Raw genomic sequence first — 60,948 nt, 5'->3', positions numbered from 1 at the left:
TTGTGTTATTTGTATGATGCCATGTCATTTGACTTGCACTGTGCATTGAAGCAAACATTCTTTTTAACCTTGGTATTATCGGAAGATAAAACATGGACTTTACTGCTACACAGTCTTGATTAGTGTTAACGGCTCTACTGGGAACTTTATATCTTGGACTCTTACAAAACTTACATTCCTCCAACAACCCATCTTGAGTACCAAACTCATTGTCGTAGAACAACATACAGCCATTAATGCAACAATCAATCTTTCTTACTCTTAAGCCCAACTTCGACACCAACTTCTTTGCTTCATAAAATGTTGTAGGCAAGTTGTCTTTCATTGCAGTTGAGTCCAACATCATCTTTACGAAGAATTCCAAACACTGATCAGGAACATTCTAATTTGCCTTGGCGGCCAACAATGTCACACACATTGATAACTTTGAGTCAGACGATCCATCAAACAACGGCGTATTCATCTCATTCAACAACTGATAAAATTTCTGCGCTTCCTCATTCGGCAACTCTTCCCCACCAAAATCTTCAGGCTCATCATAGGTCACGTTCACACCAAAAGCATCCTCAACCATGTCACCAATCAGATTAAAGTTTTCCTCATATTCCACAGGCGGCCGACTACTTGAAGCATGAGAGTTGCTAGTCTCTGGTACGTTACTAGGCAGTTCTTCACCGTTAAACGTCCAAACCCAATAATTTGCAATGAAACCCCTTCTATGCAAATGAGCTGTTATTTCCTGTGGGTCACTAATTATTGGTCTACATTCACATTTAAGACAGGGACACCTAACTCCTCCTTCGCTTCGACATAATTCCTGAGCAAACGCCCAACTGATAAACCCTTCAACTCCTACCATAAAATTGGGTTTAAGTCCCATTCTTCCTGGAAATGTTCTATCGTACATCCAACTACGATAATACCGATAATATTCCATACTGCACATTTATACAATCATTGTCATTTTGAGTTAGAATACTAATCAACTTGATATTATTCTTAGACGTATACTAGTTAATATTTACTATTCTTAAAAATATTATTTAATAACAATACTACTAATATTTTTAACTACACATGTTATATTGAACCTATGTTAACCATAAAGTTACTATTTTATTAACTACACATTTTAAGCTACACATATTGAAAATATTCTTTAATAAAAATACTACTTTTAAATATTTACTATTACTAAAAATATTATTTTATTTTAAATTATAATATTTTATTTTTTATTTTTAAATATTAATAATATATTGTAAACATAACTTTTACACTCATTAAGATTAATATGTATATTATTTTTAATAATAATTTCTATTTTTAAAAATAATAATATATATTACATATAAAACATATTCTATTAGAATTTTTTTAATAAAACTATTTTTATCAAATATATATAAAAATGATGTATTTTTAATTATAGTTTGTTTATCTTTCTATTCTTCAAAAAAATAACTTATTTTATATAAACATAAAAAATTCATAACTTATATGTATAAAATTATTTTCTTTTTAATATTTATGTTAACCATAAAGTTACTATTTTATTAAATACACATTTTAAGCTACACATATTGAAAATATTCTTTAATAAAAATACTAATTTTAAATATTTACTATTATTAAAAATATTATTTTATTTTAAATTATAATATTTTATTTTTTATTTTTAAATATAAATAATATATTGTAAACATAACTTTTACACTCATTAAGATTAATATGTATATTATTTTTAATAATAATTTCTATTTTTAAAAACAATAATATATATTACATATAAAACATATTCTATTAGAATTTTTTTAATAAAACTATTTTTATCAAATATATATAAAAATGATGTATTTTTAATTATAGTTTGTTTATCTTTCTATTCTTCAAAAAAAATAACTTATTTTATATAAACATAAAAAATTCATAACTTATATGTATAAAATTATTTTCTTTTTAATATTTTATTTTCATGATCCATAATATAAAAATATTATCTTTTTATTATAAACATAAAAAGTTATTTTCTATATATGTAAAAATTAAATTTATAATAAAAATTAAATTCTATATAAATATTTTAATAAATATTCTATTTTTTTATAATAAAGTATAATATACCTAATAAACAAACATATATAATAAACATATCTAATAAACAAATATATATAAATATAGTATAATAAACATATCTAATATATATTCTGTTTTTTAAAATATAGTATAATATTACTCATTATAATAACTAATATATATAATAAAAATTAAAAATGAAAACTTTATAATATACCTAATAAATAAACATATATAATAAACATACCTATATATATATATATATATATATATATATATATATATATATATATACTACAACAAATACAAACACAATATAACAAACACAATATATACAAACACAATATATACTAGAATTTTATAAATTTTATAACAAACACAATATATTTTCAACAAATACAATACCTATTAAACAAATTTTATAAACAAATTAACATATATACCTATTAAATCTATTTAATATATACTATAATACACAAAAATAACTTACCTCTTCTTCAATCTACTCCTCCTTCTTCAATCTACAACCTTCTTCAATCTACTAATTAACCTATACAAAAAAAAAATCAAAAATTAACAACAACATATATAATAAAATTATAAGAAATAAACAAAATATCAAAATAATCTTAACTACCTTGGAAATTGAATTGGGATGAATTAACTTGGGAGAGAAAGGTTGGATTTTAGGAGTAGATGATTTTGGGAGAGAAATGGGTTTGGTTGCAGAGAAGAGAAGAGAAGGGTTTTGAGAGTTCTGTTCGTGAATGGTGGTGGGGGGAAGTGAAATGGGTGGATTAATACATAATGTAGCGACGTGGAAGGCACATCGCTACTTGCCACGTGATATCCACGTCGCAACCTTCAACGGTCACTTACACAACTGCAAACCTGCCAATGTGTCAGATCATATTTCCCCCCATTTTGAATTATAAATGTAGCGATGTGACAATAACGTCACCACCAAATTTTACAAAAATTTGAATATTCCCCCCATTTGAACGTTATGGGGTGTGATGAATTAATTTATGTCATTAATGTAGCGACGTGTTACACACGTCGCAACTGTTATTCACAGCCCCCATGTCTGACTCCCAACCACTTTAATACTGCAAAGTTATTTAATAATAAAATACAGTGGCGATGTTGGATTCACGGCGCAACTAACATTAATTAGCCACGTTGTTCACACGTCGCTAATTATGTCGCTGGATTAGAGTTTTTTTGTAGTGAATACAATTATCGCACTCATAAATGCTTGATATAGATAAAATGACTAAATATTTAAAATTTTGGATTCGTGCTTATATTTTTCCTCTCTATGTTTATATCTTTATTAAAATTTAGAAATAATTTTTTTTTAAAGTAGATCTTGATTCTCAATCTAACATTTCAATTTAGTTTTAAAAATACTAAATTATGTAGATAAATATTTATTTTAAAAATGTTGATTTTCTTTTTAATATTTATTTAAATTTGAAATGGTATGAAAAGATAAAGATGATGAAGTTTTGGATGTTATTATAATAAACATAAATTAATATTTTTAAATTCAATTTTGTTGAAATCAACTTTATCAAATTTAATTCTTTCAAAATCAATTATATTTACCCTTGTTGTGAATTCAATGCCAAGAACAAAGTATAATGCAAGAGAAGAATAAAGGACAAGGAAGAAGAGGAACACAAGAATTGGTTATAACTGCTATTCTTTCACTTTCTCTTAGAACAAGATTACAAGTTTACAAGAATAACAAATAACCTCTCTCACCCTAAATTAGGATTTGCAGCTTAGCAATGATGAGAGACTAGTATGCTATTTATAATAAAACCTAACATACTAACTAATGGGCTTTTTCAGCAAGGCCCATTACACAAGCCAACTTAATAAACAAGCTAACTTAACAAATTAGGGTTTAAACACTAAAACCTAATTTAACATGCTAACAACCCTAGCATCTTCGACATCTGCATGCTAGACCCATCTTCGACTACAGCATGCACACTTCGACACCAGCATGTGAACAATCCTTCGACTTCATGCTTAACTCTGTCGAACTGTCGAACCAAGAAGCTACCATTCGACAATACTAGAGTTCGATCCAATATCTCACAAATCTCCACCTTGGACCTAACTCTACAACGTCAAGGAACAAACTAGCTTTCTTCATGCAGCTTTATCAACTGCATACAGTGGAAAAACTTGCAACTCGGCAATGTCTTGGTGATCATATCAGCAGCATTGTCTTCAGTCGAAACCTTCAGCACTTGGACTTCTCCACGCTCGATTACTCCTCTGACGAAATGCAGCCTCACATCAATGTGCTTAGTTCGCTCATGATAGGCTGAATTCTTTGACAGGTGTATTGCACTTTGACTATCACATTTAACAGTGATACCTCGACCTTGAAGTTTCAGCTCCTTCGCAAAACCTTCAAGCCACAATGCTTCTTTCACAGCTTCAGTTAGGGCAATATACTCCGCTTCAGTGGTTGATAGAGCAACAACCTTCTGAAGTGTTGCTTTCCAACTAATTGCAGTGCCAAACATAGTGAAAACATATCCAGAAATAGATTTTCTGGAATCCATACAACCTGCATAATCAGAGTCGACATATCCTTCTATTACTGCTTTACTATTTTCACCCAAGGCTCCACCATAAATTAGGACTCTATTCAGAGACCCATTTATGTACCTTAAAATCCACTTCAATGCTTGCTAGTGAGCCTTTCCAGGATTCGCCATGTACCTGCTTACAAGACTTACTGCGTATGCTATGTCGGGTCTAGTACAGACCATAGCATACATCAAAGAACCGACTATATTAGCATATGGGATGCTATTCATATAGGCTCTTTCGACATCAGTACTGGGACACTGATCAATACTCAGCTTGAATTTAGGGTTTGTTGGAGTCACAACTGGCTTCGAATTCGACATACCAAACTTTTCAAGAATCTTCCGTAGATATGCCTCTTGAGATAGGCATAACTTCGACTTCTTTCTATCTCTTCGAATGTCAATTCCAAGAATCCTGGAAGCAGCTCCCAGATCCTTCATATCGAACTCCTTATTGAGTTCAGCCTTCACCCTCATCACATCTTCAACATTGTTGCTTGCTATGAGAATATCATCCACATAAAGCAACAAAATAACAAATGAATTACCAGGTCGAAATCTGAAGTAAACGCAGTGGTCGAACTGACTTCTAATGAAACTTATGCGTGCCATGAACTTGTCGAATCTCCTATTCCACTGTCGAGGAGATTGTTTCAGCCCATACAAAGATCTCTTTAACTTGCACACATAATCTTCCTTCCCCTTTTCGACATACCCTTCAGGTTGCCTCATCAGGATCGTTTCATCTAGGTCACCATACAAGAACGCAGTCTTCACATCCATCTGTTCCAGTTCAAGATCGAACTGTGCCACCATGGCAAGCAACATTCGAATGGACCTATGCTTCACAACAGGAGAAAACACATCATTGAAGTCGACACCTTCTTTCTGAGTGAAACCCCTTGCAACTAACCTTGCCTTGTATCTTTTCGACGTTACTCCTTCAATTCCTTCCTTAACTTTGAAAATCCATTTACAGCTGACTAACCTTGCCCCAACAGGTTTCTTGATCAGTTCCCAAGTATGATTATCATGAAGAGATTTCATCTCATCATCCATGGCCTTCAGCCATTCAGTCTTATTTCGACTCCTCATAACTTCCTTATAGTCTCTAGGTTCTTCGTCTAGAACCTCACTTGCAGAGATTAAGGCATAAGCTATAAGATCTGCATATCCAAGTCTCTGAGGTGGCTTGATGACTCTTCTCGACCTATCTCTCGACAATAGGTAGTCATCGTCAGTTTCCTCAACTTCAACATCTTCTGCTTCTTCTTCGACTTCATCTGGGATATGCAATTCAGCATCAACATGCTCCACCTCAACAGGAATCTCTACCTGTTCCAGCTCTTCGTCAGATGTTTCTGTACTTCGACCAACATCATTAGTTTTCTTAAAAGCCATTTCAGCTTCATTGAAAACTACATCTCGACTGGTGATACACCTCCTGTGACCTGGCTCTAGGCACCATAGCCTATAAGCTTTGACTCCTTCAGGGTATCCCATGAACATGCATTTCAGAGCTCTAGGTTCGACCTTGTCTTGCCTAATGTGAGCATAGGCTACGCAACCAAATACTCTCAGTTTGTCGAGATCTGGTGGATGTCCCGACCAAACTTCTCCAGGTGTCTTCATATCTAACGCTATCGAAGGACATCTGTTTATCAGATATGTTGCTGTCGAAACAGCCTCAGCTCAGAACACCTTTGTTAACCCCGCACTAGTCAACATGCATCTGACTCTCTCCAAAATAGTTCGATTAAACCTTTCAGCCAAACCATTTTGCTGTGGAGTACCTGCAGTAGTTCTATGCCTTGCAATACCAGAGGCAGCACAAAAATTGTCGAATGCCTCATTGCAAAATTCAAGGCCATTGTCGGTTCTCAACCTCTTGACCTTCCTGCCAGTCTGATTTTCAACCAGAGTCTTCCAACTTTTGAAATTCTCAAAAGTTTCATCCTTAGTCTTCTGGATAAATACCCATAATTTTCTGGAATAATCATCTACTATGGATAGAAAATACCTTGCTCCTGAATGTGATGCACACCTTGCAGGCCCCCAAAGATCAGCATGGATGTAATCAAGGGATCCATGTGTTCTTTGTTTGCCTTTGTTGAACTTCACTCTGCAAGATTTTCCAAGTACACAGGGTTCACAAAACTTCAGCTTTTCGACTTTGTCTCCACCAAGCAGATTTTGTTTCCCTAATTCGACCAGACCCCTTTCACTGACATGGCCCAATCTCATGTGCCAGATTTCTGTTTTTCGACAAAGGTTTGTGGATGCAACATTTGTCGAACCACTTACAACTTCAGCCTCAAGAGTATACAAGCCTTGTTTCTTCACGCCTCTCAAGACTTCCTTCGAACCCTTCATGACTCTTAGGATACTTTTCTCTCCTTGGAAAACATATCCTTTCTTGTCGAATTCACCAAGAGAAAGCAGATTTCTCTTCAAATCAGGAACATACCTGACTTCAGTCAACAACCTTATTGACTCATCATGGAGCTTGAATCTCACAGATCCAACACCTGCAATCTTGCAAGCCTTGTTGTTTCCCAGCAATACTGATCCACCATCTTGATCACATAATTCCTCGAACAAGTCTTTGTTTGGAGTCATGTGCCAAGTGCAACCTGAATCCATAATCCACTCCTTCTTAGAGTCACTGCTTGAAACCACAAGAACATCAGATGATTCGAAATCATCTTGAACAATGGCAGCGTTGCCATTATCCTTACCTCCATGATATTTCAAGCGTTCAGGGCACACCTTTCTTGTGTGACCCTCCTTCTTACAATGGTAGCACCGAATGCCAGATGCTTCGCCACTGTAAGTCTTCGACTGGCTTTTGCCTTTCTTCTTGTCGAACTTACCATCCTTTCGTAAGAGTTTTCCTTTAACGGCCAAACCTTCGCCAACAGTCGAAGGTTTATGCTCCTTTCGTTCATTCAAGTCCTTAGAGTACAAGGCTGATTGAACTTCTTCAAACGTCAGGGACTCCCTTCCATACAAGAGAGTTTCTTTGAAGTAAGCATGTGATCGAGGCAAAGAACACAATAGTAACAGCGCTTGATCTTCATCATCGATCTTCACATCAATATTTTCAAGATCAAGAATCAGCTTGTTGAACATATCCAACTGCTCAGCCAATACTTTGTCTTCAATCATCTTGAATGAATACAAAGCTTGCTTCAGGTAGAGTCGATTTACCAGCGATTTGGTCATATACAAACTTTCAAGTTTCACCCATAACCCTGATGCCGTCGTCTCCTTTGATACCTGCCGGAGAACCTTATCACCAAGGCTCAACAAAATTGCGCTGTGTGCTTTCTCGATCATATTCGTCTTCTCTGCTGCCGTCAATTCTGCATTCATGGCTGCCTCTCCCTTCAACGCTTCCAAACAACCCTGCTGAACCAGTAGGGCTTTCATCTTCAAGCGCCACAGACCGAAATCATTCACTCCGGTGAACTTTTCAATCTCATACTTTGTTGAAGGCATCTTATCCACGCTCACCGCACCAATTTGTTGTGAATTCAATGCCAAGAACAAAGTATAATGCAAGAGAAGAATAAAGGACAAGGAAGAAGAGGAACACAAGAATTGGTTATAACTGCTATTCTTTCACTTTCTCTTAGAACAAGATTACAAGTTTACAAGAATAACAAATAACCTCTCTCACCCTAAATTAGGATTTGCAGCTTAGCAATGATGAGAGACTAGTATGCTATTTATAATAAAACCTAACATACTAACTAATGGGCTTTTTCAGCAAGGCCCATTACACAAGCCAACTTAATAAACAAGCTAACTTAACAAATTAGGGTTTAAACACTAAAACCTAATTTAACATGCTAACAACCCTAGCATCTTCGACATCTGCATGCTAGACCCATCTTCGACTACAGCATGCACACTTCGACACCAGCATGTGAACAATCCTTCGACTTCATGCTTAACTCTGTCGAACTGTCGAACCAAGAAGCTACCCTTCGACAATACTAGAGTTCGATCCAATATCTCACAACCCTCAATCTAAACTCACTTAAAATAAATATAAAGACAAAGAAGAGAATAAAATGTCACGTGTTTTTTATGTTTAAAAAAAAACAATTATATAATAGAGACAAAAGTATTACTATTAACCCTCTTTCTGAAGCCTTCAAGAGACAAGTGAGTTAGGCAGGAAACCAACAAGATGAAGCCCTCTTTTATCGAAATATTTAAGTCGTCGTGATTGATTATCATGCAGGAAAAATTGACTAAATACTGCACATTCTCTACAAAAACTTAAGTGTCATGTGCATGTATATACTAGAAAATAGAAATGAATGAAATGTTTCTTGTACCAAAAGAAAAATGAGATTTTCTAGATCAATCCCACCCATGTTAAATGCATCCAAATTCCAAATTTATACTAGTACTCTTTATTTTATTTTTTTTGGTATTATGGAGGGCCTAAGCCCAAAAAAAAGAAAACTACAAAGCAATAAGTCTAGCAGAAGTAATTCCACTAGAATCTCCATCCACAAGATGGACTAACCAAGGAGGAATATCTCCATAAAAAATGGTGTCTCCTAATACTTTTTTACCCTCATGAGCAAGCAGATTGGCACACTTGTTGGCTTCCCTATAGTTGTGATGCATATCAACTATATCAAACATCAAATTCTTGATTTGATTCACCAAGCTTCCAGCAGCCATATTCACATTTCCTCCTTTGCTAATACATTCCACAGCTTTGCTAGAATCAGTCTCTACCTCTACTCTTTTGTAACCAAGATCACCAACCAATTTAAGACCAATATATATGCTCCAGATTTCTGCCATAAGGGGGCTACACCAACCAACACACTTGGAGAAACCTCCCAACCAAACTCCATAGCTGCTCCTCACAATACCTCCGCACCCGGAGCTGCCATCATACTAGTACTCTTTAGATTTCTAGTTAAATGCTTGTTTTTCTAAATAAAGTCACCATCTAATTAATGCTAATGCATCACTTTTAATTTATTATTATTGATTTTATACTTGTAATAATTAAAATATCTTAATAATTAATAAATATATTTTTTTATAAAAAGATTATTCTCTTTTTATTTTACTATTATACATATTATCAATTTTATTTAAAGGAGTCATATTGTTTTAGTCTTTTAGAATGAAAGAATATTTTAAAACATACAGTAAATGTTAGAAGAGAAAAGTTACTTTTACACTAAAAGTAACTGTTACACCGTACAAGATTTTGATTTTATAAACTCTTTTACTATTATTTTTTTATTTGTTTTGATAAAAAAAATACATAGAGAATATCATATAACACTTTTTGATTCTATCTGACAAAATTTTAATTATGTCGTCTGTTTTTGTAGAAGTACATTCGGATTTTTTTTTTAATTTGATTTATTTCGTAAGTATATCTATGGAAGCGTTAAAAACCTAGTGAATGTTCGGAAAATACAAATCATTTCAGTTTAATAAATCTTTTAGAGATGCATCTAGGGAACGTGTTAAAAACAAAGTGTTTCGTATATTTACATACGAAACTTTCTAAATTCAAATTTTTTTAACAAAAATGAAACATCAAATTACAGTGTGCAATTTATACATGTATAGATGTATTTTTTTGGTGTACTATTTTTCATTGCCTTAGGGTGTGTTTGATTCAACCGAGGGGGAGGAGAGGGGAGGGGAGGGATTTTAATAGAGGGAAGAGAAGGGGAGGGGAGGTGAGGAGATTTTTTTAATCAGATGGGTGTTTGGTTCAAACGAGAGGAGGGGAAGGGAGGGGAGGGATTTTAATTAAAAATATGTTTGGTTCAGGAGGGGAGGGGAGGGGTTTTGCTAATAATTTACATTTTTATCCTTATTATATTATATAATTGATACAATGATATTCAAATGTGAAAAATTTATATATATTTTTTTGTTAGTAAAATTTCTAATATTGAGTGATTAAAAAGTTATAATTTATTACATAACGTTAAAAAATTGAGTTCACTTAATTCGAATAAAATATTCAAAAATAAATTAAACTATATGTTGATAACAATTTTGAAATCGTAATGAATTATTTAACACATAAAATAATTTTTTATTAAATATGAATGATTTAAATCTTTTAATAAAATAAATAAATTAAAATAAAAATTTTAAAATTTGATATAAAAGAAAATACGATAGAATACATAACAAAATTAGAAAAAAAACATAAAAAAACATAAAAAAACATAAAAGAGTTATAAAAAAAATCAACACAGTGAAATGATTATGATTTATATTAAGGACAAAAATTTCAAAATAATTTGAAGATGGAGAATAATTTTAATAAATTGATATAAACAATTGAGAAAAATCACACAGAAGAGAGCAGTAATACAAAAGAAAATGAATAATTTTGAAATATTAAAATAAAACTGAGGATATTATAGTAATTATGATAATTTTTAAAATATTAAAATTGAGGTTCCCTCCCCTCCCCTCCAAATCCCTCCGATTTGGAGGGACGCAAAAAATGTGTTTTGGAGGGGTTTTGCTCCCCTCCCCTTCCCTCCCTTCCCCTCATAAAATTTGAACCAAACACATTTAATTAAAAATATTCCCTCCCTTCCCCTCCTTCTACCCCGAACCAAACGCACCCTTAAAGTTTAGGATTTATGATTTAAAGTTTAAAAAAATAGAATATTAAATTATAGTGCAATTTATGCGATACATTCTTTGGGTGTACTATTTTCCATTATGTTAGGGTTAGGATTTATGGTTTAGAGTTTCAAAAAATGGAACACGAAAATATAACATAATGTTTTGTATCTACGTCATTCTGATTTCATACGCTTTCGTAAATATACTTACCGAAAAAACTAATTTTTAATAAAAAAAAATACATTTGAATATACATCTACAAAAATAAGATAATATTTTTAACAACGCGCATAATGAGTGGAGTTAAAGTTTCTTAATACATAAATGGCGTAAGATTTTTGGTGAAAACATATTTATAAATATAACTTTAAAAATATTTATCTCTTCAGTCGTTTTTCTTTTTTTTTTTCAATCAACCGGACACATTTTTGTTTCTTATCCTTTAATGTTGATACAGCTAAGAGATAGAAAAGTGGTACTGCTACAAACAATAATTAAAGATGAAGAAGGCACCTCATGAATATGCTCTCTTTATGAAAAGAATCATTTGCCCCCACAGAGCACATAATGACAATGTAGACAAATCACTACAAAATTTGAATTTGGATTTGGTTCCTTACCTTTTATTTTTAGGATTAAATATGTTTCTCATAGGTTTCCTTTTATTCACAAAACTACAAGCCATTTCTTTGTCATATTCATTAAGTATTTCTTTAAACTTTGGAAAATAAAGAAACCAAGAAATAGCCATCTTTAATATATTAAAACAGAATACATGTTTAGGCGCCAACTTTAGACCAAAATCCCGCCTAAACACGTGCATCGCACGGGGTAAAGTACTAGTTTTTGTTTTAGAGAAATATCAATTGAAGGTATTGTTTTAGTGGTAGAAAATTGTTTTAAATTGAAATATCTTTAATATATTAAAACAGAATACATGTTTAGGCGCCAACTTTAGACCAAAATCCCGCCTAAACACGTGCATCCCACGGGGTAAAGTACTAGTTCATGATATAGTTCCAAAACCTCTTTGATGTAATCTTACAGCGGTAAATCTCTTGAGATGTTAAAACGGATTAATCCGACAATAAATGGGCGAGTCCTAGACTAAAAAGGTCGATTCGAAAATTATTATTTAAATTTGACCATAGATAACTTTGGACTACTCGGTCTTGGAAGGCTTCGCGCTATCCGACTCTAAACTTACTTTTTTTATTTTAAAAAATTAAATAAAAAACTCCATAATATTTATTATAAATAAAATTTAAAATTATTTTATTTTAACTATAATACATTTTTAAGTACTACATTATCTCTTATAAATATTATAATTTGTTTCTAAATATATATGTTTAAATTGTATAAAATAATACTTGAATATTTAACATAAGGAAAAAACTAATATAATACGATGAAATAATGTTGATTATATTAATGTATAAGATTTAAATAGAAAGATTGAATAAAATAGAGATAAAATTTAGTGAAGTGATAAAAATCAATGTGTTGTTTTATAGTAAGACAATATAAATGTTAATATATATTTTTTAAATTTATAAGTATTCGGACGTAATGCTCTATCCACGGTTCATATGGGCTAGCCCTAATGAGTATCAGACTTTCCGGGGCTGAGCTAAAAATGCCCTGAAAAATATGTGCTCTAATTTTAAGGCTTAAGCCCTGTGATTTTTCGGGCATATGGGCTATAGCCCATTTTGACTGCTCTATCTCCTGCAAAAGACGACATTTGGAAAAAAATCGAATTCAATTCCAGATGAAAATAATATTTGGCCAGTGTTCACACCCCTGTTTAATTCCTGGTGAAAAATATAATATTTGATCGATGTTCATACCTCAGTTCACGAGTTCAGAATTAATAGAGCCATATTTTCTTAAAAAACAGAGTGCAAAAAATAAAATAAATAACAGTGTACCTTTATTACTTTTTCAACAGAGATGTACAATATCATTTTTCCCATATATGTATGCATGCTTGGTAATCATGACTCCGAATGATATCACAATTCAAAGCATACATATTTTGAGATTAAAATGACTTTGGATTGACGGTGGACAAAATTGATTCTATTAGAATTAAATTTGATATAATTAATTTAATATAATTGAGTTTTAGTAGAATTGATTTATATTTAAATATATTTATATAAAAGTTAGTTGAATTGTTTTTAACATCGTTAACCGGCTCTTTATCAACGTTGACCCTTTCCGGAACTTTTAAGTCATCTAACATATGCAAAAATATAATAAAGCTATTAAAACTGTTTTTTTTTTTTAATTTTTGTCAGAGCTTATTTCAGAAGTACATTTTCAAAATTTGTTAGGTGATTTATTTCGGAAATGTACTTCCGAACTAATGCAGTTTTCAGTCTACTAAATCATCAACAATGTAGTGTAATAGGAGATAAAATGAATGATGTTTACCTCAATTGTAGCTTTCTATGTTCCCTTTAGTATGATCAACCGTTTGAAACTTGATTTTGAGACGAAAAATTGATTGAGAATGATGGAGGTTTTGGAGAGGGTTTGTGATGAAAATGATAAAATAGTGAAGGAGGGAAAACTGTATATGAACATATTATTTCAGAGATACATCTCCGAAACAATACCTGATACTTAAATCTAACATTTTTTTTATAATTTTCAGGACGCATCTCCGAAAACACCACAAAATGAGTGTTTTCGGATATGCATTTCTGAACTCTGAAAAAATCTAAAAGAAAATTATTTCAAACATGCATTTTTAAAATAGGAGTATTTTTGAATTTTCGTTAGAAATTCTTCCCATAATGGGTCTAAAAAAACCCTCAAAAGAAAATGTCTACAATAGCCGTGACCCCCATGACCCAAGGGTCTTGCATAGGATCTTGAACCCTCAGAAAAGCCCAATTGATACAATAAAGTTGTGAGGGACTTAAAAGATGGATTATATAGATGAAACATATTTAGTTAGGCAAAATCCAAATAATTAATGTTTAGGCAGTCTTATGTAAATGTATGGATTAAAAAAAGATAAAAGTTAGTAGTAAATCATTTTAGAAGATTTGACTAAATTCATTTGTGTATGGTTTATGCCAAACTAAGACTTGCTCTCTTTGGATGCTCTAATATCTCTTGAATCAGCTTTAAAATAATCAGACAAAGCCGTAAACATATTCCATATTTTTTGTCTTTTCATCTAATAAAAGCAACCAACCAGCATTCAACAAGTCACGTGTTTCACATTATTTTATAGGAGTGGATTTTCTCCGAATTGTTTATCCAGTCAAATCTGAACCACACGTTAACAGGTTAACCATTCTATAAGTATCAAACACCCTCCAACTCAGTACTTACCATTCAACCTTCTAAATTTCCAAACCCATCAAAAATGAGAAACATGTTTAATCCTGCAATAGCTCTAAGCTTCCTCTCCCTCCTGTTACTCTCCCCAGTTACATTCTCTGAGAAATGCAACCCACAAGACAAGAAAGTTCTCCTCAAAATCAAACAAGAACTCAACAACCCTTACCTTCTAGCCTCATGGGACCCAAAAACAGATTGTTGTGACTGGTACTGTATCGAGTGCGACATCAAAACTCACCGTATCACCGCCTTAATCATACAAGACTCCGTACCATACACAAATCTCTCCGGCCAAATCCCTCCTTCCGTCGGTGACCTCCCTTATCTCCAGAATCTCGAATTCCACAAACTTCCCAGACTCACCGGCCCAATCCAACCCACCATAGCCAAGCTCAAAAACCTCAAATATCTTTTCATTGAATACACCAATGTCTCAGGCCCAATACCCTCTTTCTTGTCTCAACTCACAAACCTCCAGCTTCTTCATCTTTCCACCAACAACCTCACCGGTTCAATCCCCAGTTCACTTTCACAATTACCTAACCTCGAGTCCTTACACTTAGACAGAAACAAGCTCACAGGCCCAATTCCAGAATCATTCGGTTCATTCAAAAAGCCCGGGCCAGACATCATCCTATCTCACAACCAGCTTTCTGGGCCTATTCCAGCTTCATTAGGCCAGATAGACCCAGAGAGAATAGACTTATCCCGAAACAAGCTTGAAGGTGATGCATCTGTGCTTTTCGGTAGCAAGAAAAGGACACAAATACTTGATGTTTCAAGGAACTTGCTGTCGTTTGATTTGTCAAAGGTTGATTTTCCGAAACAGAGTTTGATATGGTTGGATCTGAATCATAACAAGATATATGGGAAGATTCCGGTGGCATTGACGAAAGTGGAAAATTTGCAGCAGTTTAATGTGAGCTATAACCTGTTGTCTGGTCAGATACCGCAGGGTGGTGAATTGCAGAAGAGGTTTGATGTTTATGCTTATTTTCACAATAAGGGTTTGTGTGGGTCACCACTTCCACCATGCAAAGTGATTAAGGAGATGGCTTAGCTAAGTTCTAAGTGAATTTCTTGTATGTTTTAATAAAAATAAACTGTAATTTGGGTACACCATTTGAATATGGTCTATGTTAAATTGCTGAGTATGTTGTATTTTTATTTAGATGAGGACTAAGTTATCTTACGTACATCTCTAAAATGTTGGGTATTATTACCTGACTAATGTGTCATCAAGGAAAAAGATAATATATATAAGTTATCATATTTTAACTCAATTTAGTGTGTGATAAAAACAATAATATATGTCTCTTAAAAATGCTCTAAATTGCATTCATGGTGATTTGTGTTATGCAAATAGTGAAGTTTGGAAGCATTTTTTCATTTCATATTTTCTACAATGGAGACTCTCGTCATAAGGAAGAAGAATAAGGTGAAATACACAGTTAGAATAAACTAAAAAGGCTAGAAAACTAATATAGGCTAATATTCTCCTCAAAGTTGATTTTAAGAATAATCCAAAAAAATCTACACTAAATTATTATTTTTTTATTATTTTAGTTTCTTAATAAATATTTTTATATAAATTGAGATTCAATTATAGGATCACAAAAGAGATATATATCTCTCTCTCTCATATATATATATATTTAAATTTTAAATACTTTAGCTATTATAAATCCAACTTTATATCAATTTATACGAGACTTGATCACTAATTAACATTTAAATTAAATAATTTTTTTCACATGTGTAAATTTTTAATTTTTATAATGAGACACAATGCATAATCAAACTTTCGATCTTCCAACAAACTAAAATAATGAATTTGATATTACTAATTGAAGAGTCGGAAGAAAGCGGAACTCCAAGACCTTATAGTTGATATTGAAAATATGTGTGACTTTCTCTTATATAGATCCAATATTCTAGTCATTTATTTATAGATCCAACATTATATTTTTTCCGTTCTATAATGAGTGATTCAGTATACCATTTCTCATAGATTAAGAAAAGTGTATTTTCTCTGTCCTTATTTATGAACAATGATTTTTTTTAGGTTCATTGAATAATGAATTTATCTTGTCTTTTATGTAACTAGATACATTCATTATTCAATGAACTTAGAAAGAGCATTTTTGCTTATAAATCAGGCCGGAGTAGTATAAAAGTAAAATAAAATATTATTTTTACTATAGTACCTTTACCATGTATTGGAAATGGTGAAAATTGTAATAATTAGAGGGTAAAATTGAAAAAGTGCATTGAAAATTGAAATGGGTCGTTTATTTTAGAACATCATTTTATTTCAAATAAGTCACTCATTGTAGGACAAAGGGAGTAATTATTTATCGTAGATATTGAATTGAAGCATTTACTCTTAAATCCAACCATCTTTCATATAAGTGTGTTCTCACCTTTTACTCCATGATCCAATAGTCAGATCGGGTATGCCATCAAACCGGTGGGAACCGACGGTTTAATTTTTTTTTACTTTTTTTTTAAACCTTTTTTTTAACATTTCTTTTAAACTTTTTTTTAACTTTTTTTTAATATATTTAGTAGTATATTACTTAAATAGCATTCTCACATAGTTTTTTTTCGTTAGTGACAAATTAAAAATTTTATTGTCTATTTATTATCTTTGCTAATAAATTTTCTTAAATAGGATAAACATATTGAATTTTATTTGATTTTCTTTTTAGGAGGATCCTATTTTAAATTAAATTTGGTATACATTGGAGTATTTTGTTATAAACTATTCAATTAAATTATGTTGTAATTAGATTTTGTTTGCAATTAGACTTTGTAATTTTTTACTATTTTGTTATGTGTGATACCTTTGTTTAAAATTTGAATTTAAGTTATGAAATTGTGAATTTATGATATGATATTTTTAAAAAATTTAAAAGCTAGTTATATTTTTTTAGAGACTGAATCATCCGGTTCGACCGGTTTTATACCTATATAAGGAAAGGTCTATTCAACCGAGTTATCCAGTTTAATCTGGTTTAAGTAGATTTGGTCGTGCGGTTCGACCAGTAACCCAGTGGTTCGACCGATAAACCAGTGACCCAATATCCTCACCGGTTCGATGAACGGTCTGATTTTTAAAACACTATTTTGTTCTCCGCCAATTTGAACCAGGACTCATGTCACTTGTTGAGATGTCAAGAAAAGATGAGAGCAACAATGCTTTAGATCATAAAGAGAATGAGAAATTACATTGTCACTCAAAAAATTTAAATATTATGTATGTTATTAGGTCATCTCTTGGTACATTTCATTCATCATAACAACATAATATTTGAGATATCTCAATCCATCCCTGGATTCTTTTGAATATTGGGCGAAATTTTAACTATGTCCTCAACTTTCGGAGATATACATCAGAAAACACATTCTTTTTATTAATATTTGATTTTTTTTCAGAGATGTATATATGTAAATAATTTAAAATCATAAACGTTAAAAAAATTTCATAATAATTCAGTTAAAACAAGATTTCGTAGATACACATACGAAATAAATTGAGATAATTTTATAATAATTTAGTTAAGAGAAGATTCCGTATATACACCTATGGAATAATTGGAAAATTTTCATAATAATTTAGTTAAGAAGAGATTACGTACGGAACAAATTAAAGTTGAGTAAAAAAAATGCTTCCGTAAATACACCTCCGAAAACATGAAGTATTTTTGAAAAAGCGGATGGTGCGTGAGAAGCCGATGGATGGAATAAGAAAATTTCTAATATTATAATTAAATATATTTAATAATATTAATATTTTTTTGTGATTTCAAAATTTTGTAATTAATTTAAATTTAAATCGTTTGTATAGTACTAGTACTACATACAATACAAAGGCACTTTGACTCGCAATAATTCAAAGGAAAAGGGCATTGTGACACGCAATAATCGAACTTGTACAAGCCACCTCCTGATCTTTGAAAATGAAAGGAATCATTTCCTGTCTACTTTTTCAAGGTTCAAGCCCCACACTCTACATTGACTAATGATAAATGTGGACAAATAAGTACTTCTAAAATTTTCTTTTTTTAATATATGAATTAACTTGGTTTTTGTCACAAAAAAAAATTAATGAGATGAGTTAACTTGATTTCTATAAAAAAATTTACTTTTTTGTTTAATGATATAAATTAATTTAGTTTCTGTTAAAAAAGTACTCTTAGAGTCCTACGTTACTATTCTACTTATGAAACAGAATTAGTACTAGGAATTTTTTAGATTTATGTTATACCGTCTATGTATATACTCGATAAATTTATAAAATAATTTTTCTTAACATTAGAGTATGTTTTTATTTTTTTTATAGATTTTTTTTTATATACAAAGATGGGCCTAAGTCCAAAAGAAAGACAAAACTACAAGAAAGAAACTCGAGAGCTCGAATTTCCCGAGGAATCCTTAGTTACAAGGGGAAGCAGGAAATCCGGACAATCTTGAAAGAAAAGAGGTCCAGGATCATGAGGAGGACTCTTTTTGGTCATAGCGTCTGCACATCTATTGGCCTCACGGAAGACATGGGTGAAATTCACAGCTATATTCTTCGCAATAAGAACCTTTATATTTCTAAGCAGTCCACTAGCTGCTCCATTCTGACTACTCGTATCATTGAGCTTTGAAACGATGTTTTTGTTGTCTGACTGAAGCTCAATCCTATTATAACCTTTTCCAATGGCAAATTTAGTACCTTCCAACACTGCCCACAGCTCTGCTATCTCACTGCTGCAAATTCCAATATGTTTTGAAAATCCTCCTATCTAACAACCTTTGTCATCACGAATGACACCTCAACACGTAGCAACCATGTTATGATTAACGGCGCCATCAACATTAACACAAATCCATCCAGGAGGTGGAGGTTTCCAGATCACACTAGTGATAACTTGATGCTGGGCAATAATCACACGATGCAGCGCTGCACTCGCTCCATATTCCTTGGCTTTCACAATCACCTGCTGTTCAAGGTTGCTCGGCATAACGAAGTATTCGTCATGAATCCTATTATTTCTCCAATACTAGATGATGTGACAAAATAAGCTTAAAATACCAGATGGTCATGAATCCTCTTTTTTTATAGATTTTTTATATGATAAAATAAGATTAATTATTTTATAATTTTTAATAACATTTTTTTATTAAAATATGTAATTGTTATTAAATAATGATAATCAATATTATTTTAAAAGTGGAAAACAATAATTAAAAAATAATTATCTTTTTTGAACAAGTGATACTCCCTCCTTTTCACAACGCGTGACTCAAACCACCATTTCATACGGATTAAGTGGGAATAATATTTTTATTATAATACTCTAATCATATTGTAAATAATAAAAAAATTATTAATTAAAAGAGAAATGAATAAAATGTATTAAAAATTGAAATAGTTTTTATTTAAAAAACAATTTTTTATTCTAAATGTTTTACTCGTTGTAGGATAGTTGAAGGACAGAAGGAGTACAACTTAAAAAGAACTGAAAAAGTAGGGGTGTTCAAAACGAAACCGACCCAATAGAAAACTGCAAAATCGAACCAAACCAAATCGAAACCGCAAAAAACCGCATATGGTTCGGATGTGTTTGGGCCATTTTTTAACAAACCGCGCGGTTCGGTTCGGTTTGCGGTTTGTATTTTACAAACCGAATCAAACCGAACCAAACCGCATCATGTTACAACCCTCCAAACTTCAATTAACTTATATCCAACCCAAACTCAAACCTATTATGCCTTAGTCTTACGATTACTAATAATTTTCTCTTCCTCACTTAAGGTTTCAAGTCAGTCTTCTTAAATCTCTCCTAGCGGTATTGCACCTTTTTTTCATCTTCTTTTCTAAATACATATCGATCACATATTCTTTTCTAGTCTTTCACCTCTTAAGTTCGTTCTTTTTCATCTTATTATTTTTATTCTACTGTTCTCTCTTTCAATTATGTTTTTAATGTTCATTTTCTTATCTAATGGCATCTCTTCCGCTCTTTCTTTTTCGTCTTCTATAATATTTCATCTCCTTTTTTTTCTATTTCATTATAATGTTTTTGATATTATTGTATGCTACTATTTAATGTTTTTTATTCCATTTTTATCTAATATTATTTTTGTATATTAAATGGAAAGTTATTTTCCAAATATGATAAATTTTGTTGTTATTTGATAACACATAAATGACTAAATACAAAGTTATGTTGTCATCAATATGTGTATGTATGGCTCAATAAATTTTAGTAAAAAAAACCGAACCAACCGAACCAATCCAAACCGCATTGGTTTGGTTTGGTTTGGTTCGGTTTTATTTTTAAAATTCAACTGAACCAAACCGAACCGCACACTTTTTTCTCTTGCGGTTCGGATGATTTTTTACGTCAAAACCGCCCAAACCGCACCGCGAACATCCCTAGAAAAAGTATAAAAAATTGGAATTGATATTACTTTTTATCTAACTAGTCACATGCCTCTCATTATTACATTCTATAAGTAGAAATAGTCCAAAGAGTAGCATTTTGATACCAACCAAAAATGGAACTGTGTTTGGTGGAGATGCAGTAGTATGAATTATGCTATGCTTCCTCTCAGTCTTCTACTTCAAACGTTTTAAAATACTAGTAGTGTCGTTTAAAAGTTTTACACATATATTAATAATAAGAAATTTAAACATATTGTTATAATAAATGGTACTTTTAGTAAATTAAATTATGTACCTAAATAAGTTAAGAAACTTACAAATAAAAAGTTTTTATTGAAAAAATAAATTAATTAATCAATTCTAAATATTTAATATAAATAGTACACAATTTTCAAAAAAACAATTTTACATTTAGTTCTTAACATGTACCTTTAGAATATACATTAGCATTATCCAACTTATAAATATATTAGAACTAGTGTAAAGTGAAATTATTAAAGAACACAATTTAAAAAATAGTTATCATTATTACATTAATAAGTAAGAATAACATTTATTTTAAAATAAATTTTATTTATTAGAATGATTGAAATCAAAGGAGTAATACATTGTTAAACAAACGTGGATTTGCAAAAAAGTTGCCAAGGGTATCATTGAATTTGCGTTTGAAAAAACAAAATAAAGAGAAAAAAACATAAAAATAACTAATAAAATAATAATAAATCTGACCATATTCAGTGTACCATTGATTTGTTGTAAGTATATGTTATCAGTACATTAATTTATTGTAATTAGTTTTCTAAACAGTTAAGTTAAAACTTGTATGTTATTTAAAAAATATATAAATTTAAGGTGCATATCATATGACAATTTTAGCCACATATCATCTTAATAATAAATTTAAAATCAACCATAAAATACTTAATAATAAATTTAAAATCAACCATAATTATTTTATTTATTAAAGTGAGACTATATTAAGAATAAATAATAATAATAATTTAATATTCTATTAAAGTTTATGGAGAATTTCAATCAATCTTGATGAACAAGATTGTTATCTGTACATAATGACAATGGAGAAAAGCGAAATTTGAAGAAGAAAGAAAATTAGGGTTTTGAGAAAACAAGAGGAGAAGATGGCGATTTTCTGCAGAGTTTCTCTCTGCCCACAAGTACATTTAAAATAGAGTTACTCCCTCTATTTATAGTTTTATGTTAGCTTGCTCCATAAGCCAAAGTCCAAAACTAAATATTCAAGCCTAAGTCGAAATCCTATGTCGAGGCTATCTCCTTCGACACTTCGACTGCTAAACAACTCAACATGTAACACCATTCTAACCCACATGGAATATTCGCAATATAATACAAATTAACATCAAATAAAATCACCAACAAGGGTGTCATATCGTCATGAAAACATCACAAACAATAGTTCTGCTCCGTAACACAGATTGCATCAACAATTCATTTCAAAACTACATCTCATTCTTCATCATAAATCAAAGCATATTATCTCGCAGCGGAATCCACAACTTTAAACATCTTTAAAATAGTTCTCATAAAACATCAATTTAAGCTTCATGGTTCATGAGTCATAGCTCAAAACATCAACATCAAAATCCTTTCAAAGGTAATTCATTGAAATGTAATTCAAATTCAAAATAATCAAAGTGAACATGATAGGTCTAGAACATAATGACCCATCCTGATGTTTCCTCTTTTCAACACTGAAACCATATTTATTCTTTTCAACTATTGATGTCATTGAAGTATGGCCTAGTAGATAGTGTCATATTCATTCATCTCTGCTAGTTGCAGTTGGAAGGCACTTGTGCTCTATAACATTAAGTTCAATCTTGAAGGTTCTATTTTGAGACATGGGGGCCTTCAAGATTAATCTTCCACTTGAGTCGACAACTCTCATCATCTTGTCTTCGATCGACACCTTGTAGTTCTTTTCAACCAAGTTCCCTATGTTGAGCAAATTGCATTTCATGCTTGTTATGTACAACACATTTGAAATTACTGACATTTTACCATCATTCCTCATAATCAAGACATGACCAATACTTTCAGCTTCTAAAGTATTGTCATTTTCAAATTTCACCTTGTTCTTTATAGAGGGCTTTATGTTGACAAACTATTATTTCCTTCCAGACATGTGTGATGAGCATCCCGAATCCAAGTACCATTGGTCCTTGAATCTCTCATCATCTCTTGTTGTGACCAACAATATCATATATTCTTCTTTATATTTTGCAAACTTTGTATCATTTTCTTGATTCTTCTATTTTTCGAGACAATCACTAGAATAATGACCATACTTCTGACAATTGAAACACTGAATGTGACTTTTGTCAGGTTTTCAACCACCATTTCTTCCTTTGTTTGTAACACCACCTCTTTGGTTGTTTCGGTATGAGGGCTTTCTCTTATTCGACCATCTTCCTTCTTACTGATTTCGACTAGTCTAATTATTGTAGCCTCCTTTACCTTTGTTGTCATTTCAACTTCCTTTGCCTTTTTTTCTTTTCCTGATTGATCCTGCAAAGCCACACCGCTCTTCGACTTGCCTGCAGCATTTTCATCCATTCTTTTTTTATGAGATTCATGCGTCCCTTGAAGCTCTTCCTTTGTCAATATCGACAAATATTTCGAATTTCTATAGCAACGACCACATGGTCGAACTTTGGAGCCAAAGACCTAAAGATCTTTGCAACAATTGATCTTGATGTTAAGACTTCTTCATATACCTTGATTTGATTCACCAATTTCGTAACCCTAGAAAAGTAATCAATTATGCTTTCACTTTTTTCCTTATGAAGCAATTCATATGTTTTATGAGTCTGTAATACACCTATTTCACCTTTTATGTGCCTCCAAACGACTTTTCCAGAATTTCCCACGCTTCTTTTACAAATTCTGCATCACTTACTTTTCCGAAATTATTAGGACTCACACATTAATGAATTATAAAGAAAACTCGATAATTCTTCTTCTACAATTCTTTGTGTGCAACCTTTTCTTTAGTCGTAACGTTTTTCGCAAGCGTTGCTACCTCTTCTTTCACAAAATCCCAAAGATCTTGATAACAGAAAACAACCTTCATCTCCTTGCACAAATTCTCATAATTGTCAACTTTCAGAATGAGAAGACTCGCGGAAAATTTTCCGTTTGGATGATTCACCGTCATCGTGATTGTCTTCAAAGAATTGCTCAGTCAGTGCTCTAGATACCATATGTTGGAAATCCACCAAAAGCTATGGAGAATTTCTATCAATCTTGATGAACAAGATTGTTATCTCTACATAATGACAGTGGAGAAAGAGAAAATTGAGGAAGAAAGAAAATAAGGGTTTGACAAAATAAGGGGAGAAGATGTCGATTTTCTACAGAGTTTCTCACTGCTCACAAACTATGAAAATCCTTTTTCACTTTACAACTGCAAAATTCTTTAAATACAAGTACATTTAAAATGAGGTTACTCCCTCTATTTATAGTTTTAGGTTAACTTGTTCCTTAATCCAAAACTCAAAACTACAAAAGCTCAAAACTACCTATTCAGACCTAAGTCAAAATCCTATGTCGAGGCTATCTCCTTCTACTCTTCGACTGCTAAACAACTCGACACCCACAACAATTTTGACATATACTTAGTTTCGACACAAAGGATTAATTTCTTATCAATTAAATAATAATAATTAATATTATTTTAAAATTTGAAAACGATAATTAAAGAAGAATATAAGTTCTTTGAAAAAGTGATACAACTTTAAAACAATTGAAAAAGTATAAGAAATCGGGATTGATATTACTTCATCTAACAAGTCACATGCTTCTCGTTATTTTCTATAAGTAGCAATACTCCAAAGAGTAGTACTTTTATGTTTTAACGTTTTGATACCAACCAAAAAGGGAACTGTGTTCGATGGAGCTGCAATTATGAATTATGATGCGCCTCTTCTCAATCTTGTAGTACAAACGTTGGTTGTAAAAAAGTTGGTAAGAGTTAGACCTGTCAAATAGGCCAATTCTGTCCACTCCGCCTTAATCTGGGCCAAAATATTTAAATGAGTTGGTTTGGTCCGCTCCGATTGTTTAGTGGGCTATAAAAAATGAGTTTCAACCCGTTTTTCAAAAGTCTGTGCAACTAAAAGAGTTAGTCAGATCCGTATTTTAATATTATAATTTTAATTTTATAGAAGAGATATATTAAATGAATGTTACATAATATTTGTAAAAAATCATCATAAACTTAATTAAATGATATTTAAAATATTCATCAAATCAATATATATATATAAATGGTTGTGAGATGAAGAGAATAAGTATCGGTGATAATATTAAGTTACTTTATGTTTTTAATAAATTTTAAGAAAAAAAAAGATTGAGATAAGATATGATTGCATAAATGTGTTTTTAAGTGATAGAGAAAAGTTAAAGAGGATGAAATTATATTTTCAAAATGATGTGATCAAAGAAATGGTTGTGAGATGAAGAGAATAAGTCCGATGCAGTGATTAATATTATCACCGATACTTATTCTCTTCATCTCACAACCATTTCTTTGATCACATCATTTTGAAAATATATTTTCATCCTCTTTAACTTTTCTCTATCACTTAAAAACACATTTATGCAATCATATCTTATCTCAATCATTTTTTCTTAAAATTTATTAAAAAAAAATTTTAATAGGTCAGTCCGAAATCCATTTGACCCGGTCCATAAAAAACATACGTCCGATGCAGTGGCCGAGCCATGAATTTTAGATAGCCTAGGCAAAAAATTTAACTACAAATTACATGTGACATAATATATAAATAGTCATATAGTGTGCTACATAAGAGAGATGAAACCTAACATACGAATATTGTGCTAAATAAAATTAGGAGGTAAGTGCTCTCTCTAAGACCTCTTTGCGGTGAATGTTCGAATAATATCAACATCTTTAATTGACTTGAATATCTCCCGCTCGGTGTAACATATCATCAAATCATTGAACCATAAATTATTGATCTTGTTGAGCAAATTAGACTTGACAATCCTCATTGCTGAAAAAACTCTTTCAATGGATGTTGTCGACACCGGTAATATCAAGTCAACTCAATAAATTTGTAGACTAAAAGATTACTTAAGGAGTGACTGATGCAGTTGGAATGCATGTGTGAGTTATTTAATTTATGAATGAATTTAATTGTCTTAAATTTAATAATAAACTTAACTTAGAAAAAATTTGAGGAGAGCTTACAAACCTTATCTTAATGGACTGTTTAACTTAGGAGGAGCTTACAAACCTCATATCCTTAGTAGACTTTTCTATCAATTAATTTATACAGGGGATACAAAACTATTAGAAATTAAGTAATTAAAAAAAAGAAACAAACAGTAGAAAAAAACATTAAATAAAAAATTTATTGAATAATAAAAACCTAATCAAATAAAATTACATGTTTTCTATTTTTTTAATAAAATAAATAATCTAATAATAATAAAAGAAAACATTTTTTGTGTTTTTTAAAATATTTTTTAACACTAGAATAAATTAAGTAAATTACACAAAAGACTAAATAAATTAATTCTAAATTAATTCTAATAAACTAAAATAAATTAATTCTAATAAATATATAAGACAAGTGCTATATATTAGGAAAATGTTAAGGAGTACTCCAAGAGCACTCTTTAAGTAATTAAAATGGTAAGTTTTTTTAAAAAAATGTGTGTATTTTTAATCCATTAAAAATGTATTAGAAATTAAAATATTGACGTTTATATAAAAAAAAAACTTTATTGAGTATCTTAACGAGTGCCCTGAGGACACTCGTTAGCAAGAACTCTTTTGTAATCATTGTTTAGTTTTAAAGGAGTTTTTTTTCTTAAAAATTTCTGTTTTGATTCATAAATAATTAATTGGGTTGGGTCTGGACCATTGGTTATTCATTTGTTTTAATTTTCACACTCTATTTTTATTAATTTTGCCCCTAATTTTATCTAAAAATTGGTCATTAAATTGGGAAGAGTACAAAGAACATTGGGGTTGAGCCCGGACGCATGCCCGGGCTGGCTGGGCCATAGAACCGCCAGTGGTCCGATGGACTGGACTAAAAAAGTATGATCATATTTTTTTAAGGTATTTTACGACTCAACCCGCGCTAAATTATTAGACTTTAGAACTAACTCGATGGATCAACCCCTTTTGATAGCGCATTTGAACAAACAAAATAAAAAAAAGCACATTAAAGGACAAAAAAAAAAAACAAAAAAGTAACTAATAAAACAATAATAAATCTACTATATTTAGAACATTAATTTGTTCTAGTTATACCTTATTAGTTTCCTATACATTTAAGTTAAAACTTGTAGTATTATTTAAAAACTATATGAATTTAAGTTTGCATTAATAGCAATTCTAACCACGTGTTATTTTGATAATAAATTTAAACTCAATTCTAATTATTTTATTTATTAAATTGAGATTATATTAAAAAAATATAATAATCAACCACCACTATTACTTTTAATAATAATATAAATAATAAATAATATAAATAATAATATATTAATCAGCTAATAATAATAGTAATAATACTAATAGAAAATAATAATATAGCTAATATAATATCCAACTATCACTATTAAAAATAAAATTATTTTTAAAAATTATAATTATTTATCTATTATGCAATAGAATATATATATATATATATATATATATATATATATATATATATATATATATATATTGAGACTATATTAATAATGATTAAAAATATATGAGAAATAAATATAACAATTATTTAACAAGATAGTAAAAAGTATATGTTAAAGAATTGAAGTAGCGAAATATAAATAATATAATAATTTTAAAATAGTACTAAAGGTATGATAGCTTAAAGTTTATAAGTATTTCATTTTAATATTTTAATAATATAAAATAAAAATATTTTTTAATTTTATTTCTTAAAAAATTCTTCATTTATATTATATTAATATTTATTTATTATTTTTTAGTATATTAAACTTGTAACTTGCAATATGAGGATGTTTTCTATTTTTTTTAGGAATCTTTAATTTTTATTTATTATATAAAAAAATTTAATTCTTATTTATTATATAAAATTATAAAATTTAATAATACTAATATAACTATAAATTAATTTTAATAATTCATTTACCATTAATATATTTTAATTGTAAATTATTTTTTAAAACTTTTTTCATTTGTTTTATCTTAAATGATCATTGAATTGATGGTTTATAAAGCTGTTATTTTCAAAAATTTAATTATTACATAATTATAAATTAATTTTAAAACTTTCTTTAATATTAATATATTTTAAATATTAATTATTTTTATAACTTCTTCCATTATTGTCTCCCTTAAATAGCCATTGGATATATATTGTTTATAAAATTATCCATTTTCTATAATTTCATTCTTAAAAGCTCTCCATATTAAGATGGTGCAAATACCCCCTCCCTCATACTTGTGGTGTGGATGGCAACAGGGGCGACGGCAGCGCCCGGCAACCTAGGGCAGTTGCCCGGGCTCTTCCTTATCTCGCCTGCACTTCAAAATCTCATCGCATTGCTCTCTCTTACTCAAGAAATCGAAATATCAAAGTCAATCTTCTCTCTTTTTCACTTAAGAACCGTGATTGTGTTTAGTTGGCGAATCGTCACGAATTCTCTTCTTCTCCTTTTTCCTTCACTTTTAAGCTCGATTTTGGATGCGGAATCATTGTTGTGATGTTATTCATTGTTGCAGGTTGTGGCTTATGAATCGGTGAAGAATTGTTGCCGAATTTTTTCGTTTCGTGCTATGCTCACCAAGTGTTCGGTAAAATGCTTGAACCATGTTCTTTTATTTTTCTGTCTTGAAATCTCTTGGTTGCAGGTCCGAGTTGCGGTTATCGTGTTTACGCAACATTGTTTAGTGATTTATATATTCAAGAAGCATCAAAGAATTATGTTCATGAGTTGCTGTCTAATTTCCTTTTTGTGCTTGTTTATCTTGGTGTGTGGTTCTGGTCTGCATGGTTCTTCTGTACTGTTGTATGTATCCGTTTAAGAACAAATTAATTGTTTACTTTTTTGCAGAAGATAATATTGATATACACGTGATTATAAAAATTGAAAGTACTGATTCCATACCAAATCTTCACTTCAGATGGGGTTAGTTCCTTACTACATAAAAAGTGGAACTTTTCAAGATACAAATGTGGTTGTCCTTGTATAACACAAATAGAACTTTTCAAGTGTTGAGTGTGTTTTTTTTATAGATTTATTTTTCAAATTTTTAGTAAGTCTTGTACTCTTCACATGACCTAAGAAGAACATAACTTCACATCTAGCTTTTACTATTGTTTTTCCCTCTTGTTAGTATTGTGCACTCATGATATTTGCTGCTATGCTACAAGACTAAGTGCATTTCATGGACTATGATCACTTTCTTTCTTAATTTAGGTTGCCATTTCATGCAAATATGTTATGGTAGCTATCGTTTGATAATGACATACACTACTTGCATAGTTTCATCCTTCAGGTCAAATAATGGAACGATGGTGTGTTTTGGTGCTTGTTTGTTTCTGCACTGTTGGTGGTTGATAATTTTCTTATTTTCTTACAATATCAAAATACCACCTTCCTAGGTGGATTGAAGACACTATTGTGTTTTAAAAAGTATGCTGATGTGCTTTCAACTCTAACCGTCATAGACTCATAGTTAACCTTGCTCTTAAAGATACCCAAACATAATCACATTCTCTGTGCAGGCGTTGTAGTATATTCCAGTAGATTTGATAATGTATGAAAATGAATCTTTTTGAAAAATGATAAATTAGGAAAATCGATCCATCATTTTGTGGAGCTTCAAATTTGATTTTTCAACAGTCAAATATTTTGCGGTCTTTAAATTTTTGCCCAGGCTTTATTATTTTTCTGGCTTCGCCACTGGATGGCAAGTGGTGTTTTCCACTCGAATGCGACAAAATGTCTTTCTCAATAAAAACAAAACAAAATAAACTTCCTTATTTTCTTCTCAAGCAGAACTACAAATGCTCTGATTTCTTTATTGCACAGAAATGATATATAAGCACAAGATGTGACGTCTTGCTGAGCACACAAAAATAAAAACAACTTCTTTTCCCATCTCCCCATTCTATTGCAAACAAACCCTTTAGCCTAAAAACACAAATTTTCAAAAGGTTCACATGAAGTACCATGAATGTGAGGGGTGCTGATATCCTCCCTTTGCATAACCAACCCCCGTACCAATTGATCTTTTTTTTTGTTGGGTTTATCGATATTTGTCCCTTCCTCTTTTGGAATCAAATAAAAGTTAGATGGCGACTCTTGCTTTGTGAGTTAAGTTAATCAATAGCCTAATCTCCAACTTTTACGTCGTGACACAAAGGTATGTTAACTTAGCCAATTTGGTGGTCAGAGGAGGCATGACCAGACCAGAGGTATGTTAACTTAGTCGTTTTGATGGTTAGGAGTATTGTGGCATGACTGGACCAAAGATATGTTAACTTAGTCGATTCAGTGGTCACGGGCATTGTGCTATGATCAGGTAAGAGGTATGTTAACTTAGTCGATTTCATGGTCAGGGGCATTGTGGCATGACCATGCCAGAGGTATGTTAACTTAGCCTAATACCTCCAGTGGAGGTCTGAGGTCGTCGTCATTCTCGACCCTTACTTATGTTTGATAGTAAATCGTTGTTCGGTCTCTGTACCTGATGAATGACATATAAATGATTAAATCACAAACAATTCATATTACTCAAAATGTGATGTCGAAATTTGCATCTGATTGTTGTCCCGGTGAGATCAATCGATCCGTCTTCTTTAACTTCTGATTTGTTTAGTTCATGTGACATCTTGGTTTCTTTGGATCCTAATAAATAAAAAATAATATTATCAAGTCCAATCTATGTCATTTTTCTCAATCATAATTCAGAATTTTCTTTTTTTCTTTATCTCAAATTCCATCATCTCTCATGCTTGTCTCTTTCTCTCATATTTGTTCATCTAATAATTCTTTATTTTTCTTCAAATTTTTTTATTTGGCTTGACTGAAAATTTTTATGAGTGACCAAAAATCAAAGATAAAGTGAATATTTTAATTTTTCCTTATTCTTTTCTTCTTTTTAAGTTGAACCCTAAAATCTCGATTTATTAAAAAAATTAATTTTTTAATTGCTCATAAATTGTTTTCTTTATAATCAATTGATTTTATTGTTCTCTTTATAGTATGAATAACTATTTTAAATCGTTTTATTGTTCTAGGATGAAGAAATGTTTTCCTGTGCTTTCTAGAGACAGAGCTACTTCTTCGTCTAATATAATAGCATCAAAAACTCAACATCCAAGTGATATAGATGCACCGTATGTGCATGGGAAGAAACATAGACAACATTCTACAACTTCTAGTGTTTCTAATTTCCATCATTAGAAGCATGATTGTTTTTTTACTATTTTAGATTTGCAGCTTTTAATGTGAAAAACTATTGAGGATGGTTGAATTGTATCCAAATGAATTGATAGATGTGCTAGAAGTGGTGGTGCGACATCGGCTTTAGAATTATGTTAGAAATATTCAATGTGACCTAGAATTTATAAAGTTAAAAGGACTTTTAGAGATCTTTGTATAAAACTCGTGGAAATAAATAAGATCAACATATTTGATATAGTTTATAAGCTTCTAAAGTTGACTTTAGTCTTGTTGGTAGCAACTGTAGGCGTGGAACGTGTTTTTTCAGCTATGAAGTTTGTGAAGACTCAGATATGTAACAAAATAAGTGATTAATAGTTATATGATCGTCTGTAACTTTTCTAGAAACAGATGTTCTTGGAACAACTATTTAGCTCATTTTCAAAAACTAGATAGTAGACGATTTTTATTGTAAATGTATTTTATTCAACAATATTATTTCTTACAATATAATTTAGTGTATACACTTTCTTTCATGTTTAGTCACACCAATATGTAATGTCTGAATCCGCCCCTGCTAGAGGGGTACAAAAATGAAGGAGTTTTGGTGTTTTAGGTGTTTTTAGAGAAGGTAAGAAGTATCTGCCATTGTTGGGCTGGTCAAGGTTTTCTTCGTTTCCTCTCCTTTTTTCTGTTATTCATGCTCTCCCTCTTTTTTTACATTTGCTGATGGTCTAATTTTATATTGCAAACGTGTCCCCTTCACTAGATACTGAATAGTCACGATTAATAGACTGTTAATAGCCATTCATGGCCAATTCGTGTGTAACCGTCCCATTCACTAATGTTGGTCGTAACAGATAAATGAGTTTTATCCAACCTTAGAATATTTTAACGTATTCCTTTTCAAATGACTTTTGAGGGACCCGACGAATTGAGCTCGTGATGTGCGCGGAACTCGTAGTCCGGCCACATAAAAATCCCGGGATGTACATATACCAACTCAGAAGTTGACTTACTGGATGACATGCGCACGCTTGAATTTTAACTAAAATCGATTCTTAAAGAATTCCAAATCATAAATTAATATTGAAATTGGTGTCCTAGTTATGCTTTTGAGAAATGTTGATCAATTTTTAGGATTATGGAATTGAAAGCGGTTGATAATTACAAAACTAAGAAAATATGTTGTTGAAGAAAAGTGAATCAAGGAGCAATATTGGTGAAAATTTTATACCCTCTGGTTATCTTTGACTTGTTAAGGACAATCACTTAAAAATATCGAACAATATCTCAAATGTTTGTTTTCTCTCATGAGTAACTATATGTAATTATTACTGAGATACAATTGTGAGTTGAAAATTCCATATTGCTTGAAAAATGATCACTTTATAAATGAGAGGACTCTTTTACTTATTTTATGGTTTATAATTAATATGTGGCGTCTCTCTCATTTAAATGGTTGTTTTTTACTCATTGTATCAGGTCAAGGGTGCAGCAATAGTACAAAGGTATGTGAATAAAAAAATGTATATTTGATGAGGCATATAAATGGGAAAATTTTACTTTGTACCCCTACAGTAAAAAATTTTGGACGAAATTGCCCTCATATAAATACGTAATTTTTTTTTACATTTTCACCTTTTCACCATTTGCAAACGAAAATTCTCTGAAAACTTTCCAAAGCACAAACTGGAACACTTCGTGGAAGGCATCTCGTTCGCATTTCGTACACACCGAAACAGTTGAGGTAAGAGTTCCGATTTATAGAAAACACACCGGAACACATTATAAAAGTGTTCCGGTTCACACACAAGACACACCGGAACCCTTTAGAAAAGTCTTTCGGTTCGCTTGCCTCATACCGGAACGCTTTTGTGATTTGTTCCGGTTCAGCAATATCCACACCGGAACGCTTTTGTGATCTGTTCCGGTTCACAATAATAACACACCGAAAAACATTTTTGAAGTATTCCAATTTTGATTTTTTTTGTTTTTTTAATTTTTTTTTTGTTTAGATCAGAAACATGCGCACACTCGGACCAGACGAGAGGCCTACAAGCAAACGCCGCTGCATAGCAGATGAAGCTGATCCCTCCGTACCAGTTCCTCCACCACAGGAACCACCGCAGGAGCCACCACAACCAACTGGGTTTCCTGGAGGTATGTAAAATAAATTTATCTATTTTATTCTATTTTTAATAAATTTTAAAATTAATTTATTTTTATATTTTATAATGTGTATTTTTTGTATTTTCAGGAAAGAGGTCCTAAAAAGGAGCTCAAAGTCGCAGGTTATGGGACTAAGCTTCAGGATCGAGTGCCTCAGATCCTCCCACCAGAGATGGAGGCTTTCGTGTCTAGGTCAGGTCTTACTAGTCTTCAGAGAACTAGCCTGACCAAGATAGATGTTAACCTTGTATCAGCATTTGTGGAGCGGTGGCATATTGAGACATCGTCATTTCACATGCCATTTGGTGAGATGACGATTACTTTGGATGGTGTTGCCAGTCTGCTGCACTTGCCAATTGGAGGTTTGTTCTGGTATCCCGAGGAGCATGTCACCGAGGAGATGGCTGTTGACCTCGGCATCCAGTATTTAGGAGTGGAAAGGGTGCGATGGCTAAACATGTGTGTGATTGTCGGGGAGCTTATTATTCACTACAGTGGTTATATGATAGATTCGTGGAGTATCATGCTGCCAGTAGTTGGATTTTTGCGACCAGGGCATATCTTTTGATGTTGGTGGGTTCTACGATTTTTGCCGACAAGACTTTCACTCTTGTCGAGGCCCGATATTTGCTGCTGCTTAGAGACCTAGGTAGACTTCATGCTTACAGTTGGGCATCTGCTGCATTGGTCACAGTGTATAGACATCTTGGAGATGCATCTATGTTTAGTTGCAATTATTTAGGTGGATATCCTACTCTTCTACAGGTATTTATGTTATTTTAATTTTTAATCCTTTAATTAATTGTGTGTTAATTCATATATATTTATTTATATTCTTAAATATATGTATAGTAATTTATATGTTATATTTTCATGTGATAATAGTGTTGGATTCATGAGTATTTTCCTACACTTTGAAGGAAAGGAGAGAACTGGCGTCCATCTGAAAATCTCGGGCTTCCTCGGGCGATGAGATGGTCCTTCAGGCAAGGAGCCGTGAAGGTGGATCAGTTGAGACCGGTTTTGGACCAGTTGACACCTACAGACGTCATATGACGCCCATTCGAGGATCACAGATGTCACCTTCATTTTGATGAGTTATCTCTATACAGAGGTTTTCTTGTCTGGGGTGACATAAATGTGCCATACTTACCTGACAGGTGTCTTCGTCAGTTTGGTCTTCGTCAGTATATTCCTCCTCCACCTCCTGCTGATATGTTGAGCGATGATCACATTGCTGTGGAGTGGATTGGCTATGACCACAGCGTGGCCGATGTGGTTAGAGACACCGCACCAATGGCATACCCCTATGAGACAGTTGATGGATATTTACAGTGGTATTACCGTGTGTCGCATCCTCAGTTGGTGCCGCCCCCACCTAGTGCGCGTAGAGAGGTTCTAGTTCCTGTCTTTGACGGAGGACCCGCCGATCCGGATTGGGCTCGTGCTTCCTAATTGGTTCACCGCTATCTCTGACAGGTGGAGGCAGAGAAGGATGATATAGCGTTTGCTGATTTTTTTGAGGTTTTACGCATTGCTCGTGAGCATTGATTATTGTTGTATATTATGGATTATTTTAGTTTTATTTGTTACCCTTTGAGATATTACGGATTATTTTATGTTTTATTTTGGGTTTTATTTGATTGTGAGTGCTTCTTAGACTGTGACTGCTTCCTGGAAGTTTGTGATGCTTGCGATTGTATTTGTGAAGATTGAGACGCCTGATCAGCATACTCAAAACTTGAAGGATCCCTATAAACATCATACCCAACTGGTTTCTTCTCTTTCCTCTTCACTCCTCCTTTTGTTTTTATTTTCTCAGGTGGTGGACACAATGAAGTTGTTGTGGGATATGCAATTTCACAAACCCTACTTTTCAATGCTCTTTTTCCAACAACATCTAGTGATTTAAACCTTCTCCACAATTCATCAATTGCATTACTCATATCCACCTCTGAACCAGCTTCCTCATCTAAAGGCAACTCACCTTCCATAGATAGTATCCTCCATTGAAGATGAACACTTTCTATTGGTAATGGGATTCCAACAACAATCAATTTTCCCATCTCACAAGCACAAGGTAACCCATAACTTGTTCTCATAGTACAACCACATTTTCCCTACTATTTAACACATAATCAAGTCTCAATAACTCTTCAGCAATTTGTCTCAAAGAAGATCTCGATACCGAACCACGCAAATTACCCTAAAACGGACTAATGTGTGCGTGCTCAACCTCATAAAAACTTTTTTGACATGAAGCTCGAATGTTACCTATTTGTATTTTTAGGTTAGAATTCATAGCTTCCCAAACTTTGACCATGTCACCAAGACTGTTCCCTATCATCTGCTTTAGCTTCCAATGTGCAGACTCAACCCTAAAAAAAATTAAGTTTAAAAAAAATTAAGTTTAAAAAAAACAACACTTTAAAAATTAATACGTACTAAAAAGACTAAGAATTATGACATACCGATTAGTCGTGGTGTTACCAAAATGAAGCACGCGATCAATCCATGCGCCTATAAATCTTTGCTTATGTGGGAACAACCAAGTGTTTTTCACGTAATCGAGGAAGTCACTACAAGCAAAGCATGCTTGCTCAAGATATTGCAACCGTACACCATACTCAACCTCATTACTAGCCCATACAACATCTTTCCACAATGTGTTTATCGTCTCTTGCATGTCTTTCATCACATATTCCTTTCATTTCATCCCAACATTTTTGTTAATGTGAAAACGACATAGCAAGTTATGCGTCGTAGGAAACACAACTTCAATTGCTTTCATCAAAGAAAGATCTCTATCCGTCAAAATCACTTGTGGACCCACATCTTTTTTCACAAACAATTGTTTCAGCTTATCCAAGACCCAACAATAACTCTCTGTCTGCTCACACTCCATATAAGAAAATGCAACCGCAAATGTCAACTCGGTCGATGTCATGCCAACTATTTCAAAAAGAGGTTGTCTATATTTGTTGGTCTGATATGTGGCATCCATAATCAAAACAGTTGGAAAAAGATTCAGCAATTTTACCGAATCTGGATGAGCCCAAAAAATATCTCTCACAACTTCTGAATCATCCCTTTTCCTACTCCAATAAACATAGTTCGCCTCCTCTATAAGCTTAAGCAAATGTTGTATCTCACTTCTTGGACCTCTTATCTATGCTTCTATCACACTCTTATGCTTGTATATTTGGGTGATCCGAGTGACATTTTCAGGATCTCGCTCTTGCAAGGAAATCAATATGTGTCTAGGCGGAACACGTCTCTTTGTCAAATCAGCAACATGCTGCTTCTCATCTGTTGCCAACCTATCAACAAAAGAATGACCTTCCAATCTATCTTGTAAACCATGATTATGAACTCCACATTTTACATCAACCTTCCATCCAGACCCATCTTTTGTCGGTGTCGACCTAATTTTGAATGGACATCCACGTCTCTTAGTAGCACTTTGAGTCTCACTTTTACCCTTATATTTCCCCCATTTATCGCACCCAAATATCACTTTGTTGCTTCTTCCTCTTTTGTCTGTTTCAGCGTCCGAGCGGGTGATGATAACGGTCACTTTATTGTTGATTCCAGTCTCTTTAACCCATCGGATAACCTCTTCCCGTGTGACAAATCTTTGTGAAGTACTGAAAGCATCGGTGGTATCTACAGTTATCTCGTTTTTTTGACAAATCTGGAGCGGAATTTCCATACCTGAAAAAAACATAAAATATTCAAAAAAATGGAAGAAAAAAAACATAAAATATTCAAAAAAAAATGGAAAAAAGCATTCCGGAAGACTTTAATAAAAGAGTTCCGGAAAAGTCCTCCGGATAACATTGCCCAAGTCTTCCAGTTTGATAAAATGCATACCGGACCACTTTAATAATGTGTTCCGGTTAAGTTTTCATATTCCCGGGACAGTTGAAAAAAGACTTTCGGTAATAAATCATGTTAGTCATATCAATAGTTACTTAAGACAAGGCTTAAAAATTTTAGTTAAGTCATTAAGAAAGTCATGATACCAAATTGTTTAATAATTAAAATTACATTCTCATAAATATATGAAATTTCACTTTAATAAATATTTTTTATGATTTTATTAAAAGAAATCGTATATGCTAGCATGACAAGCAGGAGCTAAAAAAATCATGAGGATCCATTTCCGGAGCGATAGTGTTCAAGTAATAAGAAGATATAGATATTTGTAACAAAAATAATAAACAGATAGGTGAAGGGGGTATATTTATGAAATGTATCTCCTTAATGATATCATAATGATACACAATTTCATACTCTAAAGTACCATATTAGTTAGGAAATTATACCCCAGACTTTTCTAAGACGGGGTAACTCAGACCCTAAATAAAAATAAAGCATTGAAAAGACGAAACTACAACATCAGCTCAACTTAGCAAATTAACATTGACCATATTCAAATGGGACCTAAATAACAGTTTTTTTATTAAAGCATGCAAGAAATTCACTTAGAACTTAGCTAAGCTATCTCCTTTATCACTTTTTGCATGGTGGAAGTGGTGACCCACACAAACCCTTGTTGTGAAAATAAGCATAAACATCAAACCTCTTCTGCAATTCACCACCTCGCGGTATCTCACCAGACAACCTATTATAACTCACATTAAAGTACTGCAAATCTACCACTTTCGTCAGTGCCACTGGAATCTTCCCATATATCTTGTTATGATTTAGATCCAACCTATTCAAACTCTTTTTCGGAAAATCAACCTTTGACAAATCAAACGACAACAAGTTCCTTGAAACATCAATGAAATATGTCCTTTTCTTGCTCCCGAAGAGCACAGAAGCATCACCTTCAAGCTTGTTTCTGGATAAGTCTATTCTCGCTGGATCTATCTGGCCTAATGAAGCTGGAATGGGTCCAGAAAGCTGGTTGTGAGATAGGACGAGATTTGGCCCGGGCTTTTTGAATGAACCGAATGATTCTGGAATTGGGCCTGTGAGCTTGTTTCTGTCTAAGTGTAAGGACTCGAGGTTAGATAACTGGGAGAGTGAGCTGGGGATGGAGCCGGTGAGGTTGTTGGTGGAAAGATGAAGAAGCTGGAGGTTAGTGAGTTTAGACAAGAAAGAGGGTATTGAGCCAGAGACATTGGTGTATTCGATGAAAAGATATTTGAGGTTTTTGAGCTTGGCTATGGTGGGTTGGATTGGGCCTGTGAGTCTGGGAAGTTTGTGGAATTCGAGGTTCTCGAGATAAGGGAGGTCACCGACGGAAGGAGGGATGTGACCGGAGAGATTTGTGTATGGTACGGAGTCTTGTATGATTAGGGTGGTGATACGGTGAGTTTTGATGTCGCATTTGACACAGTACCAGTGACAACAATCTGTTTTTGGGTTCCATGAGGCTAGAAGGTAAGGGTTGTTGAGTTCTTGTTTGATTCTGAGGAGAACTTTCTTGTCTTGTGGGTTGCATTTCTCAGAGAATGTAACTGGGGTGAGTAACATGAGGGAGAGGAAGGTTAGAGCTATTGCAGCTCCACTAAACATGTTTCTCATTTTGGGTGGGTTTGGAAATTTAGAAGGTTGAATGGTAAGTTCTAAGTGAGAGGGTGCTGATACTTATAGAATGTTTGAGCTTTTAACGTGTGGTTCAAATTTTACTGGATAAAAAATTCGGAGAAAATCGACTTCCACGTGAAACACGTGACTTGTTGAATGATTAGTTGCTTTCATGGGATTGGAGCATGGATCCAAATCTTTGTAATTTTATGCTATTACAACGATTAAAATAGATTATTTGTTGAAGGACAAAGATTTGATTTAGAGAGGTATATAGAAGAAAAGTTACAAACACCCAAAGATAGCCAATCATAACGTTTCATGGGATTGGATTCAATTTTACGTATTGATTTCGTTGAATGAAATAAAGAAAAATATGGAATGATTATGTTTAGAGCTGATTCGAGATATATTAGAGCATCAAATGGAAAAAAAAATCTCATATTACCACACTTTGAAACAATATTCTCATAATTAATAAGATATCATTGTGTTTGGAGGGATAAAGTTATTTGATATACCATATAAAATATATTTAAATATATTTATAAATTCAGTCCCACAATGAGTATCCATTGAGTCATTTCACATATATTAAGAAAATTGTATAAAAGAGAGAATAATGTTTTTACTATTGTGCATCTATTAGAGGGTAAAATTGGAAAAAATGTATTGGAAATTGAAATAAATCATTCATTTTGGGATAGTATTTTATTCCAAATAAGTCACTCATTATAGGACGGAGTATTAAATAATTAGAATTAAACAAATAAAAAAGAGACTCGTGAAATAGGGAAATAAAAAAAATTGACATTTGAAAATAAAGAGTTTGTGAGTGAAAATTGTGGGTTAGGTGGGTTTACTGCTACTACCTTAAAGGGAAGGACATTTTGGATTATGATATGAAAGTGCTCAAGTTGGATATTCAAGGGCATCTTAAAACAAAGGGTGAAAATTGTGAATATGAAACAGGCTTGGGATATGGCTCTGCAGCAGAATAAATTCAAAGTCACCACTTTCTATAATTGTATGAATGATGATGGGAATAGAGTTCCATAGTATAATATGGTGCAGTACAATAGGGCTAGGCCCCAAGCAGTCGTGTGCCTCTGGATGGCTTGCCATGGCAAGTTGCCCACGAGGGAGAGATTGAAACGGTTTGGTATTATTCATGATAGCAGTTGTGTGCTCTGCAAATTTGAGGAGGAATCCCTTAATCATGTGTTTTTCAGGTGCAGCAATACTGAGCCAATATGAAAGGAGATCCTTAACTAGTTAGGTGTTGCTCATAGGCCACAGCAGTGGGAGGAAGAATTAGTTTGGCTTACTGCAACCACTAAGGGTAAGGGTTGGAAAACCACTCTGCTGAAGACAGACATTGCAGAAACTCTGTATGGTGTTTAGAGAATGTGTAATAGTATTTGCTTTAATGAGAATATTGATATTACTTGTATAGATGATAGAATTAAAGATAGCATAGTTTATAGGGGTTGGCAACATACCAAGATTAGGCACCATCTTGCTAGAATAATGATGTAAGAGTGGTTTTCTTTGGTCTTTTTGGATGGTTGGATCTGTTGATCACCATGGACTTGTATTGTTTTTTGAATTAATATTTATATATATTCTTTGATTCAAAAAAAGAAAATAAAGAATTTGTCTCTTAAATAAAAAAATTTGTTGATTAAAATAAAACATATCTGTCTTGAGATAGTGACTCGTGAGATAGAAAGTTAATTGTCTGCACTACTTCGCAGTGCGGTTTGAACGATTTTTATGCAAAAAGTCATCCGAACTGCAAGGGAAAAAATGTATGGTTCAGTTTAGTTCGTTTTTAGAAATAAAACTAACCCAAAACAATATGGTCTTGGTTGTTTCGATTTATTCGATTTCTTAAAAGATTTTTATAGAGCCATACATACAGGTATAAGGACAACATAATGTTGTGTCTAATCATTCATATATTACCAAATAACAAATAATAATGGTAATGAGTACAAGTTACAACACCATCTCAACACCAAATAACAAAAGAACTCAAATAACAAAATAACAATGTGTATTACAAAGTGCACATCACCCAAATCAAAACTAAGTTATCCATCACATGAGACAACCGAGAAACACTTCAATCCTATACTAGACCTTAAAAACACAACACTTTCTCCGAAGACGGCAAGAAAGCATCTCATACTACTAGAAAACTCGTTCACAATAACACCAAACTCCATTACATTCATGATATCCAAGTATCCTCCATTAGATCTCCTTACTGTCATAATAGAAGAGGTAAATACTTAAAAATAAATGAAATAATTTAAAAGGAATAAGCAAGATTTAAAAACATACCATTTCATTTTCAAGCATATCTACTAATCAGATTTAATATCAAAAAGTCTCTCATGATTTGTTCGAAACAAGGAACATTACAATATGCCCATAATGAACATTATAGTCGTAATGCTTCCATACCTTTGAGAAAACCTCAATTTTATCTGTTTCATTTTGGCTGATTTGCTATGAATTTTTACATTTATAATAAAACAAACATTACATGCACTAATAGACAATTTTAACATATACGTGTAAGTTAACAATAGAACCAGGGGCGGATCTTCCTTGGGACAGGGGTGGTCATGGCCACCCCAAAGTTTTTATGATTTTTTTTAAAAAATATGTATAATATATAATTTCTTATAAAATTTATAAATTTATAAAGCACCATGCTATCATAAATGCACAATGGCCGAGTGGATATGTTGTATAATTATAGCCTTAATGTCATGGGCGCAAAACCTGCTGGTTGATGTTTAAATTGAAATTTTTTACCATTTTTTTTAGGGTTAAATACATTTTTGCCCCCTGCCATTTGACCTCTTTCCGGTTTACCCCCCTGTAAAATTTTTTTTTGCAAATGCCCCCTTGCCATTACAAGATTCTATCATTTTGGACCTTCACCAGATCTGGCACATGCCAAGTGCCTATGTGTCCAGCTGAGTGGCATTTTTTTTTATTTTTCATTTATTTTTAATGCCACATAGATTTAATGACATGCCACATATGCATCTGAGAATTATAAGTTCCTTTCATCTTCAACCTTGCACTTCGTCTTCTTCAACCCAGCTGTGAAAATTAGGGCACGCAAATGGACTCTACAAGAAGCTCGTCAGTTGGCAATTCAATCGGTGGATCAATACCCAGATGTGGATGCAACGAATCAATGAAGATGTTTGTCTCAAACACACACGAAAACCCTCGGAGGAAGTTTTGGAGATGCAAGAATCGTGGAAAGGTGATTTCTGTACTATTTCTTCGTTCTAAATAGACTATAGTATCAATTCTGATCCATGTGAAATGTGTATTTGGCTCTGTAGAGTGATGCAGCATGCGATTTGTTTCTTTGGGATGATGAAGTCGTGGAACACAACATGAGAGATGGGAAGAAAGAAGTTTTCAGAGGTGGAGAGTTGGTTATCAAAAACAGTGAATTCACACTTGATCAAATGAAAGCTTTTGGATTACAGTTTGGGAAAGAGTTTGGAAAGGAGTTTTCCAAAGAATTTGGCCTAGATGCATCTTCAAAGAAGGTTGAAAAGTTGAAGAAGTTGCTGAATGAAGAAAGGAAAAAAAACTTCAGGTTGATGGTGGCCTTGGTAGCATCTTGGATTTTGTTGTTTGTTGTATACAAGATGTGTTAAATGTTGTCTACTTTTTTTGCAATGTAATGGTGTAATGGCCTTGGTGTAATAGAATGGATTTTGTTTGCAAATGTTGTCTACTTCTGTTTCTTTAACATGTAACTTTTCAGTTGAATGTTGTTATGATTTTGGTACTTCTGTTGTTATGATTTAACATGTAACATGTAACTTTTCTCTAAACCATATCTTATAGCATGTCAAATTCATAATCATCACTTCATAATATAAAAAGCACCATAAGTGCATATGTCATAACAGAAAACACATGATTGTTACATAAGCACCATAATTGTTACATATCCAAAACACAACCAAATACATAATCAAAACAGCACAAAGTATTGTTCATCTGTTATAAACTGATCCAAAACATAAACTTAACATAGACAATACACAACCAAACAGAGTTCCTATTTTTTAGAGATATCACTCCAAGACTTCATAGCCCTTATACAAGTCCCTAGCTTTGGGTCTGAGCCAACTTCAATATGCTCCTGAGTTAATGTACCCTGTTCATCCTCTTGGATGACAAGAGGGTTATCACTAGTTCCAGGTCCTTGTTGAGTCAAAGTTTTCAGCACCCTCAGCCTGTTACTTGTTCTCTTTTGTCCAGCAAGAATCAATTTTTTCTTCATCTTGAGCTTCTTCACCACCTTTGGGGCAGCAGTAGTGATTATTTGTGGACCTTGGACTTCATTTGGCATGTCATCTTCCTCCATTTGATCAGCCATTTGATCAGCATCATTGTTGACTACAGGTTCTGCAACAGGGTCTGCAACTTCTTCATCAACAGGGTCTGCAACCTCTTCATCAACAGGGTCTGCAACTTCTTCACCAGCATCATTTTTTACTGCAGGTTTCTTCCTAGGAGCCTTCCTCTGAAAATGAAAACAGGTTAATAACAGGATTATTTCAAAAAAAATTACAAGCAAAAATTCATATGGAATGGTACCTTTCTTTTCAAGGCAGCAGGATTTTGACTTGCAGCCTTACACTTTCTTGAGTTATGACCAATTTTGTCACACTTTGTACACCTATATGTTACTCCAACCCTCCTCATTCTTGTACCTCCTTCACCAAGCTCCCTGAATCGAAGCTTCTTAGGCCTACCAGGTCCTTTCTTATACAATGGAGGAAGTAAGTCATCTGCTTCAACTTGTGGCCACATATCCATCCCATTAATGGGGCTAATTGCAACACTATATGTCTCTCCATATTTCTCCCTAGAATACCAATTATCCACATAGTCTTCAGGTTTAAATTGCCTATAGGCCAATGCTGCACAAGCATGCCTGCAAGGAATACCTACTAAATCCCAAAACCTACAAGAACATGTTCTTTTACCCACATCAACAACAAATTGTTGACCATTGTAGGCATGCTTCACCTCCCATTGGTCATTCATACACTAATTTGGATTCCACTGTCCACTCATAAATACCTCCTTATCTAGTCTCTTCCTAGGAATAGGCATAATCCTATGTGCCCACTTTTCTAGCTTAGTAACAGTAGATGCAGTCCTATTCATTAGATAGCTCCTAATCCATTCACACATAGTTAAAATTGGCTTATCTCTAGCACATAGTATTGTGGCATTAAAGGATTCAGAAATGTTATTCATTAACACATCACATTTAGGGTAAATGTTAAAGGCATGCTTACACCATGTCTTTGTAGGCACCTTCATCAGCCATTCATAAGCTTTTGGATCAACTTTCTTTAGCTCAGCCATCTTCTCTTCCCAAGCCTGATAATAGGTTGCCTTAGCTGCCCCCATCATTAGGTCTCTAATCAAAGTACCTCCACCAAATTTCTTCTTGAAATTTGCATACAGATGTCTAAGACATAACCTGTGTTCAATCCTTTCAAACATTTCCTCAAAAACACTTACCAAACCCTGCATATATTCAGATTTCACAAATCAAACATACAAACAGTTTTAACAAATTCATTTTAAAACAAGTATACATTTAGATTTAGAAATACCTTTTGTTGGTCAGAGATGAAGACATATCTTCTATCTGGACCAATGTCCTCCATCAACAGTTGTAGAAACCACCTCCAGCTTTCTTTGGTCTCAGTCTCAACAACCCCAAATGCCAGTGGAAAATACTGGTCATTTGGATCCCTACCCACTGCTATCAACAGCTGACCCCCAAAATTAGTTTTCAGGTGACATCCATCCACACCAATAAATGGTCTGCAGCCTTGAATGAAACCCCTTTTACAGCCATCCAAACAGAAATAGAAAGCCCCAAATCTTGGCTGAATAGATGGAATGGGTCTTTCTACATTGATCTTCACTGTGTTTCCTTCACATGCTCTTTTTAATTCTGCAGCATACCTCCAAACCATTGCATATTGTCTAACAGCATCCCCCTCAACAATTTCTTTTGCAATCTCCTTTGCCTTCCATGCCCTACTTGGTGTAATCCCTATTGAATATGTCTTCCTAATGTCTTGAATGATATCAGATATCTTCACTTTCTCACTTGACTGCATCTTGTTTACAATAGACTTTGCTACCCACTTGGACTTAACACACCTATTGTTTAAAACCCTAGCACAACTGTGGGTCCCCACCCATGTTTTAATTTGATATGTCTTGCTGGAACCCACTTTGGAACATAGAGCCAAAAACCCACATTTGCCCTTACATTCTACCCTTACCCGATCCCTTTCATTCTTCACAAAGGTAATTTCCCTACCATTCAGAACTGACCATTCAATTATGGCATCTTTGAAATCAACCAATGAATTAAATTCCATTCCCAATTTAAACTCATAATCCTTCCCAAGTTGCTCCTTCATAAACTTCTCATACTTTGGCATTTTTTCATCTTCAGATGCATCTGGATCAGAGCTACCCAAATAATCACTTTCATATATGTCTTCTTCCATCTTTTCAGTTTCCTTTTTATTAATTTCCTTGGCTAATAATTCATGTGCTCCAGCTTTAATCTTCTGCTTTTTCTTTGGTGTCATCTTCTTTGAGGCACACCTCTTATACCTATAAGACTTCCCACCAACTTCAATTCGATTGGGGCAAATATTGGGCTTTTCTGCTTCAACACAGTCAAACCCATCATCCACTGCAGTTGTTCTCTCATCTTCTGAGTCATCAAACCTAACATGTGCTGCTTCATCTTCACTTTCAGCATCACTAGAATCCCTACCCAGGCCCATCTCAACACACTTAGGCTCTACAACATGGACTCCTATGTCTCTCACGTTATGTTCCACAAATATGTGTGCTTCAGTGTTGTGACCTACAGCAAATATAGCAACATCCATTGCTCCATCATCACTCTTAAGTTCAACAAAGTGTTCATCAATACCTTCAAGTTTGGACCAAACCCTAAATTCATCTCTCTTGTATCCCCATTCGATTACCATTTCAGTCACTTCTTCTATACCCCAATGTTCTATATCTTGATTCAACACACTTGATTCAACCCCACCCTTGTAAGACACAGTATTCTCCTTAACAAACTCCCCACCATGATGAATAACAACATTGAAATTACCCAGAATCTGTAACGAGCTAACATTAGACGCAAATCCCTAAACCTAAAGAACGAAATACGAAAGGATAAAGGGAAAAAAAACCACATACCTTCGGATGCGGATCCATTTCGAGACTAGGGATGACCGTCGCTTCAGTTGCTATCTCCTACTGGGTACGAAATACTTCAGTTTTGCGTGAACGAACCACTTAGCAAGCTTGAGCAACTCCAATGGTGATTTATCGTCTAGGTCAAATTGGAAGGACCAAAATGAAGAACTTTAGGGTAAAACTTATAATTCTCAGATGCATATGTGGCATGTCATTAAATCTATGTGGCATTAAAAATAAATGAAAAATAAAAAAAATGCCACTCAGCTGGACACATAGGCACTTGGCATGTGCCAGATCTGGTGAAGGTCCAAAATGATAGAATCTTGTAATGGCAAGGGGGCATTTGCAAAAAAAAATTTTACAGGGGGGTAAACCGGAAAGAGGTCAAATGGCAGGGGGCAAAAATGTATTTAACCCTTTTTTTATTGAGTCTTTTTACAATTTTTTTTAAATATTTGTCTATGTATTCCCAAACTTAATATTATATTATGTATTAATAATTCTTTTTAAAAATTCTATCAAATTTATTTATTAAAAATAATGTCCATCCAATTCAATTTCTTAAAATTGTTCTAAAATAAGTTTTGAGTCATTCATATTTTGTTTGGTTATTGATTTTATTTCCTCCTCGCATACAAACACGCATAAATTGTTTTGTTGTTATTTTTTTCACATAAAATGATTTCAATCAATTATCACTATACAAAATTATTGAACAAAGAGCATATAAAAATAGTAAATCTACAAAAATAAAGAACATAATAATATTGCTAGACACGTTGACAATAATTAGTTGATTTATGTTGACAATAATTAGTTGATTTTTGAAGATGTATCAATAAATTTTATAGTATAATTTGACACACTTTTGCACAAGAGTTAAAAAAAATACAATTTATACATTTATTTTTGCTAGTAACAAAAAAAGTGAAAGCAAATAGAATGATTTTTTTTTGGTAGAAATGAGATATCTCTACGCGCAATTGCACAAACTAATCTTTCGATTCGGATCCCTCAAAAGAATTTAATAAGGTTGTATGTCCAGGACCAAGATCGAACCCAAATTTTTTGAATAATGCGGAAGAGATCTCTTACCATCTCATTCAAGTGCTCTAGGGTAAATGAATAAACATTTTAACATTATATTTTTTATTGGTTACTTTTTTTAAAAATATTTGGCCCCCTCAACAATTTCATCCTGGCTCCGCCACTGAATATAACAAACACCACTCATGCATTCATTCATCATTAAACAAAGACATCATAACAATTCCATGAGAGACTAACAATTAATACATTATTAAGTAACCACAAACCACCATAACATAATACATGATCAACAAAATTTTAAAAACCAAAAATCATAAAAGGTTTATAACTACTGCATAAATATTGTTCAATTTTTAAAAAAGAAAGCTAATGGCAACTAGTTGTTATAGGTGCGAGAAAAGTTGTACGCACTCCTAAAAGAGAAGTAATCTTAAAGTGAGCCTGTATGTATAAAGTGCACCTAAGAATGGATGAATTAGTTACATTAAATTTTTTTGATATTTAGAGTTAAGTGTTTCTTTATTTTTTGGTTTATGGTTAGGTGATGAAAGTAGTAAATTGCATAAAGTAAAGAACACATGAAACTATATTAGTTTCCCCCAAACTTTGAGAGTGTGTCTAGTTTCCTTACATACTGTAAGAGATTTTAATATAGTTAGAATTTTATAGAAGCCCAACCCTAGCTTCTTTACACAAGCTTCTAACTTAATCACCAAGTTAAACCACTTTGTCATTTTACAACATAGAGAAAGAAAATCACTTTCTCTTTCTAGACTTCTTGTTTCCAACAATCCTAGAAAACAAGTTACAAACTCAAATATTTGAGTTTTTACTCATATTTGATAATGATAAGTTTTGGTGCAGTAGAAGAGTATAAATCCTATCAGTAGAATTTATTCCTTTTCAAAATATGGTAGATCAAGATATATAACTTTGAATGCTCAAGAACTATTACTTTACTTTAATATGAAAGATAATGCACAATTCTTAAAAAAGAAAAATTAACAGAAGCAGTGAAATACTTAGAAAAGAAATTTTGAAAGAGGTGAATTTTAATTAGAAAAAAATACTTTTTATTTATATGGCAACACACACCTTTTTTTAATCAAGATATAGCTCTTGAAAAAATAAGATAAGGTGTAATTTAAATGGAAAATATGCAAAGAGTAGGTGCCATGAAAAGTTATAGTACAAAACAGTATTTTTCAGAATTTTACAGGTATCAATCAATTGAAAGGGATGAGAAATTTATTGAACCTTTGAAAATTTTGAATTTAAAACATGTGACAATCGATTATGCATCCCATGCAATCGATTATCATACTTAAGAAATTTAGAGAAAAGATAAACTGAACTAGTCTTGGTTCACATTGTTGTCGGTGTCTTCAGGTAGTTGGTAGGGCGGAATGTTCATGTGTAAGTAGAGATAGGAACACTGGTTGTTCCTGGAAGTGTTCATATAAGTCATATAATCAAAAAGTTGTTGATTGTTTGGTCCGACTTGGTTTAGAGGTTGTTGAACCGGTTGAGGAGGAGGGTGAGCTTGTTCATTCACAACTTCATTAAGTATTTGATGGTCTATGTTGCATGGTTATGGTCCACACCCATCTTATTGTTACACACCTTTACAGAAATAACATAATCACCCATTGCAATCGGGTCTTCATTGGTGAAATTAACATCATAATAAGCAAATATCTTGGACAAAAAGAATGCATAGGGAAGCTCAACAGTTTTCTCCGTATGAGTGGCCATGTATTCAAAAATAAAATACACCCAGTTAACTTGAAGTCCATGTTTCATAGCATAAAGGAGATCCTCAGTATCTTATCCAATCATCCATCATTGAGCCATTGAAGTATCAATTTCCATTCTTTAGCATTGATCATTGTCTTCACGAAATGGATTGTCTTCATCAAAATCATCTTCATTGGGGTCTTGATTTCACATAACAACCTTTTATTTGCTAGTTTGGTCACATCTAGTTTAATAGTCGAGCCTTTAATCAATCGACATATCACCCCACTGACCAAAAATTGTATAAGTCATGTCATTTTGGTTATCAAATTTTATAAGACGTGTCCAAATATTATCTAATGGTGTCTTTGTTATAATAGAAGTTATAAAGAGAGAGACGTCAAAGAAAGAAGTATAAGAGAAAAGTTTAATTTCCCCTACTTAAATGCTGAGAAGTTCATAAGAGATATAGGATTTTCATGGGGCTCACAACATTTTTCAGTCTCCCCTATTTAGCGAAGAAAAAAACTGTAAAGTGCATATTTATTTGAATTCCATTACTACCCTTTTCCAATAGCCCAATACAATTGTCATAAATTATTATAATCACTCTAATTTTTTTTAACAAAATTAATAAACTTAATTATTTAAATCTCCTTAAATTGAATTCATATAATTAATTAAATATTTAAATGTACTAATAATATAATTTCTTATAATTATAATATAATTTCTTATAATTATAATATAATTTATTAATTGAAATTAAATAAAAATAAATTTGTGTTGTATAAGCCTTTATTTCTCTAGGGGCATATTTATACTTTCACAAATAATTAACACTTCTTTCTTCTCTATTTCTTTTCTATTCATATACCAAAGAATATATTAAATCTATTTTTTTCTCTTTTTCTATTCTTTTTTATCTTTTTTCCTCTTCTCTTCCTCTCTTCACAACCAAACACAATAAAAGTCAATTTCAACTCCTCTAACAGGTGACCAAGAAAATGTCAATTCCAAATCCAATAAAAGGGTTAAACTTCCCATAAAGACTAACTATTATTCCCTCCGTCTCATAATGAGTGATTCAGCCCATCATTTTACATAGATTTAGGAAAGTGTAAAAAAGTAAGAGAGATAATATTGTTTTTACTATAGTACCCTTATTATGTATTGAGAATGGTGAACTTTATAATAATTAGAAGGTAAAATTGGAAAAAAAATGTATTGAAAATTGAAATGAGTCAATTATTTTAGGACATCATTTTATTTCAAATGAGTTACTCCTTTAAGGAGAAAGTACATAGAATACATGAAAATTGACAAATACCGAAATACTAGAATCAATACCAGTTGTTGTTAAAGTGATTTGCAGTGTGTGAGTGAGTTCTTTTGGAGCCACAAAAAATGGGGAAGGATAACTTGCATTGTTAGATCCATTAAAAAAACCTTCATCAAGTAAATTTAGTTTTAATCTCAATTTTAAGATAATAGTGTGTTTAGGATATGTGTTGGAACATTATGTATATATTCAAATATAGAGAGATGAATTGAAAAAAATTCATTAAGTCAAGTCTCACATTGTATGTTAGTTGGAAAAATTCCTTAGTCCCACATCGCCTAGATTAGAAATCCTGGCTAGTTTACTTCATTATATAAGGAAGTCATTTATTTCATTTCAAAACACACCAAAAACTTATTTTGAGTTTTTCCTTCCTCACTCTCATAACTCTGCGCCTTTTGAATTGTCGAAGCGCCAACTTCTCCCCCTTTCTTTCTACTCGTTGAATTTTCCGAGTATTTTCTTGAATTCTCCTTAGAGAATAATGTTAATTTCTCCTCGTTTGAGTTGAGAAATTATCAAGTATAATTTTTATTGGATTCTCTTTAGAGAATTATTGAAATTTCTCTTGGTTTGAGAAATTACTACGACTGGTCGTTATACCAGATACTAAGATGGTATTGATACCATATTTGAATGGTCCTAGTACCATCTGAAGGTGTATTTCTATACCGATTATCTACCGTGCAAGTAGTAATCGTATAGTATAGAACTGGGCTGTTTTATCCTGGAGGCGTCGTGGTTATTAAGAGTTGCTTTGCATAATTTTGGCAGTACTGCGAAACGTCTTAAAAAAAGCGTACCGATCCGCGATTCGACCCGGTAATTTCTTTGGTGGCAAAATTGTTAAAATTGTGATCCAACAATATGTTACTTCCACTCTAGCCATTTTCCAAACCCTTAAACGGAAATTCATTTTAAGAGAATAGTGTGGTCCTAGGACACAAGTCATCATTTTCCTCCTCAAAATACAATTTTGCATTTTGCATTCTTCTTCTCAAAAGAAACTTCAACCCCATCTCCATCTGGGTCTTGCAAGATTACATAATTAATAATTAATAAGACAAATTCAAATCTCTGATTAAGTTGGAAGAGAATTCCTAACATCTCAATTAAATGCCTTTGAATATTTGATTATTTGTGATGATACTTGTAATAATTTTTAAATCATCGTAATACATTGAATAACTTATGCATCTAGACAATATATAGATCAAATGTATTGTCTTTTTAATGAATTTAAAAAATAATTATTTTTTTATAAATAAAACCAGAGAAATTATTATTCATTATTTTATAATTGAGCAATACATTTTAAATTTACAATTGTATTTAAATACTTCCTCTAATCTTATTAATAAGAAAAAATTGATTTTTTAAATACATTGCATGATTTTCCAATAAATTTAAAAAGTGATTTTTTTTTCTTATAAATAAGTTAGAAAGAATATTTGTTATATGTTTTATATCAAATAAATTGGTGCGCAAAAGTATTTTATTAGTTTATTTAATATTGAATTCTTGTGATTTCAACGTTTTAATCGATTTAAATTTAAATATAGTAGGAGTACTAGTAGTACAATACAAAGACAAGACACTGTAAGAAGCAATAACTCAAAGGAAAAGGGCACTATGACATGCAATAATTCAAGTTGTACATGCCACCTCGTGATCTTGAAAATTAAAGGAATCATATTTACTATTGTACTTTTTCAAGATTCAAACGTTCCACAATTAGGGGTGGGTATAGGCTGGACCGAGTTAGACTTTGTCAAATCAGAATTTGGTTTGCTAAAATATTCAAAGTTTAAGTTTGGTTTGTAGTCTATTATAGGCTTATTTTATTGGCAGGGTCTGGCCTTTTGGAAGGTCTGATTGGTCTATTAGTCTACTTAAAAACCTATTTCATTTGAACATTTGTAAATAAGTCATTCAATTCGTCTTTATATAGACTAACAAATTAAAAGATCAGTGAGATTAAATGTTTGTTTGCAGTAGTTTATTTGAGTTTACCTAGTAGCATAAATTTTGTGATACTATTTGTTTGAGATAACTTATCGAAGCAACTTATGACATTGTTCATAAGATTTTTTTAATCTTATTTTCATAATTTATTCAAGATAACTAAGATTTATTTTTATATTTTAATTCAAAATAAAAAATATAATATAATAATAATAAAATTATGCATATTTATTTAAATAGGTCGGTCTTTTAGGCTTAAAAGGTTTTTTATGTAGCCTGTGGCCTAGCCTTTTTAGCTAAATAAGCTATGTCTTTTTTATTTATATAAAAAGTCTAACCTAGCCTAGGCGTACGTACGTTGGGTCGTAGGCCCCTGTTAGTCGATCTGGCCTATTTCCACCCCTACCCACAATCTATGATGACTAATGATAAATACACCCTCCATTCTCTTTTCTCTTTTATAAGCAAATTTTACTTTTTACATTCATTCAATAAATGATATATTTAGACTATATATAAACTAAAATACATCATTTAACAATAAATCTAAAAAGCTAAATTCTGCTTATAAAAAATAATAGAGGGTATATTTATCATTAGGCGGATCCTTTGAAAATTAAAGTGCCTTCGCCCATTCAAAGGGCGGAGCTGTGTATTGCAAAATTTTTTAATATTTTTTATTAAGAATACATATTAATAATTAATGTATTTGTTCTGTAGATGTATCTATGAAATAATTCAATGTTAAAAGCGGGGCAAAAATAAAATTTCGTCAAATATCTGCTGTTATGGTCATATTGTCTTGATTTCTTTCATAAATTTCGAAGGTGTATTTCAGGAAGCACTTGTTTTAATTAACGTTGAATTGTTTCATTTGAGCGTCTACGGAACCGTTTAAATAATATTAAATAAAAGTTTCGTAGAAGCTTTTACGGAATAAATCAACATTAAAAAAATGTGTTTATGGAGATACACTTTCAAAGATAGAGGATATTTTTAAAACATACTTAGTGTGTGAGAAACTCCAAAGAATAAAATAAGAGATTGTCTTTTTTTTTTTTGACTAAAAATAAGAGATTGTCTTATTCACATTATTTTGATATATTTGATTTTATTTTATATTCGGTAAAATAACGGTGATAGGTTATTTGGAATGCTTCACATTTTATTTTTTATTCATTACAAACTATCACCATTAATAATAATTAAATGTTTCACATTATTAAAAAATTAAAAAAAAAATTGTAATACACAGCTCCGCGATTTTTTTTTTTTTAAATAACCAAATTTTTCAAAAAAATTCCATATATAACCAAACTTTCAAAGTAATTACATAAATGGCCATTTTTTCATTATTTTAATACATTGTCGCCACCTGCATTGCCGAATTATAAATTGGGGCGGTTTAAAACCCCCGCAAAACATTTTTCTTAAGACAAGTCGCCACTTACATTGGCGACTACACTTAAATTTTAAGTTACATTGGCGACTTCACTATTTTAACACATTGTTGCCACATGCAATTCGCCAATGCAAGTGGCAACAATGTGTTAAAATAGTGAAAAAATGACCATTTATGTAATTAATTTGAAAGTTTGGTTATGTGCAAATTTTTTTTGAAAAACTTGATTATTGAAAAAAAAATCCAGCTCCGCCCTTTCAATGGACGGAGGCACTTTAATTTTCAAAGGATCCGCCCAATGATTTTTTGGAAGTATTTTAATTCAAGTTTTATTTTTTGAAAAGATGGTATAATAAAAAATATGTTTATAATGAATAGTAAAATGAGATATATTTTCTATAAACATAATAGTGTGGTAAAAAATTCAAATTTTTTCTCCTAAGATGACATTCATATGGAGTAAGAAGTTCGAATTGATATCACTTTATCTAACAAGTCACTCCTAAAATGACATTCATATGGAGTAAGAAGTTCGAATTTATATCACTTTATCTAACAAGTCACATGCTTCTCATTATCACATTCTATAAGTATCAATACGCTCCCACTGGAATGTAGTACTTTTAACTTTCTAATACCAGCCAAAAATGGAACTATGTTTGATGGAGATGCAATTATTGGATTATGTTGTGCTTCCTCTCATTCAATCTTGTAGAATTGTATTAGAGAATTTCTTTCTTCACCTCTCTATCTCTATGGGGTTGACCTCCAGCGAAAACCCCTAAATACCCTTACTTCAGAAATGCATTTCCGATTTTTTTTTTAAAAAAATTTTCCAGAATTCGGAAATGTATTTCCGAAATCCCATTTTTTGGGATTTCGGAAGTACACTTCCGAAAAAACTTGAAGTATAGAATTATTTTGAAATGGTGGTTTAAAATTAAGATCTTCAAAGATTTATACTATTTATTAGTTAATAAAGACAAATATATCGATTTTAATTATAGGGAACCACCATTTCAAATTTTGGACTATCAAATAAAACATCTTATAAATGGAATAAGTACATTCCTTTTAGAATAAAAAAAGATATGTTAATAATTTTGGAAATTTGTTATATTAAATTAATAATGATATATAAAATTAGAATGAATTTATTATATTAGAATAACCCAAAAACTGCCATATTCAGTTCATTTTATTTCTATCAATTAATATTTTTTTTTCATTTTGATACTTTGTTTCTTTATTCTTTTGAATCTATCAACTATTATTTTTAGTATATTAAAAAAATTATAAATTTTGATTCCTCTAAATTATTTGATACTATTTTAATTTAATTTTTTTTTTTTGCAAAGTTTCACGTGGTGCACTTGTGTATTTCAAATGATTTTTTTATGACATTTCATCAATACAAATTTAAATTATTATTAGTTTAATAATTTTCCTATTTAATTTTTAAATTTTATTAATTTATTTATAAATTTGAGTTAAGTTTTAATTGTTAAAATTAAAATTTTAATTGTATTTTTTATAAATTTTATTACTTTTAGATATTTTATAATTAACGTAATAAATTTTAATTAAAGTTAAAATTATATTTTGTAATTAACTATTAAACTATTTATATTTATAATTTATCTATTTTATAATTAACGTAATAACTTTTAGATAATCTCAATAATTTAGTTAAATAGTTACAATTTTATAAATAATTTATTTAATAATTCAACTATTTACTTTTTAAATAGTTAAAAAATAAATTAATAAAGATTAAAGTTGTAAATATTTAAATTAGTAAAATAATAATATTTTAAATTTTTACCAATGGTATATAAAATACTCACGATACTTGTATATTCACGATTTTGGTCCCCCTATTTTCTTTTTAAACAGTTTTGGTCCCCCATCCCAATTTTGTCCATGAACAGTGCATGAACAGTACATGTCCGTACATGAATAGTGCATAAACAGTTGCATCAAAATTGAGATGGGGGACCAAAACTATTTAAAAAGAAAATAGGGGGACCAAAATCGTGAAAAACCCAAAACAGAGGGACCAAAATTGTAATTTAGCCTATTAAAATATATATAAATTTTTTGATTAATTTATATGTTCTAATGATTATTTAATGACATATCATTGATAAAATATATATTAAAAAAATAAATAAAGATTAAAAAATAAACAATTAAATTAAGAGAATAATAATATTTTAAAGTTTTTTCAAAATGAAAAGAATTAATATTTGAAAAGAAAAGATTGAATAATTATTTTTACTAATTTAAAAAGTTTTATATATAGAATTAAAGTACTAGAATGAAAAGAATTAACATAAATATAATTGAATATATCAGTTTATTTTTTTTTTAAAGAACACTTAATCTAATCTTGGAAATTAATCAATTAATTTTATCAGGCAATTATATAATCAATTAATTTTAATTTAATCTTGATAATTATATAATTTTAATTAATACAAATTAATTATATTATTAATACAATTGATTCACCTTGATTTTTGTTTTCAGACAATATTTCGGAAGTGTACTTCCGAAATATTCCTGGGGTGAATTCGGAAGTGCATCTCCGAATTCACGTTTTTTATTGGAAAAATGGTGTTTTCGGAAATGCATCTCCGAAAACACATTTTTTCATAAAAATAAAGTGTTTTCGGAAGTGCACTTCCGAAATCAATCTTTTAAAAAAAAAGTGATTTCGAAAATTTATTTCCGAAATATAGGGGCATTTTGAAATTTTCGCCGGAGGTGACCAAGAAGGTTGGGAGGTTTATAAAGATATTTCCTTGTATTATCTCTAAGAAAAAATTGATTTTTTTAAATGTATTAAATAATTAATAGATTGAATTTATTATAAAATTCAATAATTTAATACAACCATCTCTTTTGTAGAACCAGAAAGAGTAGGAATAGTATATTGCTAAATTTGCTTTTGTGAAAAAAAAAAATAGCAAAAGTATAATTGGATTCGCATTAAAAAACCAAATTAAAAAAAATCATATTGTAATAAAAAATTTAAATCTTACAACTATTTCATTTTTATATAATTAAAAATAAAAAATGGATGTATTTATATAATGCTTTATTATAAAATTAATAATTTATTATTATTTTATTTTGGTATAAATCGGATATCTTTTATGCAACTGAAGAGACTAACTCTCAGTTGGAGAGGACATTATAGCACAATTTTATACTGTCATTAAATAAAAATTCATAACTTGGTCATGTTAGTCATGTTGTATCACTAATTAATTCAAAAAAAAATTGTCTAATTTAACAAAATATGGGATGCTCATTGATTGACAATTTAAGAATCCTTCATTAAAAATTAATTTACATTAGCTCTTAGATAATATGCCAAAAAATATTGTCTCTTTAGCAAAGATCCGTCATTAAAGGTGAAGGTGAGTACAATAATCTTCCATATTGTGACACGATACAATTATACTCCCTCATATAGGAAGGTATGGATAGTGAGGGCTAAGGCTATTGAACGATTATACAAAATTAATTGGGAAGACTCGTACAAAGAACTTCCACAATTTTTGGTGGCACTTAAGTATTATGCTCTAGGAACTATTGCAATTTTGGAGACACTGTCAACCTTTCTCCCAGACAGAATTTGTGTTAGTGGAAATAGAATATTCTATCGACTCTTTTGGGCATATGAACCACGCATCAAAGGTTTTGCGTTTTGCAAACCTATTATACAAAATTGAAGGAACATGGATGCACGAGAAATATAAAAGAATGTTACTCATGGCAGTGGCATAAGATGGCAACATTAATATTTTTCCAATTGCCTTCGCTCAGGTTGAAAGTGAGACTACTGGTGGCTGGAGTTTCTTTTTCAAGCATCTTCGATTACATGTTGCTTTGCAACCCAACCTATGTTTGATTTATGACAGACATTCATCTATTAAGAGTGCATATAATAACCTTGATAATAGTTGGCAAGATCCTTCTTTTGCGCATATCTACTGCATTAGACATATAACAGAAAACTTCATGCGGGAGATAAAAAACAAGACGCTTCAGAAAAAAGTTGTGTACGTAGGGTATGAGTTAACAGAACCATCATTCCAACACTACCGCAAAAAGATCAGGTTGACAAATGCGGATGCGTTAAGGTGGATCGATAATATTTCAGTGGAGAAGTGGACCAGGACATTTGACAATGGCCAGTGATTGGGCCACATGACAAAAAATCTTGTGGAATCAATAAACTATGTCTTCTTGGTGAGAGCAACCTATTTTAGGTTAGGGTCACTGTTCGAGACCAGAGGTTTAAAATGGAGTTCAATGTTACAATCAGGGCAGTTATTTAGTGAAAGATGTATGAAATTTATTAAGGAGAAAACTGTCAAAGCAAACACGCAAGTGGTTACAATGTTTGATCGTCGTAAAGGTTGGTTCAGTGTGCAGGAGACAATGAATCATAATGAGGGGAGGCAGAGGAAATACTATTCGGTAGAAATAGCTAGAGGTTTGTTCGATTATGGAAAATTTCTGTGTGCCTTCCACCCCTATCATAGTGGCATGTTCATATATTCGTCAGGACAACAATGCATGCGTCATTGCAGGGGTGGCCCTGAGCACGGGCTCGCGGGGCGGGAGCCCAGGGCCCCATAATCTTAGGGGCACAAAAACAATATTTTTTAAACATCTATATATATTAAAAGAGAATCTGGATTTGTAAATGTTAAGGCTAGTACTGAAAAGATTGAGAATGAAATGGAGATTGAATGTGTGTGTATTCAAAAATGTCAAATTCGTAGAAAACAACACTGATGAAAATTCATCTAAACCCACACAACTGAATCTAGAGTCTGCTGAAGAGTCTTTTCTAAATCACTATTTCTTATATATTGTAGATCAAACAATTGACTCACTTGATAAAAGATTTTAGCAGTATAACACATATAAAAATATTTTTGGATTCTTGTTTAGTATTGAAAGACTTAGATCATTATCTGATAGGGACTTGAAAGCATGTTATAAACATCTAGAAACTTGTTTAAAACATGACGAATTGAAAGTTATTCTAGAAGTTTTAACAACTGAATCAAAATCAAGCTATATGATACTGATTTCTTTAAAGACTTTTAATTGTTTTTCTATTGCATGCATAGCTTATAGAATAATATTGTCTATTTCTATCAGTGTTACATCTGCTGAAAGAAGTTTTTCTAAATTAAAAATTATTAAAATCTTATTTGAGATATACTATACCACGAGATAGATTTAAATAGTCTTGCGTTGATTTTAGTTGAAAATAATTTTTGAAGAACATTGATTATGAATAAATTATTAATGATTTTGCAACAAAAAATGCTAGAGGATGATATTTAAAGAATTTTAAAAGTTTGGTCAATTTTTTTATAGGAAAAAAGATCGGATCAAGAAGAAGAAGGAGAAAAAAGAATAAGTCTCTTTATAGTGGTTTATGTTTTCATGTAGTATAAACAATGATTCAAAGATTCAAACTTGTATTCTTTTTGCATAATGTCAAATAAAAATGTATTTTTATCTAATTATTTTTTTTTTATCCTTATATATTTATTGTTAAAAAAAATTATAGGGGCACCACTCATTTGATTCGCCCAAGACACCTAAATTCAAAGGACCGGCCCTGCGTCATTGCATGTGCCAAAGACAATGGCACTTGGGTTTATTTTTATTTGAAACATATGCTCCTCCTGCGAATTTTTTATTTGAAACATAAATATTTTGATTATTAATAGAAAAGGATGGTTATTGACAAATCAAATTTGAAAAAGTTGGTTATTTAAAAAAAAAAAAATTACAAAATGTTTCCCTTATTTATTTTTTCGTTTTTTTTATAGATTTTTTATATGATACAAGTTAATCAATTCTTTAGTTATCTTTAATATAATTATTTGTTTTTTATTTTATAATATCTTTAATTATTTATGAAACAATGTTAATTAATATTATTTAAATTTTAAAAAGGTGGTGCTTAAGAAAACTGAAAGTATAAGAAATTCGGATTGATATTACTTTAATGTAACAAGTCACATGTTTCTCATTAGAGTAATGCTATTCATACACCACTTTCTACACCAAATACTTACACCCAACACTATTCACCGTATTTATACGGTAAATAGTGTTTTTTAAATAAAAATATATATTTTATGAACAGTAAAATATTATTATAATAATAAATAATTTTTTATTTTTTTAAATTTGTGTCATTAACCAACTTTATAACTTCATTAACCAACAATTTACATTGCATTAACCAAATTTGGTGACTACTGTAAAATACTGTTCATGGGTGTGAGAATAACATTATTCAAATTTGGTTAATGCAGTGTAAAAACTTGGTTAATACAATAATGAAGTTAGTTAATGCAACATCCAGGTATTAAAAATAATTTTTAGCAGTCCCCAAACTTAGTTAATACAGTATAAAAACTTGGTTAATACAGTAATGAAGTTGGTTAATGCAAAATCCAGGTATTAAAAATAATTTTTAGCAGTCATCAAACTTGGTTAGTACAGTGTAAAAATTTGGTTAATGCAATATTGAACTTGGTTAATGCATGTTTGTACATGAACAGTGTCGTCCGTAATTTTAAAAATAAAAAATATTTTTTATAAATATTATTATTTTATTTTAAAAACACTGTTCACCGTATAAATACGGTGAACAGTGTTTGGTGTAAGTATTGGGTGTAGGAATTGGGTGTAAGAGTAGCATTACTCTTCTCATTATTACATTCTATAAGAGCATACACATCGGTGGTAGCATTGTGTTTTTAAGCCACCATGTGTCAGAAAATATTATTAT

The 60,948-nt window shown here is 31.7% G+C and overlaps 6 protein-coding genes across 6 annotated transcripts; 2 read left to right on the top strand and 4 right to left on the bottom strand.

Annotated features, from left to right (window-relative positions):
• Nucleotides 1–9,173: 9,173 nt before the first annotated feature.
• Nucleotides 9,174–9,524, bottom strand: LOC131614950 (uncharacterized). Its single transcript, XM_058886479.1, has one exon. It carries the CDS (start codon nt 9,522–9,524, stop codon nt 9,174–9,176), a length of 351 nt encoding a protein of 116 aa, XP_058742462.1.
• A 5,144-nt stretch (nt 9,525–14,668) lies between these two features.
• LOC131610396 (polygalacturonase inhibitor-like) lies at nt 14,669–15,985 on the top strand. Its single transcript, XM_058882339.1, has one exon. The coding sequence runs from the start codon at nt 14,728–14,730 to the stop codon at nt 15,760–15,762; it is 1,035 nt and encodes a 344-aa protein (XP_058738322.1). The 5' UTR covers nt 14,669–14,727; the 3' UTR covers nt 15,763–15,985.
• Nucleotides 15,986–35,369: 19,384 nt separating this feature from the next.
• Nucleotides 35,370–36,757, bottom strand: LOC131614949 (uncharacterized). The gene is made up of 4 exons (XM_058886478.1): nt 36,575–36,757; nt 36,225–36,457; nt 35,990–36,131; nt 35,370–35,873 (listed from the first exon to the last, which is right to left on the bottom strand). The coding sequence occupies exons 1-4, from the start codon at nt 36,755–36,757 to the stop codon at nt 35,370–35,372; spliced, it is 1,062 nt and encodes a 353-aa protein (XP_058742461.1).
• A 165-nt stretch (nt 36,758–36,922) lies between these two features.
• Nucleotides 36,923–37,465, bottom strand: LOC131614947 (uncharacterized). The gene has a single exon (XM_058886477.1). The coding sequence runs from the start codon at nt 37,463–37,465 to the stop codon at nt 36,923–36,925; it is 543 nt and encodes a 180-aa protein (XP_058742460.1).
• A 533-nt stretch (nt 37,466–37,998) lies between these two features.
• On the bottom strand, nt 37,999–39,347 carry LOC131610395 (polygalacturonase inhibitor-like). Its single transcript, XM_058882338.1, has one exon. The coding sequence runs from the start codon at nt 39,289–39,291 to the stop codon at nt 38,269–38,271; it is 1,023 nt and encodes a 340-aa protein (XP_058738321.1). The 5' UTR covers nt 39,292–39,347; the 3' UTR covers nt 37,999–38,268.
• A 3,092-nt stretch (nt 39,348–42,439) lies between these two features.
• LOC131614946 (uncharacterized protein At4g04775-like) lies at nt 42,440–42,992 on the top strand. The gene is made up of 2 exons (XM_058886476.1): nt 42,440–42,586; nt 42,669–42,992. The coding sequence occupies exons 1-2, from the start codon at nt 42,440–42,442 to the stop codon at nt 42,990–42,992; spliced, it is 471 nt and encodes a 156-aa protein (XP_058742459.1).
• Nucleotides 42,993–60,948: the final 17,956 nt, after the last annotated feature.

The sequence above is a fragment of the Vicia villosa genome, linkage group LG6, assembly GCF_029867415.1.
Source record: "Vicia villosa cultivar HV-30 ecotype Madison, WI linkage group LG6, Vvil1.0, whole genome shotgun sequence".
NCBI lineage: Eukaryota > Viridiplantae > Streptophyta > Magnoliopsida > Fabales > Fabaceae > Vicia > Vicia villosa.
Note: the sequence above shows the minus strand (reverse complement) of the source record. Positions and strands in the feature narration are given on the sequence as shown.

Coding starts and splice junctions, on each gene's coding strand:
- LOC131614950 (XM_058886479.1), bottom strand. CDS start 9,524: ATGGCAGAAATCTGGAGCATATATATTGGTCTTAAATTGGTTGGTGAT.
- LOC131610396 (XM_058882339.1), top strand. CDS start 14,728: ATGAGAAACATGTTTAATCCTGCAATAGCTCTAAGCTTCCTCTCCCTC.
- LOC131614949 (XM_058886478.1), bottom strand. CDS start 36,757: ATGGATGCCACATATCAGACCAACAAATATAGACAACCTCTTTTTGAA. Junction 36,458..36,574: donor AAAAAGATGTGGGTCCACAA/GTGATTTTGACG, acceptor ATGAAATGAAAG/GAATATGTGATGAAAGACAT. Junction 36,132..36,224: donor GGTAACACCACGACTAATCG/GTATGTCATAAT, acceptor AATTTTTTTTAG/GGTTGAGTCTGCACATTGGA.
- LOC131614947 (XM_058886477.1), bottom strand. CDS start 37,465: ATGGAAATTCCGCTCCAGATTTGTCAAAAAAACGAGATAACTGTAGAT.
- LOC131610395 (XM_058882338.1), bottom strand. CDS start 39,291: ATGAGAAACATGTTTAGTGGAGCTGCAATAGCTCTAACCTTCCTCTCC.
- LOC131614946 (XM_058886476.1), top strand. CDS start 42,440: ATGGACTCTACAAGAAGCTCGTCAGTTGGCAATTCAATCGGTGGATCA. Junction 42,587..42,668: donor GATGCAAGAATCGTGGAAAG/GTGATTTCTGTA, acceptor TTGGCTCTGTAG/AGTGATGCAGCATGCGATTT.